Raw genomic sequence first — 66,126 nt, 5'->3', positions numbered from 1 at the left:
AATGTTTGGTAGAATTCCCCTGGGAAGCCATCTGGCCCTGGGCTTTTGTTTTTTGGGAGATTTTTGATGACTGCTTCAATTTCCTTAGTGGTTATGGGTCTGCTCAGGTTTTCTATTTCTTCCTGGTTCAGTTTTGGTAGTTGATACATCTCTAGGAATGCATCCATTTCTTCCAGGTTATCTAATTTGCTGGCATAGAGTTGCTCATAATATGTTCTTATAATTGTTTGTATTTCTTTGGTGTTGGTTGTGATCTCTCCTCTTTCATTCATGATTTTGTTGATTTGGGTCCTCTCTCTTTTCTTTTTGATGAGTCTGGCCAGGGGTTTATCAATCTTGTTAATTCTTTAAAGGAACCAGCTCCTCGTTTTGTTGATCTGTTCTACTGTTCTTTTAGTTTATATTTCATTGATTTCTGCTCTGATCTTTATTATTTCTCTTCTCCTGCTGGGTTTAGGCTTTATTTGCTGTTTTTTTCTCCAGCTCCTTTAGGTGTAGGGTTAGGTTGTGTATTGGAGACCTTTCTTGTTTCTTGAGAAAGGCTTGTATTGCTATATACTTTCCTCTTAGGACTGCCTTTGCTGCATCCCAAAGATTTTGAATAGTTGTGTTTTCATTTTCATTGGTTTCCATGAATTTTTAAAATTCTTCTTTAATTTCCTGGTTGACCCATTCATTCTTTAGTAGGATGCTCTTTAGCCTCCACGTATTTGAGTTCTTTCCAACTTTCCTCTTGTGATTGAGTTCTAGTTTCAAAGCAATGTGGTCTGAAAATAGGCATGATCCCAATCTTTTGGTACCGGTTGAGACCTGATTTATGACCTAGGATGTGATTGATTCTGGAGAATGTTCCATGGGCACTAGAGAAGAATGTGTATTCTGTTGCTTTAGGATGGAATGTTCTGAATATGTCTGTGAAGTCCATTTGGTCCAGTGTGTCATTTAAAGCCTTTATTTCCTTGTTGATCTTTTGCTTAGACGATCTGTCCATTTCAGTGAGGGGGGTGTTAAAATCCCCTACTATGATTGTATTGTTGTCAATGTGTTTCTTTGCTTTTGTTATTAATTGCCTTATATAATTGGCTGCTCTCTTGTTAGGGGCATAGATATTTACAATTGTTATATCTTCTTGTTGGATAGACCCTTTAAGTAGGATATAGTGTCCTTCCCCATCTCTTATTACAGTCTTTGGTTTAAAATCTAATTTGTCTGATATAAGGATTGCTACCCCAGCTTTCTTTTGGTGTCCATTAGCATGGTAAATGGTTTTCCACCCCCTCACTTTCAATCTGGGGGTGTCTTTGGGTCTAAAATGAGTCTCTTGCAGACAGCATATCGATGGGTCTTGTTTTTTAATCCAATCTGATACCCTGTGTCTTTTGATTGGGGCATTTAGCCCGTTTACATTCAGGGTAAGTATTGAAACATATGAATTCAGTGCCATTGTATTGCCTGTAAGTTGATTATTACTGTATATTGTCTGTGTTCCTTTCTGGTCTATGTTGCTTTTAGGCTCTCTCTTTGCTTAGAGGACCCTTTTCAAGATTTCTTGTAGGGCTGGTTTCGTGTTTGCAAATTCCTTTAGTTTTTGTTTGTCCTGGAAGCTCTTTATCTCTCCTTCAATTTTCAATGAGAGCCTACCTGGATATAGTATTCTTGGCTGCATATTTTTCTTGTTTAGTGCTCTGAATATATCCTGCCAGTCCTTTCTGGCCTGCCAGGTTTCTGGGGATAGGTCTGTTCCAATCTAATGTTTCTACCATTGTAGGTTACAGATCTCTTCTCCCGAGGTGCTTTCAGGATTTTCTCTTTGTCTCTGAGACTCGTAAGTTTTACTATTAGATGTCGGGGTGTTGACCTATTTTTGTTGATTTTGAGAGGGGTTCTCTGTGCTTCCTGGATTTTGATGCCTGTTTCCTTTCCCAAATTAGGGAAGTTCTCTTCTATAATTTGCTCCATTATACCTTCTGCCCCTCTCTCTCTTTCTTCTTCTTCTGGGATCCCAATTATTCTAATGTTGCTTCATCTTATGGTATCGCTTATCTCTCAAATTCTGCCCTTGTGATCCAGTAGTTGTTTATCTCTCTTTTTCTCACCTTCTTTATTTTCCATCATTTAGTCTTCTGTATCACTGATTCTCTCTTCTGCCTCATTTATCCTAGCAGTTAGTGCCCCCATATTTGATTGCACCTCATTAATAGCCTTTTTGATTTCGACTTGGTTAGATTTTCATTCTTTTACTTCTCCAGAAAGGGTTTCTCTAAAAACTTCCATGCTTTTTTCAAGCCCAGCTAGTATCTTTAAAGTGATGATTCTGAACTCTAGATCTGACATCGTACTAATGTCCGTATTGAGTAGGTCACTGGCAGTCGGTACTGCCTCTTGTTCTTTTTGTTGAGGTGATTTTTTCCGTCTTGTCATTTTGTCCAGAGGAGAATAGATTAGTGAGAGAACAAAATGCTAACAGGGTAACAACGTCCCCAGAAAATATACTCTAAACAAATCAGAAAAGACCTGAAGCAGTGGCAAAGAAAGGGAAAGTGAAGAAAATAAAAAGAAAAAAAAAAGAAAGATAAAAGCAAACAAAAACAGAACAAAACAAAATAAAAACGGAATATGATCAAATATGCTCAGGCTGGTATATAGATCAGTGCCACACACTAGATTTTGGGTGTATTTTGGTCTGTTAGAAGAAAGTGTCTCCCAAAATTTTAAAGAAAAAAAACCTATATATGTACAAAAATAAGGGTTGATATGATGAAGGGATGCAATATGACTGTAAAGATGGAAATTATAAAAAATTTTATAAAAGTAATTGATAAGAAGTTGTTTGAAAAATGAAAGAAGAGGATTTAAAAAAAAAGAAAAAAGAAAAAAAAGGGAGAGAATGTGATCAGGCAGGGGAGTAGAAAAAAACCATACACTAGAGATTTAGGGTATATTTTGATCTGTTAGAAGAAAGTATCTCAAAATTTTAAAGAAAGAACAACTTATATATATATGTGCCAAAAATTCGGGTAACTACTATGAAGGGATAGAATATGACTCTAAAAATGAAAAATAAAAATGTTTTTTTAAAAAAGGGATTGATAAGATGTTGGTTGAAAAAGGGAAAAAGAAAAATTAAAAAAAAAAACAGTGGAAAAAAAAATTAACTTTGAAAGACGAAAGAATCATGGTAAAAAAAGCCATGAATTCTATGTGCAGTAGTCCCCTAGCGCTGGAGTTCCGCCGTTCTCATTGATCGGTAAACTTGGTCTTGGCTGGCTGTTCTCGCTGATCTTCTGAGGAGGGGCCTGTTGCCGTGGTTTCCAAATGTCTCTGCCGGAGGCGGAATTGCCCCACCCTTGCCCGGTCCAGGCTAAGTAATCTGCTCGGTTTGCTCTCGGGAGCTTTTGTTCCCTGCAAGCTTTCCGCACAGCTTTGGAGGTGGAGAGTGAAAATGGCAGCCTCCCAATCTCCGCCTTGGAGGAGCCGAGAACTCGGGCCCGCTCCTCAGTGAACCCCCAGAGAAAAGCCATCAGTCACTCCCGTCTCCCCGGTCTCCGGCCGAACTCCGTGCTCACCCGGCCTGTGACCGCACATTTCTATCTCTGGCACCCGACCCCGGGTGGAGTCTCCAAACCCAGCAGATCCCTGCGACGCACTCCTGCGCGGCTCCTCCCGGGGGAAGAAGGTGAGTCTCCCCGGATCTGCCACTTGTTGGGCCCCTGCTGGAGGAGCAGGGGCCCGACTGTGCCGGGGATCACGGTCTATGGCAACCCCGAGCTGAGAGCCTGGGCCTCGGCTCCGTCTCTGCAGCCGGCCTTCCCGCTCCAATACCTGGGAGCTCTGCCGCACTCAGGCACCCCCGGTCTTTCTGTGACCCCGAGGGTCCTGAGACCACACTGACCCTCGAGGGTTCCACCCCCCGCTTAGCCACCGGAGCGACGTCCCTCAGCGGAGCCGACTTCTAAAAGTTCCGATTTTGTGCTCTGCGGCTCTATCACTCGCCAGAAGCAACCGAGGGAGGCCCCCTCCCCCGCCATCTATCCTCCCGAATATCGCCTCAGATTCACTTCTCCGCACGTCCTACCTTCCAGAAAGTGGTCGCTTTTCTGTTCAGAGAGTTGTTGCTATTCTTTTCTTCGATCTCCTGTTGAGTTCGTAGGTGTTCAGATTGGTTTGATCCCTATCCAGCTGAATTCCTGAGACCAGACGAAATCCAGGTCTCCTACTCCTCTGCCATCTTGCTCCGCCCCCTGGAAATGATTTCTTGTTCCATGCACTTTGTACTAGAAATACTTCTTGGCAAGGTGAGAATCACTGGAAGGAATTAAAGCTATGAGGGCACACATGTACACACATTTTCCACTCTATCTGCACCATGACTTAATCTACACAGTAAGATAGCTACTATTGTTGTCCACTTTACAACTGAGCAAACTGCAGGAGAGCAGGTTTAAAAAACCTCAGAGCCAAGATGAACATTTAAGATGATTCAACCCTGATGTCAGACCATGGCACTAGTAAATATGGCTATTTTTACTTGAAACTTGAACCTGCCAGAGGGAAAAAAGACATTGATTTGGAATGCCACAATATAATAATGCCTCATAATAATGACAGCTAGCATTTACTGAGTAGCTACAATGTGTCAGGAAAGGAAATTTTCATTCATTTCATTGTTAAATCTCTCAGCAACTACACAATCTAAGTATTACTTCTATTTTACAGGCAAGGGAATTAGTTAGAAATTAAGGACCCATAAAGAGTTAGGGATTGGAATTTTAGAAAGTCTGACTTTGGAACCTACACTTGTAACTGCTCAGCCATAATATCTTAGGTGAGAGAGAGTTTGTGACTGTAAATTTGATCCAATGTCAACTTCCAATTGTTATCTTGTTTCATTTGTGGGCTAATGATAGAATTCTGCATATAGAAATTAGTTATTGTAGTTTAAAGCTTTGATCCTGAAAAAATAAAAATATCCCTCAGAATGTGTGCAAGACTGAGCCTTATCTCAGAAGCTTTCAGCTCCTCCTACAGAACAATGAAAGGTAGGTGTTCTGCCTCTAATCACCACTCCCTCCCCCCAGAGGATGGACTCCCTTACCTGAGTACATCATAGAAACGTCCTCCTTGTCTTTCAAGTTCTATCACAGGATATGCTGGATCTATATCATGGAGAAAGTGGAGCATTCTGCTTGGGTTGCTTATAGATCTAGAATCACACACAGGTACTTACCTACTTCATCAATACCCTTCTGAAAGATAAGACCCTCTTGCCAGGACGTACCATAAACCTTTGCTATGAGACCCTTTCTCTCTCTCTCTCTCTTTTTTCTTTTTTTAGAGAGGGAGAATGCATGAGGCAAGGGTGGTGGTAGGGGCAGAGGGAGAGGGAGAGAGAGAGAATCTTAAGCATGATCCATGCTCAGTGCAGAGCCCGACTTGGGGCTTGATCTCAGGACCCTGAGATCATGACCTGAGTCAAAGGCAAACACTTAACTGACTGAGCCAGCCTGGTGCTCTTTATTGAATTATTTCCTAAGAGCATGGAAAAAATGCACCAGAATCATCTAGTTTGTCAATTAAAAATGCTGATTTCTAGACTCAACCTGTAAAAATGCAATCATCCTCTGGGGTTAGGGCCCAGGAATACAGATTTTTTTTTTTTAAAGATTTTATTTATTTATTCATGAGAGACGGAGAGAGAGAGAGAGAGACAGAGGCAGAGGGAGAAGCAGGCTCCCCGCGGAGCAGGGAGCCCGATGTGGGACTCGATCCCAGGACCCTGGGATCATGACCTGAGCCGAAGGCAGACGCTTAACCGACTGAGCCACCCAGGTGTCCCCAGGAATACAGATTTTTAACAATTTATCTGGGTTATTCTTATTTACCTTAAAGTTTGAGAACTACTGGATTTAGAGAGAAAGAAGAGAATTGAGCAGTTTGAGTGTGATTAGGAAAAAGGGCTGAGGTGTAAGAGCAGGCTAAGTTGTTGGTCGGAAATAGAAGAGCCTATAAACAGGAGGCCTAATTTTCTAAACTAGAACCATCACCAACTTTCTAATATGATGGTAGAGCTAACTTTATAGTTGACCCAGAGAAGCAATAAACTGACCCAGGCTTCTAATTCTCACAACAGTCCAGATGGCTGGCTCATTCCACATTGTGTCCATGAATATGCAGGGATTATGCCTTTCAGGCCTGGGCTAAGTACCCCATACATATGAGATTAGATACAATCTTGAACACTTTGTGCCAGGTATCTTACCAGGTACTGGAGATACAAAGTTGCTTAAATTGCTAAGGAACCATAGCGTAGTAAGGGCTAGATATCTTGATTGCAAATTTATAAATTCCATTAGAATTCATTTAAGGCTGTGATAAAAATAAAATCAAAGTCATGTGGGGGCAGAGAAAGGAACAAATTTTGTTTGGGGGCAGTATGGAATACTTTATAAGGTTAATAACATTTAACTGAGCATTTAAGGAGGACTTGTTGCAGATCAAGAAAGGATATGAGTCTTTCAGGTTTAAAGTAACCCAAAATACCAAAACTTTTGAGTTTTTCAATGGGAAAATGAGACTATAAAGATTATTCCTTTTTTATTATCAAACTACTGTTTAAAATACACTTATAATTATTATGTAAGTATATTCCTTTTTATTTTATTTTACTTTTATTTTATTTTTTAAAAAAGATTTTATTTATTTATTTGACAGAGAGAGACACAGTGAGAGAGGGAACACAAGCAGGGGGAGTGGGAGAGGGAGAAGTAGGCTTCCCTCGGAGCAGGGAGCCCGATGCGGGGCTCGATCCCAGGGTCCTGGAATCATGACCTGAGCCGAAGGCAGATGCTTAATGACTGAGCCACCCAGGAGCCCCTGTATATTCCTTTTTAAATATAGCAAGGCCAGAGCATATTTGTTGGAGGAAGAATGATTCAAACCTGATGGGTTTCAAGGCTCACAGGAGCATAAACTGGCCCTTGAGACAGATGAAATTTAATTTTTGTCTTTGGATCCTTCCCATCTCTGCCAGTAGTGCCTTTATATATCCATTACATGGTATTCTTGCTTTTAGGTTATTGTCAAATCATCATTAATGTGTTAATTTAAAAAGAAACGTGACTATTTTGAGTTATTTACTTCTTAATAGAAATAATGCAATTCTTAAAGGCTTGAGGTTAGAATGACTCACACAGTAACTGCAGAATGAAAATTTTCCCTGAAACTGTGCTATCCGGGGCAGGGTACTTTGTCTTGTGCGTCCCCAAATACAGTAGGTTCCCAGTTACTTCTCTACATGCAAAACTGGATCTTTACATGAAACTTTAGTGACAAGAATAAAGACAAAATTTTCCAAAAGCTTGGAGGTGTGCTGTTTGAGGACCTAAGAAAAGAGGAAGTTGTTAGTCTCATTATCTGGTATTCAAAACATATACATCAGAGCTTCCCATAGTGCAGTACTGTACTTTATTGGCTCAGGTATTGATCTACGTGTGCAGGACTCAACAGCCAAAACTAGGAATGGGGGGCTCCCATTCCTCTCTTCCTTCCAAAAAACTGAAATTGTATTACTGTGTGCAATGAAATACACCATATGTTTTGTACTGCAAAACTATAAGCCTTAAGATATGTATACACAAGATTTGATTCCAACAAGTTCCTTTCTAAGTCAGAGAAAGAATAGATTTTGAGTACATGAAGTTGCCTGAGATAGGAGGCTGATATAAATTGGCTTGTACCTGTTCCAATACGGGGCTTCTTAGCCTTCTTCCCCTGGCCAGTTTGAGGAAGGTGAAGGCAGAGGACCTATAGGGCTCCTGTTCATGGGGAACAGAGCACGCGGAAGTCTTCTTATATTAACACCTGTTTGCTTCACGTGATACCAGGCAAAACCCCTCTGTGATGTTGAAAGAAAAGTTCCTATAACTTGGCATGATTAATTCTTTCCATACCTAATCAACTAACATTTACTTTAACTTGGTTTGAACTTGCTTTGGAATCCCAAAAGGGAACACTTTTTTTTTTATTCTTATGTTAATTCCCATACATTACATCATTAGTTTTAGATGAAGTGTTCCATGATTCATTGTTTGTGCATAACACCCAGTGCTCCATGCAGAACGTGCCCTCTTTAATACCCATCACCAGGCTAATCCATCCTCCCACCCCCCTCCCCTCTAGAACCCTGTTTGTTTTTCAGAGTTCATCGTCTCTCATGGTTCGTCTACCCCTCCGATTTCCCCCGCTTCATTCTTCCCCTCCCGCTACCTTCTTCTTCTTCTTTTTTTTTTTTCTTAACATATATTGCATTATTTGTTTCAGAGGTACGGATCTGAGATTCAATAGTCTTGCACAATTCACAGCGCTTACCAGAGCACATACCCTCCCCAGTGTCTATCACCCAGTCACCCCATCCCTCCCACCCCACCCCCCACTCCAGCAACCCTCAGTTTGTTTCCTGCAATTAAGAATTCCTCATATCAGTGAGATCATATGATACATGCCAAAAGGGAACACTTTTGATCCAACTTTATTAAAAATAAACAGTGTAATTAGTCCTTTGAGGCTATAAGGAGTAAGTCGTTTGAGTTTTGTCATAAAGTGGCAGCCATACTCCTTTAATTTAAAAAAAAAAAAAAGAGCTATTTCTTGAGTACAGAGTAGGAGAAAATTTGCATAGGGTAGAAGAAAGTTTGCTACTATATTGAAACTTCGGGAAATCCTTTTAAACTTGGTTAGTGACTCAAGACCTTGGATATCTTGATAATGTAATGAAGTTATAAAAATTTAAATGTCTATATGTTATCAGCACAAATAACAAAATAAACCCTATTTTCAATAAATACTGGATATTGAATCACATACTAGTTATGACACAACTAGTTGCATGAACTTGAATATGTTAAATTCTTTGAGTGTCAGTTTTCTCATCTGCAAAATGGGTTTCACAGGGCTTTCAAGAGAACGGATTGTATATAGTTTGCACTAAGATAATAAAGATTAGAAAAATCATTTAAATTTTGCTCATTATCAAGTAGAATAAAAATTCTTCTCATTTACATAAATTCTATAAGCTCAAAGTATCCATTTTTCTCTGCTGACTACCCCCATCCCCTGAATAAATGTTGAACTTAAAGTCCTTTAAAACAACACCATGAGCTGTTAAGAGTCTGTCCCTTTTTAGATGTCATTCTACTGAAAAATTTTGCACACTCTGGAGCATGAAGTAAATTGTGAATACTATTGGCTTAGCAGAGATAGAATAAAATCAAAAGAACATATTTAAAAGTTCTATTGTCCAAACTTGGTTGGAATTAGGAAATATAGTCATGTCGGACTGTGTATTGGCGATTTTTATTTGTAGCTAATTATGTTTTTTTTCTTTCTCCTTGAAAATGGGAAAATATTCTATGATATTCTTAGGAGTTCATAGGCTAAATAAATTATGGTTTAAAATATACAACAGATAAAAGATAATTTTGCACTGATCAGAATTATCTGTCTAGAGAAAAGTTTTTTAACATTCCAGGATTGTCAAATCTTGCCCCTTTAAATCAGATAGAATGGTGAGGTCAATAAAAGCAATCTACTTTTAATATGGGAAAGTGAGGAGCCAGCCTTGCTCTGATTTTCAGGAATCAGAGAAAGTGTGCTCAAGAGTGTTGAACGGTGGCTCAACTATGGGTGGGCTCTTCCCACCTTCATTTTAACCTCCCCAGTGGGTCAGATCTGCAGAGGACTGGGAGTCCATCCTGGAGTCCCAGTCTAAAATCCATTTCCTAAGTACAGCTGGTGATTTTGTAAGCACTTAATTCCCTGTAATCATCTTTGCTTAAAATTCCTAGAATAGTTTCTGTTTCCTTCAGTGAAACCTAACTGATATACATTCCAATTAGAATGGGACTTCTATAAAGTGTGGCAGATAATCACCTTACCTGGAGGATGTTTTGGTGCCCTACTTGACCCCAAAGCCTTCTCTCATAAGAATAGGCCAAGAAACAAGAAATGAATCCAAATGTTGTTCAATAATGCACCTGGTGATATCTACATTCATTCTGAGAAAAAATTCCCTTATGATAACATTTCATCTTAGAATAAAGATGGAATATCATTCTGAAGGGAGATTAGTATAATTGCTATCTTTTCCAAAAAATGGGCATTTTCCCTTTCTCTTTTTTTTCCCCTTATACCTGTTTACTTTGGTTAATGCAAATGAATAGGGACACAAGATTTTAATATGGTCATTTGTCCTAGAAGCCAGGCTTTCACCCACTTTATTACACTGTTTTCTTCACATGTGTGATTATTTCACAAACATCAGACAAATAGACTCTGATAGCAGCATCTGTCACAGACAAACGTTTATTGAGCACCCAGTCTGTGCTCGATCCTGTTTCCTATCACCTTAGAAATATATATTCTTTCTCTTACATTTCCATAGAGGAAGGGACTTCTTTTCTTCTCCACATTCTGGAAATCTTGGATTTTCCCCCCTTAACCTGATTTTGTAAGTAAAGAGAAAGAAATAGTAATCTGGAGTCCGGCTAAAATTCTTTGGGCCATCCCTTTACCAGTAGGTGGAGCTATCGTGCTTCAAAAGCAAGAAGGCAGCTCCATCCTTTTCTTTGGACCGATTCATTTATTAATAGAAAAATGACTCTTTGTGGGCACTATCTCCCCACCCTTACTCCTGCAGGGTAAATAGATTGGTACATGGAATTCCTTTTCTGCTTGTGGGGAATGTCCACAATTTTCCTTTTGTTTACAGCGGATCAAGTAAGAGGGAATACGTGGGAAGCCTCATTTGGCTTTAAGATTAAGGTGTATTTTTCCCATCTAATATTTACTAGAGAGTTCTGCTTTCTACAGATAATGGTCCCCTTGATCATTGCTACAGCTGATTCATTTATCTTATCTGACTAGAGGCCTTTGTGTATATTCTTTACTGATGAGAATTTAGAGAAGAAGAATTAATCTTAGGATGAGCTAACTTCTAAAAAAAATGCTTATGATTTAGTCAGCCTTAAAAAAAGAAAGAAATTCTGCATTTGGGACAACATAGATGGACTTGAAGGACATTCTGTTAAGTGAAATAAGTCAGACATAAAAAGACAAATAGTGCATGATTTCACTTATATATAGAAAATCTAAACATGTCAAACTCTGAAAGCATAGAGACATGGGGACCTCTCTGACAGCCTCTGGCAGACCTCTACGTGACATCGAGGGAGGAGGAAAATTATATTTTTTCTGAGTTCAATAACTTTGATCTGAAGTGCTCCTACACGGACACCAGGAGTTCAGCAGTGGCCTTCACATACTTTACTGGTATTTTTCATATTCCACACTCAGGTGTGCAAAGAAAAACATGGATGGGATGTAAGCCTTTGCCTGTGCGGCAAGAATTCTGTTGTAGTCAGGGCCTAGGAAAGTTGGAAAAAAGGGACTCTCATTCATTCATTTAATTAAACAAATATTTATTCAGTACCTACTATATATGCTGCATATTACTCTAGGTGCTGCAGAAATAGTGCCGAAGAAAACAGGTAACAGAACTTAAATTCAAATGTATGTGAGTGTATGAATGTGTGTGTATGTGTTGTGGGAAGACACATTAACAAACAAATAATGTATAGTATTTCATATAGCAATAGGGGCTGTGGATGCAGGAAAGATCATTTGCTTTTCTGTTTGGGGATGTGTCCGATTTGGCAACAAACCAAAAGGTGTGTAAAATGGTATATGCCAAGAAATCAGTGTTACTTTAATGAACTTGGGCTATAATCCACAGTAGGTAATTTCTTTTTGCTACAAAGTCTTATCTCTGGGGAAAACACTAGGAGAACCTGTCTTCTAGTTTTTAATCAGGTCCCTAGGATTTCCTAACTCATGAAAACCCCTGGGGTCATATTAGCAGAAGGCTCTTTTGGCACTGGCAGATGCTATTTACTAGCCCCTAGTCTGGAGAAAAACACTGGGCAAAGCCACTATCAGAAATCATGATCTGTAAGTCATCGCTCATTAGAGGTCTGTGCTCTGGCTCCCTCAGTCAAAACAAAAACAGTAACAAAGAAGAAGAATCTCCATTCTGGGCTGCTCACCTCTAAAATTCATCAGAGCCACATGTGTCTCTTGGGAATAAGGGAGAAAGGTTTGCAAGGTCCAATATTGAAGTCCCAATGCAGAAGGGTGAGTGTTGAATTTTATCTGTCCTGTTCTTATTCTTCCCAGCCTCAGCAATGGAAGCAGAAGATTCGAGAGGACGTTATCTCCTCTCTGCTGAGGCAGCCATTGATCATTAGGTGGGGCTGGTGGACTTTCAAAGCAGAAGTGGAGCAGAGACAATGTAGCCCTGATTAGTCACAGGGTTACTCAGTCTTACCCATACGGCCCTTACCTGTTAGTGTGTTTGATAGACATCTCTGAACAATCTCTCAGCCTTTATACAGTGGGGACAACAAAGGCACACAGCAGGGTGGGTTTGAGTTCATTCTGGGTCTCAATCTCAATATGGAGGGTTTGGTTTGGAGGGAGAGTGCTGGGTACTCATTGTAATGTAACCCTTTGTCCTGTTCTCACAGATATACCTTAGGGAAGAATGGCCGCAGGAAATGACTCTTCAGTGACCCGAGTTTATCCTGCTGGGTTTAACACAACAGCCACAACTCCAGCTGCCTTTCTTCTTCATTTTCTTAGGAATCTATGTGGTCACCGTGGTGGGGAACATGGGCTTGATTATTCTGATTGGTCTGAACCCTCACCTGCACGCTCCCATGTACTACTTTCTCTTCGTACTACTTTCTCTTCAACCTTTCCTTCATCGATCTCTGCTACTCGTCTGTCATAATCCCTAGATTGCTGATGGGTTTTGTAAAAGAGAACATCATCTCTTATGCAGAGTGCATGACACAGCTCTGTTTCTTCTCCTTCTTTGTTATTGATGAGTGCTGTATTTTGACATCAATGGCCTATGACCGGTATGTGGCCATCTGTAAGCCCCTGCTTTACAAGGCCATCATGTCCCATCAGGTCTGCCTCATGCTGATGGCAGGAGCGTATGTAATGGGGTGTGTGGGTGCCATGGCCCACACCGGCTGCATGCTGAGACTCACCTTCTGTGGGGACAACTTCATCAATCATTACATGTGTGACATACCTCCTCTCCTCCAGCTCTCCTGCAGAAGCACCTACATCAACGAGCTGGTGGTTTTCACTGTGGTGGGCGTCAACGTAATAGTGCCCAGTCTCACCATCTCCATTTCTTACACCTTGATCCTCTGCAGCATCTTCCACATCCGTTCTACAGAGGGCAGGTCCAAAGCCTTCAGTACCTGCAGCTCCCACATAGTTGCTGTTTCTCTCTCCTTTGGATCATCAGCATTCATGTATCTTAAGCCTTCTCCTGCTGGGTCTCTGGATCAAGATGAAGTATCCACAGTTTTTTATACCATCGTGGGGCCAGTGATGAATCCTTTCATCTACAGTCTGAGGAACAAAGATGTTAAAATTGCACTGAGTAAGACTTTGAAGAAAAGAGTGTTCTCCTAAATGGAAACTGTGTTAGTTATAGATGCCAAATCCTAGCAAGGGCATGCAGTGTATGAAGCTATGGAGAGAACAGTAAGAAATCAAAATAGAAATGCAAGTGATTCAAATAATAGGGTAAATGAAGTTAATTATTTATAAATCACTTCACACAAAGAATATAAGGAAGAAGAGGATCAGTCTTTTATCTTTTCAGAGAAAGTAAAAAAGAGTTCATTTGTCATTCTCTAGCTTTTCAGAAGTTATAAAGTTTTAAGTATAAAAGGTTGAATATTGGTAAATCCAGAAATGGTAAATTGTGAGATTTTTGACTGAGGCATGTCTGGAATTCCTGTGAAGCTTTGTCATGGATATATGGACTTTGATGGACTTGAGATTTGGCCATTTATTCATTCATTCATTCAATAAACCTCTATTGAAAGGCTGTGGTGGAAATGAGAGAGGTCTATTAGACTGCTGTAGGGCATTTTGTTTAGGGAGATTCCTTTGTTTCCCCAACAAAGATAAAAATAGAAAGATGCTCTTCTCCCTGTGGTCTTTGGTCTCAGGGGAGTGTGGTAAAGGGAGATTTACTTCTGATTCTAGATCTTAAGGACAAGAAACTAAGATAACCTTTTAGAGCCTTCAGGAATAAAAGGAACCTACACTGGTTTTTGCCTCTTGGGACTTCAGGGCAGGAAATATAGATAATAGGAGAGGTTATATTAGTAGAAGAATTTTTGTCCTTTTCTTAAATAGACCTAAAAATCTCTATTCTTTTAGTAGTCAGCATTTTCCCTTTATGATTTTTACTGTCCCTTTTGTCTCAGAGGTTTAATGGCACAAACAATATAGTTATTTCATCAACAAATAGAGACTGAGCGTCTATCCTGCACCAGGCTCTGTTGTTAAACATTGTTAAACAAATATAGTGGTAAGTAAGACAGACAATGTGTGTGCTCTCATAGGCCGTATAGGGTTGTTTGTTTTCTTAGTCTTGAGTTTTGGGATTTCTTGATATATTCTGAATGCAAAGTATATCAGACATATGATTTAAATATTTTCTCCTAATCTGTCTTGTCTTTTCATTCTCTTAATAGTGTCTCTCAAAGAGCAGAGAATCTTAATTTGATGAATTCTAACGTCTCATTTTTTTATTATGGATTGAGCTTTTGGTGTCATATTAAGAGATCTTTTGCTTATCCCAGAGTTCCAAGATTTCTCTGTTATGTTTTCTTCTCTAAGTATTATGGCATTTAAATTCATGATCTGTTTTGAATTACTTTTTCTATATGGTGTGGGCTGTTGATCTGAGTAAAAGTTTTTGCATTTGGATATCTAATTATTCCAGCACCCTTTGTTGAAAAGTAGTTCAGACTCAAGATAAGTCAACAAAGATATCTGGATCCAGAGGTAGTAGTGGAGGAGAGGAGATGTGTGGATCTCTGGGCACTGATAAATGCCTTTGTGCTTCTGAGTGAGTTAAGTGAAAGTATGAGAAGTGGAATTGCTGGGCGAAATGAAAAGTCTATGTTTCACTTTTTATGAAACTGCCCAACTGTTTTCAAAAGAGTCTCTACTACTGTTATATTCCCACTAACAATATATGACAATTTTTCCCCCAAGTTTTTGCCATCACTTGGTAACATCTGTCTTCTTAATCATAGCCATTCTGGTGGGTGTGCAATAGTATCTCATTTTGGTTTTAATTTGCACATCCTTAATGAATAATACTGAGCATTTTTTCATATGTTTACTAGCCAATTATATATCTTTTTTGAAATATCTGCTTAAATATTGTGCCTATTTTCTTTTTTCTAATTGAAGTGTAAGTGACATACAGTTTATATTAGTTTTAGGTATATGACATAGTGAATTGATAATTCTATGCATGATGCAATAATCACCATGTGGTTACCATCTGCAACCATGCAATATTGTTACAATATTATTGACTATATCCCCTATGCTGTCCTTTCCATGTCTGTGACTTTTTCTGATTTGGTTATTGCTCTATTCAATATTAAATCATTAGACACAGTTAAGAAAATGAAAAGTTAAATCATAAACCAAGGAAATATATATCTGATAATGGACTTGTGTTAAGAAAATATAAACAACTCTTACAACTTATTATGTTTTTATGGTTTATTATTTTTCATTCTTTTACTTTCAACCTATTTACACTGTTATATTTGAAGCAAGTTTCTTGTAGGTAGCATATTTGGGTTGTTTTTAAATGAACCTTGAAAATCTCTGCTTTTTAAAAATATTTTTATTTATTTATTTGAGAGAGAGAGAGAGCTAGAGAGAAGGAGCAGGAGGTGGTGAGAAAGAGGCCCCCACTGAGCAGGGAGCCTAATGCGGGGTTCGATCCCAAGACCCTGGGATCATGACCTGAGCTGAAGGCAGTCGCTTAACCAACTGAGCCACCCAGGTGCCCCAAAAATCTCTGCTTTTTAATTGGCCTTTTCATTTCATTTATTTAGACCATTATTGATCTCTTGATGTCTGAGGGCTTACTCTACCATTGTGTTGTTTTCTACTTGTTTCCGCTGTTTCTTGATATATTCTGTTTCTCTGCTTCTCCTTTTCTTGCCTTCCTATCAATTACTTAACCTTCTCAGAATTCAACTTTGATTTATACTTAGTGATTTGAAGTATTTCTGTCTGTCTACTCTAGTTAGCACAATATACATATGTAACTTACATAGTCTAGTGGTATTGACATTTTATGACTTGGAGTAAAGTGTAGAAAACTTGTTTCTACTTACTTCCCTTTACTCTTTTCCATTTTAAAAAACTGTCTTTAGTATTTCCTCTACATACATTGAGTATCATATCAGGTGGTATAATTACTTTTGCTTCAAATGTCAAAAAATAGTTTAAAAAATCATGAAGATAGGTCTATTTTATTTATCTCTATTTTTCCACAGTCAGTATTTCTTCCTTCCTGGAGTTCCAGGCTTCCTCCTGTGATCATTTCCTTTATGTTCTGTATACTATTTTAGCCATTCTGAAAGGGTCAGTATGTTGAAGACAAATTATGTTAGATTTCCTTCATCTGGAAATGTATTTATTTCCCCTTTATTCCTGAAGGATATTGCTGCTGGATATGGAATTCAAAATTACTGTTGAGTTTGAGAAATTCTTTATAGATTTTGGATCCTAACCCTTTATCAGATATATCATTTGCAAATTTCTTCTCCCATTCCAAAGGTTGCCTTTCAGTTGTGTTTATTGTTTCTTTCACCGTGCAGAAGATTTTATCTTGATGAAGTCCCAATAGCTCATTTTTGCTTGTTTCCCCTGCCTCAGGAGACATCTAGTAAGAAGTTGCTCCGGCCGATGTCAAAGAGGTTGCTGACTGTGTTCTCCTCTCACATTTAGGTCTTTCATCCATTTTGAATTTATTTTTGTGTATGGTGTTAGAAAGTGGTCCAGTTTCATTCTTTTGCATGTTGCTGTTCAGTTTTCCCAACACCATTTGTTGAAGAGACTGTCTTTTTTCCATTGGATATTCTTATAAAACTCAACTTATAAAACTTATAGAACTTATGAGGGCGCCTGGGTGGCTCAGTTGGTTAAGCGACTGCCTTCGGCTCAGGTCATGATCCTGGAGTCCCTGGATCGAGTCCCGCATCGGGCTCCCTGCTCGGCGGGGAGCCTGCTTCTCCCTCTCCCACTCCCCCCTGCTTGTGTTCCCTCTCTTGCTGTGTCTTTCTCTGTCAAATAAATAAATAAAATCTTTAAAAAACAAAACAAAACAAAACAAAAAACTTATAGAACTTATGAAGCTCAACACCAGGGATGCCTAGGTGGTTCGGTCAGTTAAGTGTTCCAACTCTTGATTTCGGCTTAGGTCACAATCTCAGGGTCCTTAGATCTAGCCCTGACTTGGGCTCTGAGCTGGGCGAGGAGCCTGATTGGGATTTTCTCTCTCCCTCTGTACCTCCTCCTGCTCGCGTGTACACACACACTCTTTCTCTCTCTCTCTCAAAACAAAACCAAAAACTCAACACCCCAAAAAAACAATCCAGTTTAAAAATCGGCGGAAGACATGAGTTGACATTTTTCCAAACAAGACATACTGATGGCTAAGAGACACATGAAAAGATGTGCAACATTATGCATCATCAGGGAAATACAAATCAAAATTACAGTGAGATATCACTTCACACCTGTCAGAATGGCTAAAATTAACAACACAGGATACAAAAGATGTTGGCAAGGATGTGGAGAAAAGGGAACCCTCTTACACTGTTGGTGGGAATGCAAACTGGTGCAGCCACTCTGGAAAACAGTATGGAGGTTCCTCAAAAAGTTGAAAATAGAACCACCCCATGATCCAGCAATTGCACTATAAGATATTTACCCAAAGGTTACAAAAACACCGATTTAAAGGGATACACACACCTTGATGTTTATAGCAGTGTTGTCAATAGCCAAATTATGGAAAGAGCCCAAATGCCCATCAACTGATGAATGAGTAAAGAAAATGTGGTATATATTTATAGTGAAATATTACTCAGCCATTAAAACTCTTGCCATTTGTGGGGTGCCTGGGTGGCTCAGTGGTTAAGCATCTGCCTTTGGCTCAGGTCATGATCCCAGGGTCCTGGGATCCAGCCCCGCATCAGGCTCCCTGCTCTGCGGGAAGCCTGCTTCTCCCTCTCCCACTCCCCCTGCTTGTGTTCCCTCTCTCACTGTGTCGCTCTCTGTCAAATAAATAAATAAAATCTTAAAAAAAAAAAACAACCCTTGCCATTTTTAATGATGTGGATGGACCTAGAGTGTATTATGTGAAGCAAAATAAATCAGAGAAAGACAAAAACCGTATTTCACTCATATGTGGAATTTAAGAAACAAAACAGATGAACATAGTGGGGAAAAAAAGAGAAGAAACAGACTCTCAACTATAGAGGGCAAACTGAGGCTTACTGGAGGGGAGGTGGGCAGTAGGATGGGTGAAATGGATGATGGAGATTATTAAAGAGCGCACTTGTTGTGATGAGCACTGGGTGTTGTATGTACATATTGAATCACTAAATTCTGCACCTGAAACTAATATTACACTGTATGCTAACTGGAATTTAAATAAAAACTTGAAAAAAAAGAATTCAAAATTGGCAGTTCTTTCTTTTCCGTTGAAACCCCTTTCTTTCTTTCTTTCTTTTTTTTTTTTAAAGATTTTATTTGACAGAGAGAGAGACAGCCAGAGAGGGAATACAAGCAGGGGGAGTAGGAGAGGGAGAAGCAGGCTTCCTGTGGAGCAGGGAGCTGGATGCAGGGCTCAATCCCAGGACCCTGGGATCATGACCTGAGCTAAAGGCAGATGCTTAACAACTGAGCCACCCAGGCGCCCCTAAACCCCTTTCTTCTTCACTATTTCAGATGGGGAATCTTCTGTCATCTTAATCATTATATCTCTGTAGGTTATTTGTCACTTCTCTCTACCTTCATAGAAAATTTTGTTTTGTTTTTAGTTTTCAAAAGTTTGACTATAATGAGCCATGACATGGATTTCTTTGGATTTATGCTAAATTTGGTACAGCTCTTGAATCTGTCTTCCACTGATTTTGAGAAAATTTTAGCTACTATGTTTTTGTTTGTTTGTTTGTTTATTTCAAGTTTTTATTTAAATTCTAGTTAGTTAACAGAGTGGCTGTGGTACCGTTTTACATTCCCTCCAGCAATATATGAATGATCCAGCTTCTGCACATCTGTGCCATCATTTCCTATTGCCACTGGATTTTATTTTGGTCATTCTAATGGATGTGAAATATCTCATTGTGGTTTTAATTTTTATTACCCTCATTCCTGATGGTATTGAACATATTTTCATGTGCTTATTTGGCAGGTATATGTCCTCTTCAGTGACCTGTCTCTTTATATCTTTTGCCCTTTTTCTAATAGGAATGTTTCATTGTTCTTGTTTTTACCATTGAGTTTTGAGAGTTCTTTCTTTTTCTTTTAAAAAATATATTCTAAGGGTGCCTGGGTGGCTTAGTTGGTTAAGCTACTGCCTTCAGCTCAGGTCATGATCCTGGAGTCCTGGGATCGAGTCCCACATCGGGCTTCCTGCTTCGCGGGGGGTCTGCTTCTCCTTCTGACCCTCCCCTCTCTCATGCTCTCTCTCTCTCTCATTCTCTCAAATAAATAAAAATCTTGTAAAAAATTTAAAAAATAAAAAATAAAAAATACATTCTAGATACATTCTAGGAAGTCCTTTGTTGGGTATGTGGATTACAAATATTGTCCATAGTTTATGTATTTTTGCTCTTACTTTATTATTTCTTTTTTTCTGTTTTCTTTGGGCTTCTGCAACAGGTATTTTCCATTTTATTTATTTATCTATCTATTTATTCAATCATTCATTTATATCATGGTGGACTGATGGACATTTATTTTATATTTTAAATTATAATCCATTACTGCTTTATTTATTCTGTTGCTCAATTTATTCAATTTTGGCTATTGAGAACCCTTTCAATTGGCTCTTGTGTCTCTTTTTATTTTATTTTTTTAAGATTTATTTATTTGAGGTGGGGGAAAGGGCAGAGGGAGAGAGAGAGAGAGAGAGAATCCCAAGCAGACTTCCTGCTGAGCATGGAGCTTAACATGGAGCTCGATCCCATGACCTGATCATGACTTGAGCCAAGATCAAGAGTCAAAAACAACCCACTGAGCCACCCAGGTGTCCCAGCTCTTGTGTCTCCTTGACATAACCATATCTGTGTGTATGTGTGTATGTGTGTATGTGTGTGTGTGTGCGTGTGTGTGTGTGTGTGTAGTTCAGCACTTCTTTGCTTTCTGGTACCACAAGATGCTCCAGGCTCATCTTTCTTGCCCAAGTTCCTTTCCTGGTTTCTTTTATTGCAGAACATCATTAGAAACTAGTATCTAGGCACTAGATGGACTTGTTGCTACTAAGGTATCATTGCTTCTAGGCTCTCTAAGCTGACAGAACAAGGAAATATATGTACCTACACATATCTATAAATATGTCCATATGCAGTCATCTGTGGCTATATTCAGTTAAACATGAGTCCATACTGATGACTCCAGTTCTAGTCCAGTACCACTTGCTTTCTCTCCTTGCTTGTTTGTAAGTTGCCATTTCCCACAGTAAGGTACTTGATGCTTACCATCTGCCATTGACTTACCCAAGATTTTAAGAAAGATTGGTATTAATTCTTCTTTAAATGTTTGGTAAAATTCATCTGTGAATCCTTCTGGTCCTGGGCTTTTCTTTGTTGGGAGGTTTTTGAGTACTTATTTAACCTGCATATTTGTTAACAGATCTTTCAGATGTTCTATTTCTTCATGATTCAGTCTTGGTAAGTTTTATGTTTCCTGGAATTTAGCCACTTATTATGCATTACAAAATTTGCTAGTCTATATTTGTTCATAATAGTCTCGCATGATCTTTTTCATTTCTGGCCATCAGTTATAAAGTCTCTTACTTTATTTCTGATTTTATTTCTTTGAGTTTTTTCTCTCTTTTTCCCCTTAGTCTAGCTAGGGGTTTGTCAATTTTGTTTATCTTTTCAAAAAACCAACTCTTAAACAAAAAAACCCAATTCAGTTTTGTAGATTTTTTCTCTTGTTTCCCTGTTTTCTATATAACCTATTTCTACTCTAATCTTTATTATATCCTTCCTTCTGCTAACTTTGGAATTAGTTTGTTCTATTATTTTTTTCTATTATTATAAGATGTATGAGGGAACAGAATATAAAGATAGGTAAATTATTTGAAAGTAGAACCAGTGGTTCCTGAAGGATACCTGGGGTTGACACCATGCTCATGTCTGTGTGTATATGTTAGTAGCAGTGACCATGCACAGATTGTGTTCTGTTAATTCTTTGCTATGTAACAAAACATCCCAACATTTAGCATCTTTTTTTTATTATTATGTTATGTTAATCACCATACATTATATCATTAGTTTTTGATGTAGTGTTCCATGATTCATTGTTTGCATGTAACACCCAGTGCTCCATGCAGAACGTGCCCTCTTTAATACCCATCACCAGGCTAACCCATCCTCCCACCCCCCTCCCCTCTAGAACCCTCAGTTTGTTTTTCAGAGTCCATTGTCTCTCATGGTTCATCTCCCCCTCTGATTTCCCCCCCTTCATTCTTCCCCTCCTGTTATCTTCTTCTTCTTCTTCTTCTTTTTTAACATTAGTATCTTAAAACAACAACAATCATTGATTTAGTCCCAAGTCTGGAATTTGCACCAGGTATGATGAGAAAGGCTCATCTCTTCTTCACTTGGTATTCCCTGGGGCAGCCTGAGGTTAGATGGCTCAGTCCTATAGCTGGTAAGCCCATACTCACTGTTGTCTCTGAGAACTTAGCTGTTGAGGGCCCAGGGCTTTAACATCTCTTCCCGTGGCCCATGGCTATCTGCCCTTCCTCAGAGCATGGTGAGTAGTTCCAAGAGTAAGTGCCTTCGAGAGCCAGGGAGAGGCTGCGTTGCCTATAGTGATCCAGCCTGAGAAGTCACCTAGCATCTTCCAAATTCAAAAGGCGGGGGGGAAGGACCCCTTACCTCTTGATGGAAAAATGTCATTATTTCTTTTCAAGAAGGCTTGGGATGGATGATACTATTGTGGTCATCTTTGGAAAATACAATCTGCCTCAATATCTCAGAATTTATAAACCTTTATTGAGGGGTTTAAAAAGAGAGAGACTGAGAGAGAGAGAAAGAGAGAGAGAGGAAGAGAGAGAGAGGAAGAGAGAGAGAGAATTATCTAAGTTCAAGGAGTCCTACTCAAACTTTGGGGCATCCTTATTTCAACATGAACCTCCCTTAATTAAAGAGTGGTAAAACTGGTTCTTGAACATCTGACTCCTAAGCTTACACATTTCTACAACATTCTGGAGAAATATTACCTTGTCATAGCTTCTCTAAGTCTGTGCTCCCCCAATTTTAATGTTTTCAAATATTACCCTAATTTACATAGCACAACTGTTAGCAATCATTAAAATGGGAAGTGGATATAAGCTTGGCAATAAAAACTAAGTAACAAAATATTTTCAAAGAAATATTATTTTATTAAATTCTAGCATTGCTTGTGAGGGGGATACAACTATATGTTTTACAGATTTTCACATTATTAAAACAACATTATTGAAATCATATATCACTTGCATATTCATTGTTTGAATGCCATTGCTGCCATGGAAGTCCTTCATTCGATGAGGCTAGTTAGTCCACCTGATCAATTTCCTTTGCACACTCTACCTTCAGGAGTACTGGTGAACTTCTCCCTCAGAAGCTCCATGCCATAGATGACTAAGAATAAGGACGCTTTGTCACTCTTGTAGCATGTTCTTCTCTGCAAGTTATCCGCCTAAATAATAATGCTTTTGTTTGCTGTCCCTTTTCCATATTCATAAAAAAGGGAATATCAGTCTATGCCTTATTGGCATTGCCAGAGGGCTGAGAAAATGATAGCCCTATGCAGTTGTCCTCCTTTTGTTAAGTATTGCTTTCATTTTAATTAATACTGAGTAATTCTCTAGTCTGTTTCCCTTAAATTTCAAGTGAACCTGTAATGTTATAAATATACCAAGTCTCCTAAATTTAAAAATCAACCCTAAAGATCAAAATATCTAAAAGGCGAAAATAATCGGGAGGAACAATTTGTCTCTTTTCCCTACTGGATGAAAAACCAATTTTCTGACTTGATACCTTTATTGTGAAGAATGGATAGTTTCTTGTTTGATTTTCAGATCTTGAATATTGAGTTGAACAAATATTTTATAGAGTTAACCTTTGGTTGGGACATATACTAGGTATAAGGGGTCTGTGCTCTTAAAGTTCTTATAATCCAGTTATGCACATGACACAGTCAATAACTATGTAAGACAGGATAGCTTTAGTGCCATTGTTGAAGCTATAATAAATCAGTGTGATGAAGAATCCATGGTGACCGGGTCAGATATGAAATGGAGGAGCAGAGTTTGAGAGAGCGAAGGATTCTCACTGGGTAGACAGGTATAGAAGGGTTAGGGCCAAAGTTGAGAAGAAGGGACTGGAATGCTATAGGCACAGTCTTCTTCTGTGATGTATCCTATTATTTCAACAAAGCAGCCATTTGACGAGATAGAGGAATGCTTTAGGACAGGACCATACCTTGTTTTAGCTCTGCCTCCCATTCTATGTTTGGCTCTCCCTATATTCTTTTTTTTTTTTTAAGATTTTATTTATTTATTTCAGAGAGAGAGAGTGAGAGAGAGCATGAGAGGGGTAAGGGTCAGAGGGAGAAGCAGACTCCCCGCCGAGCAGGGAGCCCGACGCGGGACTTGATCCCGGGACTCCAGGATCATGACCTGAGCCAAAGGCAGTCACTTAACCAACTGAGCCACCCAGGTGCCTGGCTCTCCTTATATTCTTAAAACCTACTCTATGGGAATAATGAACTTCTCCGGGTTCCTTCTGGCCTTCCTACAGATATATCAGTAACTCTGAGATACTAGAACAAAGGAGATTAGCTCTGAATTTTGGCTGAGTGCTGCATCTTCAATGCATTTCTTCCTTTTTTTGATGTATTTTTTCCCTTCTGGAAATGCCAGTTCAGATCCTGCTTTTATGGAGGATGAGGTACTATTTAAAGATCAGGGAATCCTTATCTCAAAGAGGAGTGCCCTTGGTTCAAGGTCTAGCATGATGTTGAGACCTCTAATATAATTGGGAGTTCATAAACAGTGAAGGCTAGATTCAGTTTTCTCTAAGGTATTCTGGTATAATTGAAATGTGGGGTCTCTGAAGCGATACAGATGTGAGTTGAAATCCTGGCTTCAACTATTACTGGTTCCATGACCTTGGAAAAGTTATGTCACCTCCTTCAGTCTGTTTCCTTGTCTGTATAATGTGATTAATAACATTGTCTTAAAATATAGTTCTAAGGAGGAATAATATAAAGTAACAGGCATAGTACCTTGTACATATGTGTGCTCAAAACGATTATGGTCACTATTCCAATGCTAACACTCTTTCGATTTGTTCCCTTTTACAACACCTCTAATATAATTCTGTAAAATGCCTCTCCATCTCCAATGATATCACCCAAGTTAGACACTGTTTCTCTCATGTCTAGGATGTTATAATGGTCAATTAACTGGTCATTCAACCATTTGTCTCTTTTCCTCTCTCTTCTTACTTATCCCATGTTTTAGCATTTATGAATGTGGCTGCTTCTTTTTCCTATAGAAGAACAGGAGAAATAAAGCAGCAGAATGCCTGGTGCATAATCCAAACTATTTTTTAAAAATTTTTATTGTTATGTTGATCACCATACATGACATCAATAGAAACTCTTTAGTCTGACATTCAAGGCCCTTTTTCAGTCCATAGGTACTTCTGGGTCATTCACAGACTTTTTTGAACACAGCACTGCTCCACCCACTTACATGGCAAGCTGCTCTAACTAAAGCCCTGAGTTATGACTTGTTACCTTGGAGTCTAGAAATATATATATTTTGTGTGATGCTTCCTCCGTGTTCAATGAAGATATCAAAACCCTGCCAATTCTTCAGAGATACTTTGAACCTTAGCTTATATAATAAACTCTCTTTGACATGCTTAGCAGACTTGGTAAAAAAAAAGGGAACATTTATTTTACACTAGGCACTTAACATAATTGTATCATTTAGTCCTCATAAAATCCTACAAAGTAGTTATTATTATTTTTTTTATTCTTATGTTAATCCCCATACATTACATCATTAGTTTTTGATGTAGTGTTCAATGATTCATTGTTTGTGCATAACACCCAGTGCTCCATGCAGAATGTGCCCTCCTCAATACCCATCACCAGGCTAACCCATCCTCCCACCCCCCTCCCCTCTAGAACCCTGTTTGTTTTTCAGAGTCCATCGTCTCTCATGGTTCGTCTACCCCTCCGATTTCCCCCGCATCATTCTTCCCCTCCTGACAAAGTAGTTATTTTTAACCTTACTATTAATAGAGGACATTGAGACACCAAGTACTATAAAATTTGCCCAAGATTCTACGTCTAACTGACTGGTGGGATCAGGATTAGAATACTGGTAGCTCTAACTTCAAAATCCATGTTATTTCAACTACTTCGTTATGTACCGTCTTGAATGGGAAAGTAAAGATAATGACACTTTCTAAATGACCATGAGCAAGTCACTTTTCTCTGTGTAGTTGTATTTTACCATCTTAAAAATGTGGTTTGTTCTCTCAAGCTAGGTGATACATAGGTAAAGTCTCATTTATTATTTGTTCATTACATTTTGTTATCAGTATTCTTTAATACTGATATTTATTTAATCAAATTATTGCATATGAAATAAAGAATCATTTATTAAAACAAGTGAAGGTATGAACAGCATTTCACATACCTCTGAGCCATGGAACTTAGATCTTGAAGATACTCTTAGACAACCCCTACACTGTCCTTCCATTTTATAGATGGAGAGTTTGTGACTGAGACATTGAGAAATGTCACTTGGCCAAAGGGAGGGGGGGGAAAGTTCGTGGCTGAGCTGAAACTCAGTCGCACTGATTCACACTTGAATGATTTTCCCTTCCCATCTTGCTATGGGAACAGTTGTTTTCTTGGCAGGCAAATAAAGAGTCCCAGCACAGGTCAGGAGGGTGGGCTACCTGCTGGAGGATCTCACGAGCCTCGTCCTAGAAGTCTTTGCAGAGCCCGCTTGACCTCCTTGTTCCGCAGAGTGTAAATGAAAGGGTTGAGCATGGGAGTGACGACTCTGTAGAAGACAGCAGGGGCCCCAGCTCCTGCCTCCCCGGAGTGAGGCTGCAGGTAGATGCAGAGAGGTGGCGCGTAGTACAGAGGCCCCACTGTGAGGTGGGAGGTGCAGGTGGAGAAGGCACGGCGCTGCCCTGGGCGGTGCGGATCCGCCACGATAAAGACGTAGAATACAATGATGAGGATCAGGCAACCTGCAACCACAACGCCAGTGTTGGCCAACATGACAAGCTCATTAATGGTGGCGTCTGCACAGGCCAGCCTGAGCACCGGGGGGATGTCACAGAAGAAGTAGGCAATGTGGTGGGGACCACAGTAGAGCAGGCGGAAGGTGAGGGAGGTGTGGATGGCAGAGTGCACAGCACCTAGGGCCCACGTGAGTCCAGCCAGTCCTGCACACATCCGTCTGTTCATGGCCACTGGGCAGTGTAGGGGTTGACAGATAGCTAGGTAGTGGTCATAGGCCATGACCGTGTGTAGGAAGCACTCAGTGCTGGCCGGAAATGGAAGCAATAAAGCCCTACAGCATAGCCCTCAAAGGAAATCACCTTCCCATCCACAGTCAGGAGGCCTGCCATGATCTCGGGCACGGTCACTGTAGACAAACAGGCATCCAGGAAGGAGAGGTGCCCCAGGAAGTGGTACATAGGGGAGCAGAGGTGAGGGTCAGAGCCCACAGTTATGAGAATGAGGAGGTTCCCGGTCAAGGTAATGCTGTAGATGAGGAGGAAGAGGAGGAAGAAGAGGGTAGGATGTTCAGCTGTGTACATCAGACCTTCCAGACAGAAGTGGCTCACCACAGTCTGGTTGGGGTCTTCTGTCTCCATGGCCATCTTTTCACACACAAAGTGGTTAGTTATCCCCCTTCGTAACAAAACTGACATCAACAAACATAATAAACAGCCATTCCTCTTGGCTGAAATGTCATTAGCCATTGGGCTATGCCGGCTTGGTCTTGCCCCATAAATTAGAGAAAGATATACAGGTTCATTTCACTCTTTTGACATGTTCTAGTGTTTTCTTGTGGTTGTTTCAAAAATGAATCTTTTAACATGGGGGATCCACAATCCTTTGAGACACATAAAGGACTGTAACAATTACTTGGAGAAATGCATTCCCTAAATAACAGCAATATAAATATGGATTGGAAATCTTATTCTCATGGACCATATCTTTTTTGCAAATATTTCAGAATTGTGATGCCTACACTCTCCTAATTTACTCTGCCATATTGCAGATGTGGATAAGCAGGCTCTTATTGCCATGTGACACTAAGGAGTTATATTCCATCCTTGGAGGTGAATTGCCCAGACTTTGGGTGCTGTTACATCAGCCGGGAACCCAGCAGTTCCATCCATTCTTCACTCAGAGGGAGTTCTTCGGAATTAACGGCCACCCATAGCCAAGTCTCAAGTGTATGACAACGAAGCCTTAGAGAATTGGCTGAATAACTAGAAGGACAAATTGTTAAGTACATTTCTTGCTGTTCCTGTAAATCTCTGTTTCAACCTTTTGGAAAATGTATACCTGTGCCTTTATTGTTGAGTTGGAATTGAAATCTAAGAGTTTTCTTCAATTCTTTCCATCCTTTATCTCCTAAACCTATTTAGATTGCATTATGTGAAAAATTTCTTTAAACTCCTGATTTCTAGGGGCACCTGGGTGGCTCAGTCAGTTAAGCATCTGCCTTCAGCTCAGGCCATGGTCCTGGGGTCCTGGCATCCAGCCCCGCATCGGGGTCCTGGGATCCAGCCCCGCATTGGGCTCCCTGTTCAGTGGGGAGTCTGCTTGTCCCTCTCCCCCTGCTCCTTGTGCTCTCTCAATCTCTCTCAAATAAATAAATAAATCTTTAAAAAAATAAACTCTTGATTTCTATTGTAGCTTCAATTCTCATGGACCTAACCCTGCATGTGAATATTTTATACCTATATTTTCACAATGGTTTTATGTTCCATTTCTCTCCCAGTTCCTGAATGTATCAAATGGTTCTGTATTCAGCTTCTTTGTCAGTCTTCTTACAGTAACATTGTTTAATTTTTCTCTTTACTGTTCCCCACTGCCTAAGGCATAAAAAGTATCACTCTCTGATATTTAAAATTACCTATACATTGTTTCCATTATTATCACAAAATCTTTATCTCCTACAATCCCCTAAAGAAATATCTCTTATGTAGGGATGCTCTTTGCCTCATCTTCTATGCAATTTGCCATAATCTCTCCTTGATCTCCTCACTGCGTTCCATTTTTTTTTTTTTAAAGATTTTATTTATTTATTTGAGAGAGAGAGAATGAGAGACAGAGAGCATGAGAGGGGGAGGGTCAGAGGCAGAAGCAGACTCCCCGCCGAGCAGGGAGCCCGATGCGGGACTCGATCCCGGGACTCCAGGATCATGACCTGAGCCGAAGGCAGTCGCTTAACTGACTGAGCCACCCAGGCGCCCTGCGTTCCATTTTTGACCATGAATGAAATTCATTTAATCTCTTACAAATCTACTCTCTGTACTTAAGTTTGAAATTAATTCCTCTACAAGCCCTTTATGAATATTTTATCTCACACTGGTTTATTCATTCCTGAAACCTATGGTATTCATGGTAACTATAAATAAATACCTAAGCATGTAGTGTCTCGACGACTTTAGTGTTCCACGTGCGTATGTCACGTCTTCCCACGAGGAACACAGGGAAAATATCTTATGCCTTCTCTAGTTTCCCATGAACATTTTGGGGATAAAGCAGTTGAAATATTAAGAAGCCAAGTTTATTTCGATTTTTATAAACTTAAATTTAAATCCCTGGTCAGGCAGGCACTCATTAGCAGAAAGAGAGGGATCATGGTGCTTAATTTCTCCATTTCTCCATTTCTCAAATTAAAAATGGGGATATCATCATTTGTGATAATTATTATTTTACTTAGAATGTAGCAGGACACATAACATATGACCTTACATTTATTCATTTTCACTAATTTATTCAATGCAGTAACGGAGCAATCCCTATTTCACAAGAAAGCCCATTTCAATGTTGGGTAGATCAATATATCCTTTATATCAGTGGTAGATACGTATCCCTGATATTTTAGCCAATTTAGTTTAAGATTTTCTCTCATCACACCCACTAGAATGGATGTCATATATATATATATATATGACATATGGTAAGAAGTGTTACTGGATGTAGAGAAACTGAAACCTGTATACATTGCTAGAGAAAATGCAAAATGGTATACCCACTTTGGAAAACAGTTTGGCAGTTACTTAAAAAGTTAAACATAAAATTACCTAATGATTTGGCATTTCCATTTTTAGGAAGCTACACAAGAGAAATGAAAACGTATGTCCATATAAATGTGATTGTTTATAGCAGGATTATTCATAATAGCCAAAGCCTTGGAAACAATCATGTTTGTTGTTCATTGACTGGTGAATGGATTGAAAAAAAAGAGTATATTCACACAATGAAATATCATTCAGCAATAAAAAGGAACAAAGTACTAATGCAGTTCATGAAATGGATAGAACTCAAAAATAGTGTGCTAGGGGCACCTGGGTGGCTCAATTGGTTAAGCATCTGACTCTTGATGACTGGCTCAGGTCATGATCTCAGGGTCATGAGACTGAGCCCTGCATCAGGCTCCGCAGTGGGCATGGAGCCTGTTTAAGATTCTTCCTCTCCCTCTGCTCCCTTCCCCCATCCCTCTCTAAAAAACCAAACCAAACCAAAGCAAACAAACAAAAAACAGTGGGCTAAGAGAGAAGCCAGACACAAAAGGTCACACACTGTATGCTTTCATTTTGATAACACATCCTGTCAAGACAAGTCTTTAAAGAGAGCATGTAGATTAGTGGATGCCTGGGACTGGGCTGAGACGGGGAATGAGCACAAATGGTCAGACAGATCTTTCTAAAGTGATGGAAATGTTCAAAAATCGGATTGTGGTAATAGTTGTGTAACTTTGTAAATTTACTAAGCATCATTGAATTGTATACTGAAATAGGCTAATTTAATGGTTGCGATGTATACTTTAATAAACTGTTAAAGAAAGAAATCTAAAGAAGGAAAGTCTGCTGAGTGACACAAAACATGATTTAAATAAATGGAAAGATATTGTTTGCTCAAGGATGAATATAATAAAAAATTTACATTCCTTCTAATTTTTAAGCCTGTTTATTTTGAAATGTTCAATTTATAGCAAAGTTTAAAAAAATGATAAGTTATGGGAATAAAGGCACAGCATAGGGAATATAAAAAAAGAGAACACGGGACACCTGGGTGGCTCAGAGGGTTAAGCGTCTGCCCCTGGCTCAGGTCATGATCCCAGAGTCCTGCCTGCTCCAACCTCTGTCTGCTCCTCCCTCTGCCTGCCACTCCCCCTGCTTGTGCACACACTCTCTCTCTCTCGACAAATAAAATCTTTTAAAAAAAGCAGAACACAATTTGAAATCTGAATGAGGTGATATCCCATGAAACGAAGGGATTGCAGCTGACGATCTCCAAGGCATTAGGATACAAGAAATGAGTAGGTGTTCTGGAAAGAGGTAGACTTGTGTTCAAATCCAGGCTCCATGCAAGAGGACTAGCTTGTTATGAAGTCCCTTGAAGTTTCTGAGACTTAGTTTTATCATATGTAAATGGATTAAAAAATACTTGCGCTGTAAAGTTTTACAAGGATTCCAGGTGTGCTAGAGTAACTGCGAAATAATTTACTTGCTGAATGACCACTATTATAATTCTACATCCAATATTCTATGACTTCATGCCCATCTTTGAAATAGCTCTACCATGCACCCTTCTACTTTCTCTACAATCACTATAGTTAATAACTTGAACACTCACACTTGATATATTTTCATTTCTATTATTTGGTCACATGAATATCTGTCATGCTTCTCTCAATTTTTCCATATGATGCTTTCTTCATTCTCCACTTAAGAAAATGGAGATTCTGGGGCGCCTGGGTATCTCAGTTGGTTAAGCAACTGCCTTCAGCTTAGGTCATGATCCTGGAGTCCCGGGATCGAGTCCCGCATTGGGCTCCCTGCTCAGCGGGGAGTCGGCTTCTCCCTCTGACCCTCCCCCCCTCATGTGCTCTCTCTCTCTCTCGCTCATTCTCTCTCTCAAATAAATACATAAAATCTTAAAAAAAGAAAATGGATATTCCACCATCTGAAGCCCAATCAAAACTTTTCAAGGCAACTTAGGTTCCTCTTTGATATCTGAACATAACATTTTCCTTCCTTGTAAATAGCCAATTCCTCTTAGTAGTGCTTTATGCTGCATTGAGCTGTATGTGTATCTCCTGAGGACCTAGAAATACATGTCTTTTATATTTCAGATACTCGATCAAAATAGCTGAGCAAAGGCTACCAGGTGCTCTCCCTACAGCAGTGGTACAAGAAGAGATTCAGGGGGAAAGGTGAGCTTTAGAGCCCACAGTCATGAGGATGAGAGAGTCTCAGTCACAGTGATACAGGGCATGCTGCTCAGGCGGAAGTGACTCACCTGCTTGGAGTTGGACCATTTGTCCCCACGACCATCTTTTTACTTGGTTGGTTAATTGCTCCTCTTCTTATTTATCTGAGTTCAATTTTTGTATTTTAACATTTCCTTTTTCTAAGAGGTCACCTCCAAGTGCAGTTTGCTTCATGGAACGTATAAAGAATTATAAGATTACTGTGCAGGTCTTTAAAAGTCACAGAATTTTACTATTGCCAGCTTCCTTTCTGTATGAATTCCTCAGTAGAGAAATTATTCATTGCGTTTGGCACAAAAGGTCGAGCCAGGGGGTGAAAGCGCTCATGTCCTATCCGAGCAAATACATTATCTCCAAGAGAGGCTGGAAAATCCAACTCCTACTGAAGAACTTGCAAAACTTGATTTCTTCCAGACTTTTACTATCCTGCTTTTTAAAAAGATTTTAGAGCTTCAGATGGTGATGGGCAAGGCCTTTTTTCTAGGAGGCATGGAAAAGTTTATCAAACTCGGATAAATTATTGCCTGGAGTCTGCCTTTTATTTCATTGGCAGGAACCTAATAGTCCCAAGCTTTACACATCCAGAGTGAGATTTTGTAGTCTCCCAAAGCTTGGGATTATGTGTTCACTGAATAATCAGAACGGCAATTCCTGAGGTTTATGATATGCTCTTTGGTATGGTTTATGGATTTTGTCTCTTTAAATTATAAGGAATTGTCTTTCTGCCACACCTTTTCTAGTTTCTTGAGTGGGTCAAGCTCAATATCAAAGTTCTGTTTGAATTTTTCTATCTTTTTTGTTTCAAACTTTTTTGTCTTTGCAACGCTTTTATTGAGAGCAAGGGAAGGATCCCAGTGTAAGCAGCCTTCAGTTCTGAAATGTATCTCCATCTGTATCTGCATCTTAACTTTCACAACCTTAACCATTATTCTCTTATTTCATCCCAGCTGGATGATTAGAAAAATGGTCTCCCACAAGGTTTCCTCAATTGTCTCCTGTCTCCTTGAATGAGACAATTTCCTGCCCTCCGCTGCCTGATCAAATCCCAGCCACGCGTGTCTCACTGCTCCCCCTGGCAATGCGAGCCATCCCACCCTCGCACACTTCCTCACTGTGCTCCATAACGGTTTCACTTCACAATTCAAGACTATCTAAAATCCAGGGCGCCTGGGTGGCTCAGTCGTTAAGCGTCTGCCTTCGGCTCAGGTCATGATCCCAGCGTCCTGGGATCGAGCCCAGCATCCGGCTCCCTGCTCCGTAGGAAGCCTGCTTCTCCTTCTCCCACTCCCCCTGCTTGTGTTCCCTCTCGCGCGCACTCTCTCTGTCAAATGAATAAATAAAATCTTAAAAAAAAAAAAAGACTATCTAAAATCTGACAGAGTGTTGTCTATTTATTCTTCTTTCCTCCACCCCTCCTCTATTCAGTACGCTGCTCTATTCAAGTAGATTTCTTCATTCTCTCCTAAATTTATCACAATTTCCTCCTGTTCTCACTCTGCTCTAGTCCACCTTGCAGAAATCAACCTTCATTTTTACCTGATAATATCTCCAAAGCTTCTTAGACTTAATGTGCATCTGAATCCCCTGAGAATCTTCAGATACAGAGTCTAATCCCCCAGGCGTGGAGTAGGGCCCGGGATTCTGCCGTTCTGACTCCTCCCCCGTGATGCTCATGCTGCTATTCCATGGGTTGCACTTTGAGAAGCAAGAATCTAAAGCACTATTTGAGATTAGATTGAGCTTTTCTCCCACAGGAAGTTTTCCTACTCTGTCTAAGAGTGTCCTGGCTCCTCTGTGAACTCCAGTGGCCTTGACAGTGTATTGTGGTAGGGACCCTGTTCCCACACTGGCCTAGTGTGCTACTTCCCTCTTCTGTGAGCTCCCAGGAAGAAGGCCTGTGTTATGGGGTTTTGTGCCTTCCATGAGCATCTTTGAAAGAGCACAGCAGAAAGAGCATGAACTTTGGAGTCAGATGAACTTGGGCTTACATCCCATCATCACCACTTATTAGCAAGATGGCTCAGTTTCTCATCTCATGCTCAGCATGTCAAGTCCACATCTTTAAAAGTGTTCTGTTAACAGTAGGCATCAACCCTGGGACATGCGACATGGCACAACATCCTCACTGTTTCTGAACCGGTTACCAACCCACCGATGTCTCCATGACCCTTTCAGAATGAGACCATTACTACTTCACAGAAATGCCTAGTCCACTATCTCATGGTTCAGATATGTTAGAGTATTCTTTACATGCTGTTCAAATCAAGATCCCTCACTTCCTTCAGTTAGTTCTCTCTTTGCCCTCTGAAAGCAATGAAATAGTCAAACTATGCAATAAATGCAAACACAAGCAAATTTTTGATAAAATTGTTCATTCTATAGTCTATCACTTCTAGCATATGAAAAAATCTGGCTAGTGGCTGCCAGTGTTGCTGTTTTTCTGTGATTCCTCTTTTCTCGTCTCTCTGTTAAGAACATTTCCTGTATATACCAATTTGTAAGAACATTTTATGGAAACACTGGGACTAGAACAATTATAGAGCTTTTGAATATCAAAATAGAAGGTAGTTTAGGGATTATGTTGTTTAACTTTATTTTACAGATGAAGAAAATGAGTCCTAGAGACATTAAGTAAAAGAGGGGTAAATTGAAATGTTCTTCAGGAATTTAGGAATAAGCATAATCAGATTTCTTAGCTGAATATTAAAATTAAAAATTAGTACATAAGTGATCTGAACAGATATATATAAACGTAACTTAGATGGGATGACTATCAGATCATGACAGCAAAACATAGAAATCAAAATATTTCTTTTCTTTTTTTTTTTAAAGATTTTATTTATTTATTTGAGGGAGAGAGAATGAGAGACAGAGAGCATGAGAGGGAGGAGGGTCAGAGGGAGAAGCAGACTCCCTGCCAAGCAGGGAGCCCGATGCGGGACTCGATCCCAGGACTCCAGGATCATGACCTGAGCCAAAGGCAGTCGCTTAACCAACTGAGCCACCCAGGCGCCCAGAAATCAAAATATTTCTAAAAAATATAATATATAATACACTAAAATACACAAAATATATATAACATACAAAATTTTTATAAATCCACCTAAATAACTATAAGAAAATAGCTGGAAATAATCTAAACATGAATAGAAAATATGGGAGAGTACTCCTACCAGGTATTTAAAGGTATTTTTAAAATGCAGCTATTCAAAAAGTTTGTGCTAACAGACATATTAATGGAATTTGTATTTTGTCTGTGTGTGTTACATATACACACATATATAAAACATATGCATACATATAGTATATCTATATGTATAAAGGATCTTGTGAAATAAGATGAAGTACATGTAAGAATTTAGTATATTTAGAAGGTAGCATATTAAGCATGTGTGTGTGACAAGGGTAATGTGACAATTAGCTAGTCATTTGGGAAATGAAAGCTAACACAATTTTCCAATTTGCTTCTTTCTCTAATATAAAATCTTACTTGGATCAATTACTTAAGGTTTAAAATACGAAGCCAGAGAGTTATTTGAATTTTAAAACAAGAAGCCAAATTTAGAAGGAAGCCAAGGCACACTGAAAATTCAAACTCTAAACAGTAGTATGTTCTTAGTTACTATTTTTAACACTGGAGAAACATTCAGGCTAGTGCTTTTCTTCTCTGCTTTATTTTTCTCACTCTCAGGGCTACAAAACCTCAAAACAAACCTGAAAACAAAACACCCTCCCTAGAAGTGAAGTTACGTAGAAAACAGGACTCCCTGTAGTTCCTTCTAGTGGAGAGTTCAAACTGTAGACTCAGACTTCGGTTCACCCCTCAGCTCAGCTGCTGTTTTAACTGTGGTTGGAGGATAAGTGAAATTTGTTCCTTGTTGTGTTATGTTTTTTGGTGTCTTATTAAAAAATTGATAACATGTATTTTATAGTTCTCTATTAAAAGTTAAACAACATACTAAGTTTTTGATGTGAGCCTTCATTTTGGCGCATGATGTGTCATTGGCCTCAGTGGGAAAGGAGGTGCTTATGTTCGCGTTCCTCTGACTTCGCAGTGGTCTGTTCTGCCCAGGAGGCTTACTGACAGAGTTCTGCCTCCTCCTGGCCCACGGGATGCTGAGGTGCCCATGACACTCTACTTTGTATCTGTGCCAAATAGAGTTTGTAAACTGCCTTTTCCTAGCCCCAGGACTGCTCCTCCTAAAGCGGTTAATTAGACTTTTCTAGAGCATTCTCCTAGGAACATCCTTAAGGGATTTTTGTTTTTCCCCTCACACAAAAATTTCTAGCTACTCCTTTCCTCTGACTGACTAGATTTTACAAGACCTTCAACTCATCTGTGATCCTGTACTTCCCATGATGCTGGCTTTACAAATCCTAGACCTAACACTCTTTCTCGGTCTCCTTTTCCTGAACTACTACCGTACTTATTGGACACTGAATTGTACCAATTGTTTCTTATTCATTTCTAGTCAGATATTTTATCTCTATGCTCAGATACAAATGAACGTGCTTCTCAGAAGACCACAGGCTCATTTAGAAGAGACAACAATGTCATAGTATTGGAGTTCTACTGCATACATTTCTGTTGAGTTGAGTTGGCTTGCCTCTTCATGCATATTTAGACGTGTAAGGCTGTTATAACAGAGAGCAAGAAAAGCCTTGATCATACACATTTCATCTTTGAAAGTGTTGGTCCAGAGAAATTAGTTTGAAAGTAGTTCTTATTCATTATCATCATTTTATTTAACAAATGGAATTAATCTTGGAGAATAGAGTGAACCTTCTTAGGTTGTCCTTACCCATGTACATGTGAAACAACAAAAGCATCTCTAGCACCCCGTATCCCAAAACCTAGGAGTGAAGGGCCTCCAAGAGCTACTGGCCACATTCTCACAAGGAAAACCAACAGGACAGGCTTCGGATCATCATCTTGCCACCAGGTCTATGCCCCAACCCATCCTGCTCCTCATTCATACTCAACAGTTGTGGGAAAATGCCAGAATGTGGTAGCACATACATTCTCCCACCACCTCACATGATCTGCTTTGCTGATCTCCATGGAACCACCAGGGGATCTAGTCTATGTTTGTGAGCAAGAAAGCTTATCCTTGACATACCTCCCTCAGTTTTACCAAAGTGGAGCCCTGTGCAACCTGAGAAGGCTAGAACTAGTGAGGTAGTGATGCAGTGCACATGAACAGCTCCCTCACAGTGTGGGGGAATTGCCTCCTCAAGTTCAAGTCTATCAACCAATTTTGTCAAAGTAAAAGGCTGAGAGCAGGAAGTATGGAAGGGCCATGCTCTCCCTTGACTTCAGTTTCCCACAGCTACATGGGAATAATAAAACCTGCCTCACATAATTGATGTCAAGGTCAAACCTCATGTTTTGCATGAAGGTTATTTGTAACATGGAAAAAGCAATATGGGAATCAACTCAAGGATTAGAAGCAATACTAAACATGTAGATTGATGCCCATAGAGGATCAGACTTTTCATGTGGATTTTTACTTATCTTGGATCTTTTCTGCAAGCTTCCATTCTTGTTGAGTTGCTTTGCCTGATTCCCATTGGATTTGAAGGAAGAAATATGAAAAAATCCTGTTTGAAAGCAGGAAGAATTCCAGAGTTTCCATCTGTGTACCTAGGAGTCTTCTACTCTCTGCATGGATCCTTCTTTCCTTTCTGCCTTAAATCTCCCCAGTTATCAGTGTCCCATCTGGTGTACTAAGTCTTAGTGTCTTCTGCATGTCTGCGATGCATGAGTCAGTGAGGCTGCACATCTCTGCGACCTGCCAGCCTCCACAATGCTGTCTTCATCTCTTTGTTACGGAGTGTGTAGATGATGGGGTTGAGCAAGGGAGTGATGACCGTGTAGAAGACAGCAACCACACCATCCAGGGGTTCCTGAGAACCAGGACGAAGGTAAATGAAGGTGCAGGGCACATAGTAAACAATGACAACAGTCAGGTGGGCGGCACAGGTGGAGAAGGCGTTGCGACGCCCATCGATGGATTGCATTCGCAGGATGGCGGCCACTATATACCCATAGGAAGTGAGGATAAGCATAAAGCAGGTGAGGGCCAGGAACCCAATGTCCACAAAAGTGACCAGCTCATTGATGGTGGTGTCAGCACAGGCTAGACGCAGCATGGCAGGAATGTCACAGAAGAAGTAGTCTACCCGGTTTGGACCACAGAAAGGCAGCTGGAATATGAAGCTTGTTTGGAAGAGTGAGTGGACGGTGCCTCCCAGCCAGGTGCCAAAAGCCAGGAAGTTACAGACATTGCGGGTCATAATGGTGGCATAATGTAAAGGCTTACAAATGGCCAGGAAACGATCATAAGCCATGAGTGTGTAGAGGAAGCATTCAGTACAGCCCAGGAAATGGAAAGAAAAAAGTTGGATTACACAGCCTCTGAAGGAGATAACCCTGCTATCCAAGAGAAAGCCAGCCAGCATCTTGGGGACAATGGCAGAGGAGATGGTCATGTCCAAGAAGGAGAGGTGACACAGGAACCAGTACATGGGGCGGTGGAGCTGGGTGTCCACCAAGACGGTGAAGATGATGAGCCCATTGCCAGAGACGGTGAGGGCATAGATGACTAGGAAAGCCAGGAAGAGTGGCACCGCCAGCTGTGGTGGGTGGTGCAGGCCCACCAAAATGAAGTGAGTCACAGCAGTCTGGTTTCCACTGTGCATTTCCTTGCTGTTCACATCTGCCAGAAGAAGTAGCAGAAGGGAAAGCTCAAGGCCCATTAAATTCTGTAGGCATGGAACACATATTCTGTGTCATTCCCGAGCATGGACACAAAAGGGTCTCAGGAAGAGACAGATCGTGCTCCAGCTCTTGTTCTTAATCATTCTGTCATCCCCACACCCAACCACCCCTCACCCCCACCCACCTGCCCAACCCTTGATTTTTGGAGTTCTGCTTGGTTCCGGGAAGCAATTGTTTTGTCCAAGGTTCTGTGACAGATTATGTGTATGTAATTCAGGAGATTGAAGGAAAGACCATACATAGAGCTCTTTATGTCGGGAAGAAGTACAGTCATATAAAGCCTAAATCAATCCATGAAGAAATGGCTATCCCATTGTTTTCCTCCACTTTGATCTCTGATCTATGGCATAATATCAGAGACATAAGTAACAGCTTATTTATTTAACAACATGAGAGTTGAAATTATATTTCCTAATGTAGATGTGCCCAATAAAAATCAGCATAGATTTTTAAGCATGCATTACTTGGGCCACACATTGAATGAAGTTGTAGGTAGAAATAACCATCTTCATCAACTGCATCTCAAAAATACACATGCCATTTTAAATTTTTCAAGATAATGAAGCAATACAAAATCTCATCCACAAGGCACCTGTTGTCATCTTTTCTCTCTGCTTCTGGATAAGTGCAGTCTATCTGCCAATCCATCCATCCACCCATCCATCCATCTGCCCATTCACTAAGGAAACATGTATCTTAAGAGCATGGCCTCAGAGGTCAGACCAGAATTAATAATCCCAGCTTTTCCACTTATACTTGTTGGTAAACTTGGAAAAGCCATTTCCCCTTTCCTTGCTGAATTCTATTAGTGGGGACAATCATTGTGCCCATTTCATGGGATTGTTGTAAGGATTAAATAAAATCACCTGGTCCATAGCAGCACTCAGTCAACATCAGCTGTTATTTCCCACCAGCTATGTGGTGTGGTCCTCATTATTAGGCAAATTCAGTCATCGCCCTTGTGCCAGCTTTCTGGGGATTGAGCAGTTTCCTGGTCATGAGACTTCCCTTGTTAAACCTAGGAGCGTCCAGGGCAAACGGAGACAGGTGGTCACCCTCGGGAAGGTCTAAACCACATAGAAATTAAATAATCCCTCACCATAGAGCTATAGAATCTATTCTGAAAGAATTTCAGAGAAAATTCTTAGAGATTTCCCAGACTCTTCCTTGCTTACCAACCTTATTGGCACCAGAGCACCCAAGGGCAAGGTGTAAAATTACTGGTATGGCCTAGAGAACAAGGAGCTTTGTAATATGGTGTGGACTTATTTCCCCAGCCTCCCCTCTCTGTGCTCCATCCCACAAATTTGTGCTATGGCCAGACATTCTTTCCTGTTTCCTTTGACATCAGTCCCTTTAATCTAGAAGGGACTTGTTCTGCTGACGCCCGAAAATTTTCTACTCATCTTTCAAGATCTCATTCATGTGTGATCTACTAAGGAAAGCCTTTTCTCCCTTTCCCCCAAACGGTCACTCGGTCTCTGTAGCCTCCACAGTCCTTCATGTTTTCCTGGGCTCCCGAAGCATGCTGCAATTCACCCTTCTGAGCGTCTGATTTCCCCCATTAGACTGTGAGCTCCAAAGGGACTTGGTCTCATTTTCTTCTCATCCTGTATTTGTGGCATATCTTGCACTGGAAGATTCTATTTTTTTTAAGGTATGTTTATTTATTTTAGAAAGAGAAAGAGAGAGAGTGGAAGGGAGGGGCAGAAGGAGAGAGAGACCCAGGCAGACTCCACGCTGAGCCCAGAGCCCCACACCAGGCTTGATCCCACGACCCTGAGATCACAACCTGAGCCGAAACCAAGAGTTGGATGTTAACTGACTGTGCCACCCAGGCTCCCCTTGCACTGAAAAATTGAAAAATTCTTAAATCCTATTGAATAAATTCATTCTCCTCTGTCTGGATGTCCCTGTTATCTAGACACGGAATCCAGGATAATATCACTTAGGTCTTAATGTAGCTCCTGAAATCATAAGAATTCCAATACCGACTATCACTACTTACTAGTTACATTATTTTGAACAAATCTCTTAATATCCTTAGTCTCAGTTTCTCCTCTGTTAAAAACACACACACACACACAAAAGACAGAGAGAGAGAGAAGAGGAGGTGGTGTAGATTCCCACCCAAAAAAAGAAATCGCAATCTCTCCCATATCCATATCAATTCACATTTTAAATTTAGTTCTTACACATACAAGATCAATTTTCCTGCGAGCCCCAATTCCCTTTTGTTCTGTACTTTTTCTCTTGTCTCCCCACTGTCCTGCCATCTCCATCTTCATTCATTTTTACAATTTCTTCTCTGTACATAGAAATAATAATTTCTCCCCTGGGAAAACCAAAATATTCTCTCTTTCCCCCATTAGAAACTAAAACTGCTCCAGTTACATGGTGTATACAATTTAGTCAGGGTCACATGATATTATCAACAATTGATAGACTCATCTATGTGATGGGAAAAGAAGGAGTCTCCAGGCGCAGTCCTGGGGAAAAGGACGTTAGTACCCATATGCTAGCGTTCTCTGGCCATTTCAAACCCTGGATGAGCTGAACTAGGCTTAAGCTAGACCCTGAAACTCATCTGGGTCAGAAAACTGAGGCAATCCGGTGAGCAGAGCATAAAAGTCCTCCCCTCGCACCGTGTATTTGTAAAGCACAGGCTGTTAGGAGATCTTAGCTGTGCTCTCTGTTCCCAACACCTCTCACATATTTCTAATAAGTATGTGTCTCAGAAGAATTTCCATCACTCCACCTCTGCCTGCCTTCTGGAGTCTTCTCCGCTTACGGCTTCTACCTGGCTGTGACTCTGCCATGAGGCCATGGCCTGCTGCTTGCTTCAGCTCCTTGCTTTGTGCTGTTTCTTGTGGAAGCCCCTTCTTGAGCTGGACAGGTTCCCTGGGCTCTCTGAGACGCCCCAGCTTGACTTCATCCCTGTGATCTTTCTGTACACTTCTCTGGGCGCATCCCTCCTCTTTGTAGCTTTGTTCAAAGGGTTGGCAGCGATGTCCCTGGGCTTTGAGCTCTGGGTCTCACTTTCTGGCAAGCAGCTTCTTCCTTCCTGTAGTCCCCATGGGGTGGGGGCCAGCGCTGACATCACTTCTGCTTCCCCCTTCAGGGGAATTAACTTGCACGAAATAAGGTGCAGTGGGGCTTTTTTAACAGCAAAATGTGAGCCGGGGCTCTTCCAGGAAGTCTGCTTAGTTGCTAGTGGTGTCCCTGAAGCATAGGATCCTGCTGAGAGCAGGACCTGATCAGGAGTCAGGAAGGATCACGCCTCCTATTTCTCACCTGTAAATTGGAGATAATGTTGCCTTATCTGTTTATCCCATAAAAGTGTGGGGAGGGAATTTGAAAGAACTTTAAAGCCAAAGATGCTACATGAATGCCATATGTTAATTACCTAAAAGTGTCCTTTGAATTTCACTCAGCTTGAAAGAGTAAATTCCTAGGACAAGCAACACTGTTTCAGGCAGAAATATCTTGATCATCCAATAGGCAAATTAGAGACTAAGCTAGATGGAGTATGTAATTTTGACAATCCCTTAAAAATCAAACACACTTGGGGGCACCTGGCCGGTTTAGCCTGCAGAACGTGTGACTCTGGATCTCGGGATTGTGAGTTCAAGCCCCACGTTGGGTGTGGAGCCTACTTTAAAAAAAAAAAAGTCAAGCACACTTAGAGCTAGAAGGCACTTTAGAGAAATAATCTAGGGCACACCCCCATTTTAAACTTGAAAAAAAAACTGCATTCCAAAGAGAATAGGACTTTTTTGAGGTGAAAGATTCTACTGCTTAGGTATTGGATAAAATCTATAAGTCTATATCAATATATGATAAGAAATCCCCCATGTATGAGAATAGAGGAATGTGTAATTCTGGAATAAAGCTGGAAAAATATAGATCAATAAATATCTGTTGAAAACATTTTGTTTTCTAGCATGTGTCAATTATTTACCTTGAACCATTTTTAGTGTACAATTTTTATGTAACACGTTGTGAGACCCAGCTATGCACTTGGTCAGTTTTTTGCATGAGCCATTCTCCACTTAAGAAATTATAAAAAGTCAACATCAGTTTATTAGTACATTTTCCTATTATAAGGACATGAATTCCTAGTTTTTCTATACTTCCTCATGATCCAGATTTAAAGTGAGATTTAGGGTTCTGCTGAGAGAGAATTCTACATATAGAGAGGAAGATGTAAGGAAGTTAAGACTCCAAACACCTCATCTTCCCCTGTCACAGGGAGCTTGTAAGTTCTCTGGTATCTCTGATGGGAATAAATATTTACTTAGAAAGATACCAGGCAAAGGACCACTTGATTACAAACTGGGGCTTTGGTTCCAAATTCTGATGTGGATCCTTGGCCTTGGAATGTCAGGAAAGCCCTTTTATCTATATTAGGAAGCCTGAGGGGCTGTTTTTCTGCCCTCCAGCTCCCTTTGCTTCCCATTTGATTTTCCTTATTGATGGGGCCATGGAAGGTCTTCCAGGAGGGGGTGACAATTTCAATGTAAGTAACAACTTACAGGGAGGGTCTGAGAACCTCCAATCTTCATATGTTTAAATAAAGAAGATACTGAAGCCCAGTGGCCTTCTATTACGATGATAAAATAATGCCTTATTTTGTTGCGGAGAATGGGATGCAACAGTAAAAAACAAAAACCAAACCCCACACACTTTGACTGTGGCTTATTAACTATAATATCAGATGAACGTGCTAGTTTGCTAGCGCTCTCATGTAAAATTAGGGAATGAGAAAGGACAGAGTTCTGAGAAAAATGGAGTGGGTATGGTGGCAGGATTTGGATGGGGCAGTACCTGACTCCCCAACCCCACACCGAATCTCCCTACCCAGAAAAATCCCTCCTGCTCCATCTGGTGAGGCTGTTCTTGCCTTGCTTGGAGATCTAAAAGCTTCTCCTTCTAAGAGGAAGGAAGTTTTCCTCAGTCTCACACCTCAAATGCCCTTTCTCCCTCCCAGGCCACCACCACCTTCCCCGCATTAGTTTCAGTCAGGTGAAAATGAATTCCAAAAGAATCTGACCAAGGAGAAAAGACTGCCCTTAAACATTTGGATAAATTATCACTATGAGCCTTCCAGAAGTTCTGCAGGCATCGTGCTAGCTTGGTCAGATGACAGTAGCCTTACACCGTTTCCTTACTGATTGGTTGACTGATGCTTGGACTGCACAGTGGCTTGGACTGCATAGTGCAAGCGTAATGAAATGGCGACCCATCTCACAGCTCCAGATCTAGACGTGGTCTTGCTAGAATATACCTACACAGCCAATCAGCACAGCGGCACCTCCACCTCATAGAGACATCGCATTTGGAACAGTTTCCAAATACAAACTGGTGTACATAAAATATTTCCACATACAAAATACACACACACACACACACATATATAAATAATAATAAAACACAATACATGGAACCATGATCCAATTTCGGAATAAAACGCTGCAAGAACCACTGTAGCATCTTTGTCCTTTTCTTCCATGGCATCCTCTGCTCTCCCCATGAGAGATAATAACTGTCCTGAATTTCTATTACCTTTTCCCTTGACTTTCTTTTGTCAGTTTACCAAATATGTGTTCATTTCTATTTTGTATTTCATATAAATGGAATCATACAGCAGTATTCTTACCTAAAAGTTACGTTTTTGAGACTCACTGATTTTCATGGCTGTGGTTAATTCACCTTTTTTTTTTTTTTTTTTTTTACCTCTGTGGTATCTGTTTTATGAATAAAATACATTTTTCTTCTCTCTCTCCTTTCACATTGTTCTCTTTCCAAAAACTCTTGAGTTGTGCACGTTTTTTTGCTACATGTAAGCAGAGCTGCTAAGGATATGTTTATACATGGTAGGAAGCACACATGTACAAAATCTAGGTAGGTCCCTGGAGAGGGTCTGCTGGACCACACAGAGTGCAGATCTGTACCTGTGTTGGAGATCTCGAGTCCACACCAATATTCACATTAACTAGGAGCTAAGAGAGCTTGTGGGGTCCACATTCTTGCTAGTATATATTATGTTCAGAGTTGATTTTTTTCCAATCTTGAAAGTGTGAAATTATATGTTATTGTAGTGTTAATATGCATTTCCCTGATTACTAAGGAAGTTGAGCATGGTTTCTTTGCTTTTTCAACCTTTCTTCTTTTCCCATTTCTCTGAAAAGCCCATATGCTTTTACCTATTATATTTATTTGTTTCCTTTATTTCTTGATTTATATATTTTTGCATAATACAACTACTGGTACTTTTTGTTTCCCACTTAGTTTATGTGTAGTAAATATACTCAAAGTGTAACTTAGCTGTTCTCTGTCTTTATAATGTCTTTTGATAATTCAACCACATCAAAATTGAGAATTTCTATTTAATTCTTTTTGTGTCTTTTAAAGAGAAATCCTTCCCTACACTTTGTATAGATTTACTGAAAGCTAATTTTTTATCACATATGTAACAGGTGTAGTTTTGGATCATGATTTTTGTGTAACAATTTCATTGTAGTGACTTGTTCACTCACAAACATACAGGATATTATGCTGGTTAACAATACTGGTGACATCATGCTAATAGGAGCTGGTGCGCGGGAAATAGAAGATAACCCAGATGTCCTGCAAATTCCTATGTGTACTGCATCATGGGAGTAAAACCTATGGAAACAAACTGCCACCTCAGTGACATTTCCGGTCATCTAGTTGCCTTGTGGTGAGTTAGGCTAGTCCACAAAATCTGGTCCAATTTGATAATGTTCAGCAATGTCAGCTTGTACTGTGCTCAAGTTTCTTTTATTTCATTTTACTCCTGAAGTACCAAATAAGTAATTCCAAGGATCTATGTGACAGACTGACATAGGACGAAGGACACGACGTCCCCTAGTGTCCTATTTCCACATGGGGGGAGGGCTCTCCAAGATTTCATTTTCTTGGCACACTATGTGATGAAAAATATCTGGCCTGTCATATGACACAAAACTGTAGAATTACTGGCTTTTATTCCCTGCTGAAAAATATTTGCACTAACAGATAAGGCAGTAATATTTCTACTCTGCCCTCTTCCTTACCCAGACAGTGAATCTAGGGAATTCCATGGGAAGCCCTGCATATGACTACATCCAGACATAAGAATGAATCATAAATGACTGAAGCATATATTGGCAAGATCCAAAACATGGTTTTGTCTTGCAGAAACAATGGTGTGATTCACCCCATTGGCAACACTGACATGCTGAGTGTCCTGATAAGACAAATGTGTTGAAGAAGACAGAAGTCCTTAATGTTAGCTATTCCCTCATAACCAGTTACAGAATAAGTCTTGTATTTTCTAGGTGTATTTCCACATCACTTTCATATGTGTGTGTTTCCATGTTTTATTTTCCTCCCCCCCTATTCAGTCCATTATTATATCTAAGATGCATTCATGGTAATTTTACTGTTTTGTCCATAGGGCACATGATGTTGAGTTAGACTTGCCTCAGAAGCAATGATAGATTTGGATCTGGATGGAATAAATGGTGATGTATCAGAATGGCTCCCTGTGTGAAGGGAGTGACACGAGGAATACAGTCGTCCTGTGGTAGATGCTGACATTGTGTGTGTGTAAGTAGGCAGGGAAGGATGTAGACAGATGGTGTGTAGTCAATGCGGTGGACAGTCATGGATCTTTGCTGGCATACCTATTTGTTCATATATTTTGGCTGTGTATCATTTAAACCCTCTTCCTGTAAGTGGGGCTGCATTTTGCTGTAGAAACAATACCAGATGCTTTCCCATTCCCTCCAGCAAATGTGGAAAATGGACATGGGATCTAGACTTGACCAATAAGATATATCAACTTAGACCATGACAGGATTAACAACACAGAGATTTGAAAGGCAAGGTGACAGCATCCTGCAGTGTGTTAAAGGATTCATGCCTGGGGTGGTGATAAGCTGTTGTGGACTGGAGCCCTCCTTGGAGACATCAGTGGACATGACTACATATTCATTAGCAGGATTTTACAATAATTCTGCCTGGCTTTCCAGTTTCTTGTTCCTGTTCCTTTTCCAACTTTGATTCTTTGGCTTTCTAAGTGTTGGTTACATGAGTGCCTTTGTGAGGGGAGAATGTGTTTCAACTGAAATATAAATTTTTGTTTAGCTTGTTTTTTACTTAAAATTATAATGTTGACATCCCTACAGGTCAGTAGAACAAGATCCAATTCTTTCATATTCTGGTTGTTATAAATACAATAATGTAATGAGACTATATCATATATGTTATATTATTATTCTCATCTTTATAAAATTTTTGTTTGTTTTTCACACCACCACTTCTCAACTCCAGATTAATAACCTCATTTATATCCTTCTACTCCTTTCTCTATGTCCCTGTAATATACAGTTTGTGTTGATTTGCTTTACACAAATGAGACAATGTTAACCATATTTCTGTGCATCATGTTCCCTCCCCCATTGAAAATATCCCATGAAAGCCCCCCAGAGTTAACTGGTGTGGTTGTAATTCAATTTTTCAGCAGCTGCTTAAGATTTCATGATGTAACAACACCAGGATTTATTCTTTCTAGCATTTTTCACTTGGTTCAGTTGTTTTTCCACTAGAAACCATGTATCAACACACATGTTTGAATGAAGACAGTATATCCTGGTGCTTTTATAATCACGAAGATTCCTGGAGCAGAATTACTGGAATTAAGAGTGTACATAATCTTAAATTCAGTAACTCCTGTCATATTGCTTTCCTAAAGAAGGCACTGTAACTATACAGATTTGTACCAACACTATGGGGGATGAATTTTCTCTTTCATCCAAGCCAGCAATATTAATATTAATATTAATAACTTGAATTAATTATCTTAATTTGTAAAAGTCCTGACAAACCAATGAGAAGACTATTACCTCAAAACAAAGAAATCAATACAGTTCATGAAAAGCTTGTTTACAAATCAAGAACTACTTAAATATATTAAGTGTTTACACATGCTTATAAGAGCATAAAAGTTATGACAGCATTGCAATCTATTATGTATACAGCTGGGAAATAATTATGTATACTTAGGTATTTCCTTCAGCAAAGAAACTCTAAACAATAAAAAAAGTTTGGAAATTTAGATGTTTTAAACACAGCTTAAAAAGATGGTGGAAGAGAGTTGCATTGAGATGGAGAGTGGGGACAGGTGGTGACCGTTTCTGAATCCTGGACAATTTTAAGTTGAGAGACAGCAGTTGTGTGTTTATGTGCATCACTATTGCGGGAAAAGGGTAACTGGGTCCTCCTTTCTTCCTCTTAGGTATAAATACTAGTTTCAGAAAGACATGAACTCCTCTCAGGAGGGTTTAAAAAGCAAACACAGTGGGAAATATATGTATGATTATTAAAAACCTTTCATTAGTTTCTTCTTGTTTTTCTGCTCATCAAGGAACCTATAGACCCAAGAGGAATCTATTCCCTGAGACACTAAATCAAGTTAATTTCCTACCCATAGAGCCATGTTTCCATTCCCTGAACTTCAAATAGTTGGGTCCTTGGATAGAAATGAACCACTCTCACCAAAGAATCACTGTTTTTTTAGTAATAACTTGCAAACTACTGCCTCAACATAGATAGTGAAAAATTTGAAGAAAAAAAAACAGATGAGTTTTATACTGAAATGAATCATATACTGTAAGGTGAGTTCTTAAAATGGTAGCTTTCTCTTAGTCTTCCTGCTCTCCCTCTTGAACTTCCACTGAGAGATAAGATGCTTGGGCATTGTTAGCCATCCTTCTACATTGGATTATCCAGTCTCATGTTTTCACTATCTCTGTCTATGTCTCTCTGTCTCTCTCCGTCTCCCATCTCTGTCAGTCTGTCTCCTCTCTCTCTTTCTCTCTGTCTCTCTGTCTCTCTCTGCACACACACACACACATACACACACACAATTATTAATTAAAGGCCTACAAATAGGGACCAAATTGCTGCAGCATGGGCAAATAAGTCAAACATTGACACCTCTAATCAATAGTTCTGCCTTAAATCTCAGGCTACTTTGCAATTCCCCTGATGAAAAGGTTCATATTTCACCTAATCTGAATATGAAGATATCCTGGGTATGAGATCCTGCTGGTAAAGTAGAAATTTCAGATACATTTGTACTATTTTTTAAATTCTGATATCCATACAGGTGATTACGATAATTCTGTCTCTGTTATTCTCCTTTTGAAAAATATACCTTAAGATTTTTTTGTATATTTGTTTGTATAATTGACACACAATGTTACATTAGTTCCAGTGTACAACATAGTGACTCAACTTCTCTGTACTTTATGCCCCTCTCACCACAAGTGCATCTACCATCCGTCACTATACAACACTGTGACAATACCATCGACTGTAGTTCCTATGCTGTGCCTTCATGCCCATGGCTTATTCATTCCATACCTTGAAGCCTGAACCTCCCACTCCCCTTTACCCATGAAAATTACAGCTTAGATGTAGCTTAAGCCACATTGTCTAGACACAGGATACATTTTGTCTAAGCTTTGCTGAGAACAGAGATCCTGGCTTCTCCCATATTGTGGAGCCGGTTTCAATAGTCTTCCCTCAAAGAATAATTAATAACGATCATGAACTCAAGACTAATTTGGATTAAATAAAAAACTTCAATTCTGTCTCACTTTTCATTGTACAGAAGCCCAACTTTTCTTGACATCAAGCTGGCGACATCCTTTCCTCTGATGTTGGTTCTGTTCTTCCTGTCTCAGGTAGTAGGTCTTAAATAAGAGCCATACACTTGATGGAGATGTCTTCTCTTATAAGGGCATTGTCTGAATTTATGAGTATGAGTGGAAGATGGAGGGAGGGATATTATCTCTAACAAAGCCAAATTAGCCTAAATATCTAGATATTTAGGATAGAAGGATATATGTTAGAAAACTGCCAGTGGATTCTGTTTGGGAGAACAGGTATGACTTTTATGTTCTTAGAGCCTCATAAAATCCATTATGTAAGCTTACATATGTAAGTCTAGTGTAAGAGAAGCATGGAGGCAGCAGTGTACAAGGCTGGTATTCTGAATGATATGGGAGATAACTGGTCTCATATCATAGAGGTGAGATTCTCACCTTCTCTGAGGGAACTCCCATTATAAGCAGGTGGTGGTTGTAGTGAGACACCAGTCCCAATACCAGCGATGAAACCTTCCTCAAAGATCTAGCTTTGAAACTGAGAAGTCTCTACAACACAAAGAGAATTTATTCCTCCACCCATTCCCCCTCTCTATGGATAGATAGTTAGATAGATGGTAGATAGACGATAGATAGATAGATAGGCAATTCTGTATCACAAGATAACAATTTTGTATGATTCATTATCATTTCTTGTGAAGTTCTCAACTGTCAGACACTTTACTATGGACTTCACAACTATCACCTTATTTAGTAGTTAGTTCTAGCTGGTATTACTACTACCAAGTTATATATGAGGACCCCAGAGAATTATTCAGGTACTGAGGACTTTTGGTGTGCAGCCCTATCAGCAATTAAATTCTTGGTTCTTTAAGTCACCCCATAAACTCTGGAGAGAGAATAGGATTCCAAAAGCATCCCCCGCCCCGATTGCTGCCCCCCTGGTGTACACTCCTTGCTGAATCGCCTCCCCTTGAGTGTGGGTGAGACTTGTGACTGTGATGGGATATCTCCTTTGATGCATTTGGTTACATCAACTTGTCACAGCGAACTGGAGACAGATTCTCCTATTGGCTTTAAAAAAGTAAGCTGCCATGTTATCAGAGGTGGTTAGGACCTGAGGGTGGGCTCTAAAGCTGAGAGGGATGATCCCTGCTAACAGCCACCAAGAAAGATGGACACCTCAGTCCTGCAAGGAACTGAATTTTGCCAACAATCTCCATAGGCTTGGAAGAGAAACCCAAGCCTCAGATGAGATTCCAGACTGAGCTGATGTCTTGATATCAACCTTAAGCCAAACACCCAGCTCACCTGACTCAAACACTATAAGAATGGAAATTTGCGTTGTTTTATGCTGCTAAGTCTGTGGTCATTTATGATATATAACTAGAGATTTATTAATACAATGGATTTCTAGGACTTTCTCCTACATATATCTGGGTGTTCCTCTATTTGTGCATGCATGTATTTCTGTGTGAGCATGAGAGAGAGAGAGAGAAAGAGAGAGAGAGGAACAAAGAAGAAGATGATGAAATCATTCTATCATCTTTACCAAATAAGTTTCATAACAAGCAAAATTGAGTTTAACTCTAGAATTATTTACCATGAATGATGCAGTTGCCACATGAAAATGGTGTTCAGTTTTCAATTAACTACTGGGTGCTCTCTCTATTCCCACAGAGAGAGACACATGAAACTCGTGGAAAATGACAAACGTGAGCCTCGTCACAACGTTCTTTCTCATGGGGCTTCCCCATGCACCAGCACTGGACATCCCCCTCTTCGGAATCTTCTTGGTGATTTATGTACTCACTGTGGTGGGGAACCTCCTCACCTTGCTGGTGATCAAGGTGGATTCCCACCTCCACACCCCCATGTACTACTTCCTGACCAACCTATCCTTCATTGACATGTGGTTCTCCACGGTCACTGTGCCCAAAATGCTGATGACCTTGGTGTCCCCAGGAGGCAGGGCGATCTCCTTTCACAGCTGTGTGGCCCAGCTCTACTCCTTCCACTTTCTGGGGAGCACCGAGTGTTTCCTCTACACAGTCATGTCCTATGACCGCTACCTGGCCATCAGTCACCCGCTCAGGTACGCCAGCATGATGAGAGGGAGGACGTGTGCCCTCCTGGCCACCAGCACATGGCTCAGTGGCTCTCTGCACTCTGCTGTCCAGACCACACTGACATTCCATTTGCCCTACTGTGGGCCCAGCCAGATCCAGCATTACTTCTGTGATGCCCCTCCCATCCTCAAGCTGGCCTGTGCGGACACCTCCATGAACGAGATGGTGATCTTTGTCAACATTGGGGTTATAGCCTCGGGCTGCTTTCTCCTGATAGTGCTGTCCTATGTGTCCATCACCTGTTCCATCCTGAAGATCCACACCTCAGAGGGGAGACACAGAGCCTTTCAGACCTGTGCCTCCCACTGCATTGTGGTCCTTTGTTTCTTTGTTCCCTGTGTTCTCATTTACCTGAGGCCAGGCTCCCGGGATGCTGTGGATGGGGTTGTGGCAGTTTTCTACACGGTGCTGACACCCCTTCTAAACCCTGTGGTGTACACCCTGAGGAACAAGGAAGTGAAGAAAGCTCTGTGGAAGCTTATAGACATAGTAACATGTTCCCGGAGCAAATAAACACTAGAAAGTAGATATACTCATTTTTCTAAAAAAACACTAATATAACTTACGCATCAACATGCAACATATTACATGTGCGTTTCTCAGTGTTAAATGTTCTCCAAAATCATCCACTCAGAAATATTTGTTTCATGGATTTTCTGAGGAATTTTTAAAATTGGAATTAAATTTTATTGATGATGAGCTTGCTTAAATTTTGGTCTATCAAATTTTTCTCTGTGTTTTTTTTTTATCTTTTTGTTCCATTTTACTGAGCTACAGTTCACATATAACATTGTTTTGCCTTCTTAAAAATTATGTATTGTGCTTGGAACTCAGACACAAGGGTTGTTTTATTCATATACCTAAGTTTATAATATGCTTTTTAAAATTTTTTCCTGAAGGCTTATGTACACAACTTGGGAGTTACACTCCTGGGCATAGTGTCCAAGGACAGCCTCAAATATCAGAGTCACTTACTCATGGTTACAGCTGTGTGACTGCCTTCTCAGTCTGTTAGTGGCTGTGTGTGTATGGGTCCCAGTGTGACCACCCCTCTTTCTGGCATATTGTGACCATGTTAATTGCTCCGACATTGGAAGGGTTCTTTTTTTTTTTTTTTTAAGATTTTATTTATCTATTTGAGAGAGAGAGAGAGAGATCAAGTTGTGGGAGGAGGAGCAGAGGGAGAGGGAGAAGCAGGCTCCCCGCTGAGCAGGGAGCCCAATGTGAGGCTCAATCCCAGGACCCTGGGATCATGACCTGAGCTGAAGGCAGACGCTTAACTGACTGAGCCAGCCAGGCACCTCTGAAAGAGTTCTCTAAGCTCTGAGCAGCTCCTTAACTCTCTCCGTGGGTCTGCCAGGATGGGCTGTGGAGCTGACATGTTCCTCTCAGGAACTGACAATTGCCTCCTTGCCAGAGCCCTGCAGTTTCCCAGGCTGGGTGGGGGCAGAGCAGGAGGAAGGTAAGGACAGGAACCACTAGTCTCCATCACATATTCTGACCTTGATTTCCAGAGCTACCTGACCAGATGTCCACAGTAAGCACTGAACCATTCGACACTGGATTCTTTTACCACAGCTGGTGGTGGCTGGTCATCTGCCCAAGGAGCTCTTGTACCTACCATCTTAGGGTCTTGGAAGTCTGGCTGCACCAAACTATAAGCTGCTTTGGAACCAGAACACCCCACATTGCAGGCTGGGGCCAATGATGTTTCCTATGTAGAAGGTAGAAAAATGAAAATATCTTTAAGTAACCTGTTCATGGGACTTCAACATTTCTTTTATAAATCAGAAAAAAAGTCTAAAGAGGACAAAAGACCCTGAAAATACCCATTTAATAGCTACATGGCCCATACTTGTGGGCATCCACATAGAATGGATGAAATGCTATACTTGCACCCAAACAAAAACAAATTTGGCTCAAATAACTTTGGAAATAATTTTATGCTCTTCAATTTTCCATCTCAGAAATGACCCTCTCTCAAAATACTGTTATGAGGATTAAATGATTGTTTACAAGTGGTTTGAATGATACTGATTCATAATAAATTCTTTTTTAAAGATTTAATTTATTCATTCGAGAGAGAGAGAGAGGGTGAGAGAGCATGAGCGGGATGGGGAGGAGCAGAGGGAGAGGGAGAAACAGGCTCCCCACTGAGCCGGGAGCCTAACATGGGGCTCCATCCCAGGACTCCAAGACCATGACCAGAGCCAAAGGCAGATGCTTAAAGTACTGAGCCACCCAGGCAGTAAATTCTCAAAGATCTAAAGTTCAAACCTGGGGCCACCAGTCAGACAGCCTGATTCTCAGAATCATTCTCTTCACAAATTCTGTCTATGATCCCAGACACCAAAATAGTATTTTTTTTTTAAGATTTTATTTATTTGACAGAGAGAGACACAGCGAGAGAGGGAACACAAACAGGGGAAATGAAGAAGGAGAAGCAGGCTTCCCGCTGAGCAGAGAGCCCAATGCAGGGCTCGATCCCAGGACTCTGGGATCATGAACTGAGCCAAAGGCAGACACTTAACGACTGAGCCACCCAGGGGCCCCAAAAATAGTGTTTTTGAAAATACATGAATGTTGCTTTCTTTAAATCACCTTACAGATAATAAATTTAATCTAGCTAATTATGGACAATGTGATCATTCTGATTCATTAGCTATTTTAATAAATTTGCTACCCCTGTATTTACTAGTTTTTAAGGAATTTATAGGAAAGTATCTGAAATATTAAAATTATAATGAATTAAGTTATTCTAGAATACTTCAGAAGCAAACACAGTAACATTATTGAGCTTGGGATATGCTAGACACTATAAGTTTATCATTACAAGAACCCTACAAGATAGGTTCTCCTACTATAAAAAATGAGAAAACGAAGGTCGGTTAGATAGCTTGATAAAGTCACACACTAGTAAGGAATATGGTCAAGGTTTAATTTCAGGCTATCTGGCACCAAAGCCCATGGTGTTAAATTCTACTGTATTATTATGATCACTAATTTCAGAAACTTTCCATTTTGGGGGGAGCAGAGCAATATCAATTAACATCAGTAATTATTGGAATAACAAAACACAGATCTTTGAATAGTTATGTGTATTTTATAACAGAAATGTAGGGTTTTGTTAGAAACTACATTTTCCCCCGTAGACTATGAAAAGCACATGATCTACTCTACCTCCACAGAAGTGAGATTGCAAATGTGTCATCCCGTGGTATCATCCCATCTGTTTCCTTATGTGTTCCACATGAAGCTGTGGATCCTCTGGGAAAAATACTGTCATAGTCCCATAGTGTCCACCGACATCAATCTTGGTGTGATTTCTTTAGAATATTCTCCCTGCTACAGACCCTTTCTATTTCCAAACATTTACTTTTTGAGGCACCCGACTTCTGATCCACACTCATAATATTAGGTATCATTCCTACACAGATGCCATCTCTTTCCCTCCATGCTGTTCCTATTTCTAAGTTCAAGTCCCTGATAACTTGAGTTTCTTTGGTATTTCCATTTGGAGATCACATCAAACTTCCTATGTCTACACCAAAACCTTTTTTCTTTCTTCCTCAACATTTGTCTCTCTGTGGTATGATCGGCACAACAAAAGTAACCCTGAAACTTGGAAGTTCTTCCCATTGTCTCTGCTCACACATTTCTTCTTCATGCAATTGGAAAAGGGGTAAAAGAAGAAATAGAGAAAGAGGACAGGGGTGGCATGAAGAAATTCCAGAAAATAAAGAAGAATGTTGGATAATTTTTTTTTATTCTTATGTTAATCTCCATACATTACATCATTAGTTTTAGATGTAGTGTTCCATGATTCATTGTTTGTGCATAACACCCAGTGCTCCATGCAGAATGTGCCCTCCTCAATACCCACCACCAGGCTAACCCATCCTCCCACCCCTCTCCCCTCTAGAACCCTCAGTTTGTTTTTCAGAGTCCATCATCTCTCATGGTTCGTCTACCCCTCTGATTTCCCCCGCTTCATTCTTCCCCTCCCGCTACCTTCTTCTTCTTCTTCTTTTTTTCTTAACATATATTGCATTATTTGTTTCAGAGGTACGGATCTGAGATTCAACAGTCTTGCACAATTCACAGCGCTACCAGAGCACCTACCCTCCCCAGAGTCTATCACCCAGTCACCCCATCCCTCCCATCCCACCCCCTACTCCAGCAACCCTCAGTTTGTTAACTGCGATTAAGAATTCCTCATATCAGTGAGATCATATGATACATGTCTTTCTCTGTTTGACTTATTTCGCTCAACATAATACCCTCCAGTTCCATCCACGTCGTTGCAAATGGCAAAATCTCATTCCTTTTGATGGCTGCATAATATTCCATTGTATATATATACCACTTCTTCTTTATCCATTCATCTGTCGATGGACATCTTGGCTCTTTCCACAGTTTGGCTATTGTGGACATTGCTGCTATAAACATCGGGGTGCACGTACCCTTTCGGATCCCTACTTTTGTATCTTTGGGGTAAATACCCAGTAGTGCAATTGCTGGATCATATGGTAGCTCTATTTTCAGAATGTTGGATAATTTTAATACTTCAATAATGAATCCTTTACATTATCAAATAATAGTTGGGACACCTTATTTTGTAAATACTTCATTGAGTTGTTAGTATGCTCCAAGAGCTATTAGTACTGTTTTCAAAAGGGGAAAATAAAAAAGAATAAAATACTGGAGAATTGATGTTTGCATTCCACATGGGGAACAATGAAATCTGAGCAAATGTCTCATCACATTGTGCCACATTTTAATGTATTCTCCTGGGTTTCTCCTCAAAATAGCAGCTCTGGAGTATAGAACTTCTCCACTGAAGCTAGTTATTAGTGGTGCCGTTCCCCTTTTAACTTGAATTTTGAAAATATGGCTTGGTCATAGCATGATGTGTCTGATTGATTCCTTGAAGCTAAATTTTCTGAGTTCACTAGTGGTTGAGAACTGTCTATATTATAGAAGTCGTAGCTGAGTTATAAGAGGTAAATAATTAATATAGAAAAAATCAGGCTCAAATCCAGAATGAATGGGGTGACTTTTTTTTTATTCTTATGTTAATCCCCTACATTACATCATTAGTTTTAGATGTAGTGTTCCATGATTCGTTGTTTGTGCATAACACCCAGTGCTCCATGCAGAATGTGCCCTCCTCAATACCCACCACCAGGCTAACACATCCTCCCCCCCCTCCCCTCTAGAACCCTGTTTGTTTTTCAGAGTCCATCATCTCTCATGGTTCGTCTACCCCTCCGATTTCCCCCGCTTCATTCTTCCCCTCCTGCTACCTTCTTCTTCTTCTTCTTTTTTTTTCTTAACATATATTGCATTATTTGTTTCAGAGGTACAGATCTGAGATTCAACAGTCTTGCACAATTCACAGTGCTTACCAGAGCACATACCCTCCCCAGAGTCTATCACCCAGTCACCCCATCCCTCCCACCCCACCCCCCACTCCAGCAACCCTCAGTTTGTTAACTGCGATTAAGAATTCCTCATATCAGTGAGATCATATGATACATGTCTTTCTCTGTTTGACTTATTTCGCTCAACATAATACCCTCCAGTTCCATCCACGTTGTTGCAAATGGCAAAATCTCATTCCTTTTGATGGCTGCATAATATTCCATTGTATATATATACCACTTCTTCTTTATCCATTCATCTGTTGCTGGACATCTTGGCTCTTTCCACAGTTTGGCTATTGTGGACATTGCTGCTATAAACATCGGGGTGCACGTACCCTTTCGGATCCCTACTTTTGTATCTTTGGGGTAAATACCCAGTAGTGCAATTGCTAGATCATATGGTAGCTCTATTTGCAACTTTTTGAGGAACCTCCATACTGTTTTCCAGAGTGGCTGCACCAGCTTTCATTCCCACCAACAGTGTAGGAGGGTTCCCCTTTCTCCGCACCCCCGCCAACATCTGTCGTTTCCTGACTTGTTGAATGGGGTGACTTTTATAATGATCCCAATGCTGAGGCTTGTTCATTCACTCGTGCTTTCTCAAATAATTAATCAATGCAGTAATTCCTTCAACAATTTAAATTAGGTGACTCCTATATTTAAGCCACAGGGAATACAGGGTATCAAGACAGTATCTGTGTTCCAGAACTCCAGAGTCCAATGGGAAACACCTAAGTAGACAAATGAATCTTACAGTGTCCTAATGTATATATGGGGTGCTACAGTAAACAACATGACATCTAACACAGATTAGGTAGTAGAGTGAATTACCACCTGAAAATAAAGAAAATAACATATCCAGATGACAAACACTTGCTTCAACCACATAACTCATAATAATTAGTACATATAGAGTATGAATAATACAAAGGTGATTTCAGTCTTTGTGTTTTGGAGTCTGCTCCAAATTCGCAGAGCTTCTGTTTTCCAGGCCAAAGCATATTGCGTGTTGAATCTTTTAGTTCTAACAAGAAGAACATTTGGACACAAGAGACTAAACCCAAGGCTTTTCACATTTCTTTTTATTGTCTGAAAAATCTCTGTATCCAAACCATGCATACATGTTGACCAGGACCTGCCCCCACCCAACCACAAGAAGGCCAGAAGAAGATGTAATCCTACCATGTCCCTGAGGTAGAGATGAGGAAGTATTAGGTGGGCTGCACTAAGTCTGACTAGGGTCTAACTCAAATGTTTGCAATGTGACCCTATTTTTCTCACTGTGGGTAAAATGAAGACAATAGCATATCTCCTCCTCTTTGGTAGAATGGTAGAACTCATTTTCAAAATAAGTATTAGGGTCATATCCTTATTCAAAGTTATCTCTATCAAACTATTTTCAGGGACCTTGTTCTCATGTTTGGATACCCATACTAGCAAAGTGACCAGGGGCATACATATTAGATCAAATAGGCCTTGGTGAAACCCTACAGATTTGGTATCACTCTGTTGTTCCAGTTCACCCACAGTCAGCACAGGCCGTGGAAAGCCATAGTAGAATTTTGAAATTATTTAAATTTGTGCAACAAGTGTCAGGGGGTCAGATGCCCTAATGCTAGTGCTTCAGATTATTAGATACAAGCGGAAGGCAAGGGCTTTCATGGAGTGAGCTGTTCAGGGGTGAGACTTGGGAGACCTTCTAGTTAGTTCTCCTCCAACGGCTGCCTGCTGGCTGCATATTTACATGTGTGACAATGTGATATGAGAGTATTTGAAATCAGTAACGAAGTGTGACAAACTGTTCACAGGTGGACCACACTCTAAAATCAACACAGATGAGCAAGGTCACAGTGGGCAGCCTGCTGTATGGTAATTACACGTCACTCTCCCAGGCCAATTTGCCCGGTGACCTCAGCTCTCTGATGGGTCCAAGAAAAGCCTTGATTTTCAATGTGTCCCAATTTGCTTGTTTTAAGAAGGCAAGGGACACCTTCCAAGCTCTTCACATGTTGGAGATGAAACCAGAAGTCACAAATCACGACTTTTTAAGCTCAAGAACTGAACATTATTTTTAATGATACAATGGTTATTCAGATTTACTTATAGGTTTGATTTTTTAACTTTCTATTCCTTCCTGTATCTCAAATGCTCGTTTCAGGATAAGCTTTATTATTGCATTGTATATTTTTAAGTTACTTGATATGGTTGTAGTAGTGGTAGAAACTTTCCTTTTTTAATGTCTCTAAGTGTCATTATTTCACAGTCATATTTGATAGTTACTCGGCATTCAATTGTATTTATTTTTTATTGAACATGGTGGACACACAATGTTACATTAGTTTCAAGTGTACAACACAGTGATTGGATAAGTCTGCCCATTATGCTCTGCTCACCACAAGCGGAGCTTCCATTTGTTACCACACAACACTGCTACAATATCACTGACCGTATTTCCTATGCTGTGCCTTTCATCCCTGTGACTAGATCATTCCATACCTGGAAGCCTGTACCTTCTGCTCCCCTTCACCCTCTTGGACCCTCCCCCAGCCCCACCCCTGTGACATCCACCAGTTTGTTCTCTGCGTTTAGTAGGATACCATCCTTGCTTGACAGTTATCTTCTCACACTCTTTGCACTTTATTTCCATATTTGTCGATCTGTATCACTGCTGAAGCTCGATCAGCAGTTAAAATATTTTTTAACTGAAGAATAACTTACTAATAGCAATTTTACATTTGGGTTAGTAATCCAATCTAAGACAACTGCTGTGTATGCAGTGAAGTGGTAGTCAAGAGTCAGTATTTATTGATGGGCAGCCAGCTTCTTAAGCATCATTTCTTCAAGGCACATATATCCCCCTTTGAAGTGCTTTGGCATTTAAAAGTCAACTGAGTGATATGTGTGGGTCTGGACTCGTATTCTTCTCCACTGATGCATACGTCAATACTCATGCCAATTGTGCACTGTCTAGATTAGTATGAGTTACAGTGTTTTCACTGCCTGTAAATGCACAGGTTGTATGTTTCCATGGTGACTATGTGCACTGTGTGCCTACTATGTGCACCTTCATTCCCCAAACCCTCCAGCTCCCCCTTCATGATTCACATTAGTGCTTCTTTGACTTCATTTTCTTCTCTTCTGCTTCACATATGCTCCTGGTGCTATTTACATGTACTCTCTGTAGCAGAATAGTTCAACAGCATTAGGGACCTGGAAGAACAGCAGTTTGGGACCTTCCATCCCTTGGTATCTCCCAGGACCATACCATGGAGAAGTAGTTGCTCTTCCAAACACTAACTCAGGGGCTCTTTGACTTTACAATCTCTGTAAAGCTCTTTGGGTGTTATTGTGACAAATAATTCTGTAAGGTTCAACAACAGACTTGTACAAATCTCCCGAAGACTATGTTTCTTGGGCTTGTGTGGAAAAGTAAGAAGGGTGGAGGTTACCTTTCCTTTTATGGCCCCTTCTTATGCTACTCATTGAATGGGAGAAGGAAATGGATGTTTAAGTCCAGCACAAACCAAGGAACGTAGTGGCCAGTCCTCTTGCTTACTTAACCTTGTAGGCTTCACCTGCCTTGTCTCCTAAGCTACACTGTCAACCAGATAATTTTACCTGAAACTTCTTCAGGTACTTAGCCGGAACAGTTCCAAAATTAGACTCTTCATTATGCCCTCAGAACTCACTGTTAGCACTTTCTCTACTTTGTCGTCACAACTGCCAAAGCATACTAACTTCTCTATCGACCCGACCTCCTCACCCACTTGGCTACCATTTGCCGCCTGCTGCACCATGCTCGATGCCTGCTGCCACTGCCTGACCTGGATTGTCACCAGTGTGTGTTTCTTTCTTTTCTGAGATACAGGTGAAAAGGCTCTTTAGTTGACCTTGCTCCCCTCAAGTTGCCTTCCTCCAACTATCTTTCATGTTGCTATTAGTTATATCTCTAAATGGAAATACCATCATATTACTGTTACATTTGTTGTATTTCAATAACTTTCGAAAATGTGTAAGATGAAAGTCCTTTTTCTTTGTGTTGTAGACAAGTCCCTTCATGATTTGCCTACTTTTTCTGACCCCTCTTCTTATGTCCTTATGCTTCTTTTATATTGGGGATCTAAGCTCCTTGAAAAGGAAGTCTGTGTCTCTTTAATCTTTGTGCTCATGGTGCATAGCACTTAATACATATTTACATATTGAATGGATAAGTAGGTGGATTTAGGCAGGAAAGAGGAAAAAGAGAACGTAAAAAATGTTAGCAGGTTGTCTAAAAGAAATCCAAAGTTGTTTTATCCAAACCTCTAACAATTAACTACTAATATTTGATAGCTTTATTCAGTGGTCAATATTTATATTAGCTAAAAATCCTCACACAAGAAATCCTTACAGTCTTGGAACTGTTCAGAATGTTTACTGTGGTGATGGACACCCAAAACTACACTGGTGTTACAACTGTGTACTACTTAGCACACACCTATGCACACACACAGACACACATACAAATAAAACAGGGCAAATGTGAATAAGATCTGTGGATTAGATCAATGTCAATATCCTGGTTGGGATATTATGCTACAGTTTTACAAATTGTTGCCATTGGGGGAAACTGAGGAAAGTGGTAGAAGGGATCTTTCCACTTTACTGCATACAACTTATGTGATTCTACACCTATTTCAATAACGATTTCCACTAAAAAATGACACTGATATTTATCTTATATATCATCATTGAACATTTAAATTACTTTCAACATGGCTTTGTTTGACATTTTTTAATGGAATTTTGAATCTTTTGGCATATTTCCAAGTGAAGACTACTAATGGGTCTTCCCTTGAGTATCCATTATACTTATTACAATCCCTGGATGAAAAACACTAGTTTTTCCCCCTCACCAGATGATGAGCTTCATTAATATGGAGACTATGTCAGTTCTTTGGGTGTATCTGTTGCTTATCACGTGACTTATCAGCAAATGTCCCATAACATTTTGTGCTACTGTGAGTTAAGTAAAATAGTATGACGTTACAAGAAACTAGAAAGTATCCAAGTGAACCCAATGGCTAAGTAAGTTTGATCTAATTCGTCTTCAGTTTTCTCCTTTGAAAATTGAGTAGGGTTATAGATTAGGCCATATGAGTCTGGTTTATTGAAGTGAATATTAGTGTGAACTACAGGCAATATAATTCCATGGGTCTGGTTACTAGGATCTGGTTCTAAAATTGGAAGACACTTTCAGTGTTTATTGGCAGTAAATTTTTGTTCTAAGATTATTTTCTCTTTTTTATATATTTGTTATTTGTCCCGTGTTTACTCATAGAAATAATTTTAAGATTGCTAAAAATAGAAGCTTTGCATTTAAGATAAAAGTCAGGAACTCTATAAATATAGAACAACAATCTAGTTAGTTGTATCAGTGACCAATCCAGTAGAAATAATGCATAGAACACAAAGGTAGACAAATATTTACTTTAAAAAATCTTGGAAGTCAAAGTGAAAAAATTAAAGAACTATACAGTTTTTTTAAAGATTTATTTCAGAGAGAGAGAGAGAGAGAGATCAGAAAATGGAGGGGCAGAGGAGAGGGAGAGAGAATCTCAAGCAGATTTTGCACTGAATGTGGAGACTGATGCAGGGCTTGATCCCATGACCATGAAATCATGACCATGAGATCATGACTTGAGCCAAAACCAAGAGTCAGATGCTTAACCAACTGTACCACCCAGTACCCCAAGAGTTATACAGTTTTAATTAGCTCATAAATGTGAATAAAGCCATTCATAAAAATCAAATATTTTTGGTGTGATATTTGGATATGTAAAAATTTCATCATATAGATACTATATTATATAATGAATTGCAAATATTATACGTGTTGTGTTTCAATATAAAGGTTTCAAAATGGAAAGAAAGCTATCTTTAGTAAGGTTTGATTTAAATTGCACAAAACAAAATATAAGTGAATTATACTGCAGAACAATTCTGGAAAATATTTATATAGGGGGTAGAAGTAAACTACGTTTCTGATGAGTTACTTGATAGAACATGAAAGAGAAGAATAAGCCATCATCCTTTGTCTTAGATTGTCATGAAAAATGGTTGCTTATACTGGGATTCTGGCAAGCAATGCAGAGGGAAAAATTAAAAATGCATTAAATTTTAATTAAAATTAAGATTGGATAATTGAAATGTTCCTTACAAGTATAATGTTCATGTTGGTGGTTTAATTAAATTCTAAGTAAATAAAAGAGAAGCTAACCATATCTGTCCTTTCTTCATTATTTACGTTGAGTGAATACTGACTTACTCCTCACCTTGAGCAGAGCTTTCTTCACTTCCTTGTTCCTCAGGGTGTACGCCACATGGTTTAGAAGGGGTGTCAGCACCGTGTAGAAACCTGGCCTCAGGTAAATGAAAAGACCAGGGCCAAAGAAACAAAGGACCACAATGCAGTGGGAGACGCAGGTCTGAAAAGCTCTGTGTCTCCCCTCTGAGGTGTGGATCTTCAGGATGGAACAGGTGATGGACATATAGGACAGCACTATCAGGAGAAAGCAACCCAAGGCCACAACCCCAATATTGACAAAGATCACCATCTCGTTCACGGAGGTGTCTGCACAGGCCAGCTTGAGGATGGGAGGGGCATCACAGAAGTAATGCTGGATCTGGCTGGGCCCACAGTAGGGCAAATGGAATGTCAGTGTGGTCTGGACAGCAGAGTACAGACAGCCACTGAGCCACGTGCTAGTGGCCAGGAGGGCACACGTCCTCCCTCTCATCATGCTGGCATACCTGAGCGGGTGACTGATGGCCAGGTAGCGGTCATAGGACATGACTGTGTAGAGGAAACACTCAGTGCTCCCCAGAAAGTGGAAGGAGTAGAGCTGGGCCACACAGCTGTGAAAGGAGATCACCCTGCCTCCTGGGGACACCAAGGTCATTAGCATTTTGGGCATGGTGACCATGGAGAACCACATGTCAATGAAGGACAGGTTGGTCAGGAAATAGTACATGGGGGTGTGGAGGTGGAATCCACCTTGATCACCAGCAGGATGAGGAGGTTCCCCACCACAGTGAGTACATAAATCACCAAGGAGATTCCGAAGAGGGGGATGTCCAGTGCTGGTGCATGGGGAAGCCCTATGAGGAAGAATGTTGTCACTACACTCATGTTTGTCATTTCTTCTCATTTATGGAGCTCTGTCCCTACTGGGAGGAAAGCAAACTCAACATTTACTGAGATCATATTTCATGATAACTACATTTTCACTGATGTAAAACACAAGATGTAATTGTCATTGGCATTTTTGCTTTATATGGGGCTTTGAGGAAGATTGGTCACTTCCTTATTACAGTACCCAAATCAGCCAAATAGATAAAGGGGGGGGTAAATTGTATATTCTGTTTTCTGTAGAATTAGAAAAGTTATACCCAAACTAGCAACTTTCCAGAATTGGCATGCTCTCCCATGGATAAGTCTTTATCCAGACATCTCTCTCTCTCTCTCTTTTCCTCTTTAACCAACCCCCAACACACAAAATACACACAAGCACAAGCATGCCCATGTCCACACACATTGCCCTATATATAGATGCAGTCTCTCATCATCAGAGAATTTGCACTATAAATACAGATTTCTAAAGAAAGCTTCATCCATACTAGCTGAGAAAACTGACTTCCTAAAGCTCTCTGGGAAGCAGCAGATGTGTCAGGATAGAACCCTAGCAGGGATTTAGCCTCACAGGTTCGTCTGTTCTACAGGAAGCCATGATCATAGCCCCCTAATCAGTTGTGAAATCTGACCCCAACCTGATGCAGTAGTGGTCAGAGTACCATCATGTTCCCCACCTCCTCTCATACTGTTTATTTCTATTCTAAGTTTTTATTATTTCTCCCTCCAGGACTTTAAGCAATCAATTGTACTCCTTCTGAAGTGTCATCAGATCATCTCAGAATGTATTTTGAGGTGCCGGTGAAGCATTCAATCTGCTCAATTAGTAAAGAAGACCAAACTGCATGATTGAGTTTTGAGTTCCAAGACCGAATATTTATATTTGCTATAAAACAGACACCAACGTTCTTTTAAAAATAAAGGAAAAATATGTAGTCCGAAATAATTTTTATTGTTTCTAGGATTTCTATTATTCCAGGGCTCAGACAGCACCTTCCTTCCTTCCTTCCTTCCTTCCTTCCTCCCTCTCTTTCTTTCTTTTGAGTGATCTGAAGGCTCTCAAAAATATATATTGAAAGAGAAAACAAAGAGGGATGAAGAAATGAAGAGAAATCTGGGTCAACACCTGGGTCTCTCTGATAGAAAAAGAGCAATTCTTTACTAATTTCTAAGATGCTTCTGTCATATAGAGTCATGTCAGCAACATGTCTCCATTCTGGCATCTCTGATAAAAATAGACTTTTCCCGTTGTTTCAACTCAGAGTTGTAATGCTAAGTTTTATAGAGAAAGTGCTTTATTGACTGTGATTTTATAGAAATTTGAGTGTTTTACAAAACTGTGCAAAGCTGGCCCTGCAGCCATGACTAAGCAATATAAGCCGAAGCTGAAGAAGAAGTAAAGCAAAATTATGAACATAAAAACATCATAATCACCGCAAAATTCTCAACAATGGAAAGTGCTGAGGTTTTGCCAATTTTGCTACTTACCAATTTAACAACTAAGTATTGGATCATAAGGCAAAATTCAAAATTTAAAGAAACTGTCAGTCATTGATGAGTAGGATGCTTCTCTTTCTTGCATAGACAAAACCACAGGAAGAACAAGCGATAGAAACAAACATTTTAAATAAGAGCTTAAAATTGATTTGATACCTCAGGAGGTACTGCCTTGACCCTTGAGTCTTCATGGTAGAGGATCATGCTTCCCCATGATGATAAATACTCAGAATTTTTTCCAAATGCCTTTGTTTAGCTTTGTTTTATATATGACGGGCCACCATCCCAGAAAACATTTTATTTAGCCAAAAATTAATTCCTAAATAAATAACCATGACACTCTGGGTTAGAAAATGCCTTGTCCTGAGAATGATATAGTTAGTTATATTTTGTTTTGTTTTGTTTTCTTTACTCTGATTTCTTCCTGAAATTCAAAGGTAGAAAATACGGGCTTTCATCACCAAAGGGACACTTCTCTGGTGAGGTTCATAGTCTCTTTGATGAATCTTTTACTTTCTGGTGATTATGGCCAGTATGAACAGGAGCTCTGGAGTTTCTTTGCTCCAGGGATGATCTGATTATTACTCCTCCTAGATAAACATCTTGCTAATTAAACTTTCTCCCTCCAGGGTTTGGCAGACTGCAAGTTTCTAGTCAAGAATGGATGCCACCTCACCTTGTCTGATTCAGAGATTTTCT

General features: G+C 40.0%; 4 protein-coding genes and 1 pseudogene across 4 annotated transcripts; 2 read left to right on the top strand and 3 right to left on the bottom strand.

Annotated features, from left to right (window-relative positions):
• The first annotated feature begins 12,586 nt into the window (after window positions 1–12,586).
• LOC110586276 lies at window positions 12,587–13,545 on the top strand (annotated as a pseudogene).
• Window positions 13,546–26,181: 12,636 nt separating this feature from the next.
• On the bottom strand, window positions 26,182–27,128 carry LOC110586429 (olfactory receptor 10S1). The gene is given in 2 exon segments (XM_021696632.1): window positions 26,182–26,774; window positions 26,777–27,128. Coding segments are annotated over 2 exon segments (924 nt in total). The 5' UTR covers window positions 27,108–27,128.
• Window positions 27,129–37,510: 10,382 nt separating this feature from the next.
• LOC110586430 (olfactory receptor 10G6) lies at window positions 37,511–38,494 on the bottom strand. Its single transcript, XM_021696633.2, has one exon. The coding sequence runs from the start codon at window positions 38,444–38,446 to the stop codon at window positions 37,511–37,513; it is 936 nt and encodes a 311-aa protein (XP_021552308.2). The 5' UTR covers window positions 38,447–38,494.
• Window positions 38,495–50,910: 12,416 nt separating this feature from the next.
• On the top strand, window positions 50,911–51,846 carry LOC110586304 (olfactory receptor 10G9). The gene has a single exon (XM_021696507.1). The coding sequence runs from the start codon at window positions 50,911–50,913 to the stop codon at window positions 51,844–51,846; it is 936 nt and encodes a 311-aa protein (XP_021552182.1).
• An 11,191-nt stretch (window positions 51,847–63,037) lies between these two features.
• LOC110586313 (olfactory receptor 10G7-like) lies at window positions 63,038–63,939 on the bottom strand. The gene is given in 2 exon segments (XM_021696515.1): window positions 63,038–63,789; window positions 63,792–63,939. Coding segments are annotated over 2 exon segments (900 nt in total).
• Window positions 63,940–66,126: the final 2,187 nt, after the last annotated feature.

Source organism: Neomonachus schauinslandi, chromosome 11, assembly GCF_002201575.2.
Source record: "Neomonachus schauinslandi chromosome 11, ASM220157v2, whole genome shotgun sequence".
In the NCBI taxonomy this organism is placed as follows: domain Eukaryota; kingdom Metazoa; phylum Chordata; class Mammalia; order Carnivora; family Phocidae; genus Neomonachus; species Neomonachus schauinslandi.
This window is presented reverse-complemented; position numbering and strand designations above follow the sequence as displayed.

What these genes read in the sequence shown, in the direction of transcription:
- LOC110586430 (XM_021696633.2), bottom strand. Translation starts at nt 38,446, where the DNA reads ATGCACAGTGGAAACCAGACTGCTGTGACTCACTTCATTTTGGTGGGC.
- LOC110586304 (XM_021696507.1), top strand. Translation starts at nt 50,911, where the DNA reads ATGACAAACGTGAGCCTCGTCACAACGTTCTTTCTCATGGGGCTTCCC.